The 69,134-nt window shown below is 45.0% G+C and overlaps 6 protein-coding genes across 11 annotated transcripts; 2 read left to right on the top strand and 4 right to left on the bottom strand.

The window, feature by feature from the left end:
• Positions 1-27,390: 27,390 nt before the first annotated feature.
• Positions 27,391-30,289, bottom strand: socs9 (suppressor of cytokine signaling 9). 4 transcript variants are annotated; one of them, XM_047035490.1, is made up of 2 exons: positions 30,162-30,289; positions 27,391-29,773 (listed from the first exon to the last, which is right to left on the bottom strand). In XM_047035490.1, exon 2 carries the CDS (start codon positions 29,632-29,634, stop codon positions 27,976-27,978), a length of 1,659 nt encoding a protein of 552 aa, XP_046891446.1. In that variant the 5' UTR covers positions 29,635-29,773; positions 30,162-30,289; the 3' UTR covers positions 27,391-27,975. The 4 variants fall into 4 exon arrangements, with proteins under 4 accessions (XP_046891446.1, XP_046891447.1, XP_046891448.1 ...); XM_047035491.1 differs by having other exon boundaries at positions 27,391-29,767; XM_047035492.1 differs by having other exon boundaries at positions 27,391-29,767; positions 30,077-30,168.
• A 181-nt stretch (positions 30,290-30,470) lies between these two features.
• LOC124477589 (protein Smaug homolog 2) lies at positions 30,471-39,827 on the bottom strand. 2 transcript variants are annotated; one of them, XM_047035488.1, is made up of 13 exons: positions 39,214-39,827; positions 37,668-38,190; positions 37,042-37,518; positions 36,665-36,907; positions 36,431-36,540; positions 36,040-36,126; positions 35,653-35,929; positions 35,433-35,518; positions 34,834-34,958; positions 34,434-34,632; positions 33,893-34,019; positions 33,636-33,719; positions 30,471-33,466 (listed from the first exon to the last, which is right to left on the bottom strand). In XM_047035488.1, the coding sequence occupies exons 2-13, from the start codon at positions 37,861-37,863 to the stop codon at positions 33,438-33,440; spliced, it is 2,040 nt and encodes a 679-aa protein (XP_046891444.1). In that variant the 5' UTR covers positions 37,864-38,190; positions 39,214-39,827; the 3' UTR covers positions 30,471-33,437. The 2 variants fall into 2 exon arrangements, with proteins under 2 accessions (XP_046891444.1, XP_046891445.1); XM_047035489.1 differs by having other exon boundaries at positions 36,431-36,450.
• Positions 39,828-40,281: 454 nt separating this feature from the next.
• gmfg (glia maturation factor, gamma) lies at positions 40,282-41,910 on the top strand. Of its 2 annotated transcripts, XM_047036345.1 has the most exons (7): positions 40,282-40,407; positions 40,805-40,901; positions 41,073-41,122; positions 41,227-41,276; positions 41,361-41,443; positions 41,590-41,663; positions 41,775-41,910. In XM_047036345.1, exons 1-7 carry the CDS (start codon positions 40,405-40,407, stop codon positions 41,844-41,846), a joined length of 429 nt encoding a protein of 142 aa, XP_046892301.1. In that variant the 5' UTR covers positions 40,282-40,404; the 3' UTR covers positions 41,847-41,910. The 2 variants fall into 2 exon arrangements, with proteins under 2 accessions (XP_046892301.1, XP_046892302.1); XM_047036346.1 differs by lacking the exon at positions 40,282-40,407 and having other exon boundaries at positions 40,817-40,901; positions 41,016-41,122.
• Positions 41,909-46,105, bottom strand: paf1 (PAF1 homolog, Paf1/RNA polymerase II complex component). Its single transcript, XM_047036344.1, has 14 exons — positions 45,860-46,105; positions 45,599-45,628; positions 45,352-45,444; positions 45,136-45,257; positions 44,973-45,039; positions 44,774-44,875; positions 44,556-44,661; positions 44,369-44,437; positions 44,022-44,125; positions 43,813-43,929; positions 43,529-43,657; positions 43,270-43,375; positions 43,095-43,176; positions 41,909-42,983 (listed from the first exon to the last, which is right to left on the bottom strand). Exons 1-14 carry the CDS (start codon positions 45,904-45,906, stop codon positions 42,550-42,552), a joined length of 1,608 nt encoding a protein of 535 aa, XP_046892300.1. The 5' UTR covers positions 45,907-46,105; the 3' UTR covers positions 41,909-42,549.
• A 2,081-nt stretch (positions 46,106-48,186) lies between these two features.
• On the bottom strand, positions 48,187-61,737 carry taok1a (TAO kinase 1a). Its single transcript, XM_047036279.1, has 20 exons — positions 61,253-61,737; positions 58,321-58,580; positions 58,135-58,206; positions 57,204-57,305; positions 57,051-57,096; positions 56,776-56,872; positions 56,484-56,597; positions 56,262-56,353; positions 55,893-55,986; positions 55,667-55,748; positions 55,386-55,553; positions 55,052-55,282; positions 54,781-54,912; positions 54,428-54,664; positions 54,116-54,244; positions 53,813-54,016; positions 53,465-53,704; positions 53,157-53,369; positions 52,841-53,023; positions 48,187-52,701 (listed from the first exon to the last, which is right to left on the bottom strand). Exons 2-20 carry the CDS (start codon positions 58,450-58,452, stop codon positions 52,168-52,170), a joined length of 3,102 nt encoding a protein of 1,033 aa, XP_046892235.1. The 5' UTR covers positions 58,453-58,580; positions 61,253-61,737; the 3' UTR covers positions 48,187-52,167.
• Positions 61,738-61,990: 253 nt separating this feature from the next.
• tsr1 (TSR1 ribosome maturation factor) lies at positions 61,991-67,631 on the top strand. Its single transcript, XM_047036285.1, is given in 16 exon segments — positions 61,991-62,298; positions 62,659-62,762; positions 62,852-63,080; positions 63,188-63,322; positions 63,498-63,949; positions 64,093-64,240; positions 64,331-64,527; positions 65,409-65,611; positions 65,745-65,904; positions 66,044-66,154; positions 66,306-66,438; positions 66,555-66,595; positions 66,597-66,672; positions 66,842-66,982; positions 67,116-67,190; positions 67,320-67,631. Coding segments are annotated over 16 exon segments (2,604 nt in total). The 5' UTR covers positions 61,991-62,078; the 3' UTR covers positions 67,499-67,631.
• Positions 67,632-69,134: the final 1,503 nt, after the last annotated feature.

Here is a 69,134-nt window from a genome sequence, read left to right as displayed (position 1 = left end):
CCCCCCCCCCCGCAAAAAAAAGAAATAGCCTGCCTACTAATGATAATAATTCATGTAATGCATTACTTCCATCATTTATTCTTATTGTTAAAACAAAATTTTATAAACAAACCGTCAACGGACATGTAGCTTAGTTTTCCTACCAAAAAATTAGCATGTGATAACGGGCTGGTTGGCTGGTAGGCAAGCTAGCCGTCTGATTATTTAGGCTAAACGTGGCAAACTGAGCCTGGATTTATGAAGATTTTTATTGATTTCATAAAACTTGATGATGATTGTTTGTTTGTTATACATTTCTACAACTTAAAACTCACCTTTTCTGACAACGGCAAAGCAGGTTTTTATCGACACAGAATAAAACAACCGTGACCGTCTCTTAAGTGTAAGAAAATGCAGGTTCAGGTGGCGGTCGCGTGCACTAGCTACCGCAGAGTAAACAGAGTAGGGGGCATACCTCTCTCCCCCTTGTGACTTCCACACTCGTTGCCCATAGGCTTATCGATTGGAAGTGAATAAGGCTACTTTATGAAATGTTTTGGGTGGCGATTTTTTAAATCTAGGTCTACCTGAAATTCTGCAGCTGTTTAAATTCACTATTTTTTATTTATTTTCCTCGTAGTGGCACTTTGACTCGAGGCGGGCAAACGGGCAGTTGCCTGGGCAACCTTAGCCATAGCGTGTGCGCGTCCCTGATCGGTACAGTCGGAATGTTGCCTTCTGTTGTACCTCTATGTCATGTCTCTCAGTTTGACCTCAGAAAGGACAACATAACGTTTGTGAAAGTCAAGACGTTCATCTGCTTCCAACTGCCACTCTGGCAGACAAAATACCATTACTTCATCCATAACAGTCATGGCCAGATCCAAATTCAGCTTCTGTGGAAGGGTAATGAATTAGATTCCATTAGAACTGTCTGCCATGGCGACAGCCTGGTCCAGAGTGTGCATCCTCTGTCAATTGCACAAAGAAGCTTGTCCTACTCCAAGAAGAAGGTTCTCGAGGGATAGCTCTGTCCAACGTTTTATCATTGCAGTATCGGAGCATTGCCTCTTCCTGGGAAGGCATGACATATAGATTTTCTTCCAATATAGTTGTTATGCAAAAAGAGAACTTTGAGCAGCTGTTTACAGTTGAGAAAGCTCTGGCCTCCTCGACACACTCCCCACCGCTCCACCAGCTCACTTTTGTGCTCGACAACACCGTCAGCCTCACACTGTGCTGCATCGAAAGTCCCCTTTCCACCAATCCCAGTTGGATAGCAGTGCTGCGGGTCAAACAGCTGTTGTTGCTCTTTCCGGAGCGCCGCTGTGTGTTTGTACACAGGAAGAGGGAGAGCACTAAATAGCTGGGCAAGGCGGAGCCACCCCCAGGGCCTTGCGCAGCTCAGCAACTTCAATAGATAACCCTGCCTCAGCTCCGCCATGTTTTGGCCCCTGGCACTCCTTTGCTTTCCGCCACTGTCATTATTACCAAGCCTGAGATCGAGCCCCACTGCAGTAAAACCCCATTAATTTCCCCCGGCGCCCATCATTCAATATTCAATAGCTACAGTTCTGTAACACCAACTGTGGATCAAGCTGTTGAGATCGCCTTCCTCCCTCTCCCCGTCCGATGTCATCAACGCTCAAAGCAGGGTCCCGCAGAGGTGTCCCACCGTGTTTTCACACCTGAGTGAGATGGTGTACTGTCAGTACATATAGTCACCCTGCTGTCTTTAAGATGTTTTCCCGATCTATCGTCAGGATATAAGAGCAAGGTACAAAGGGACAATCGTTTTTTCTTTCAAGTCTCATTCGTGCGTTCTAATGAAATGTGCCAATTAAAGGTAGCATCACTCAGGTGGGTTTTCCAATGTCTAACTGGGGACGGCTCTGTCGGCCCTCTGTTCCCCCTCCTCCAGAGCAAACGCTTAGATGTCGAAAAACCAGGTGACGGTCAGATCTGTGATGCATGGTCATGTAAAGTGCTGGCTGGTCTCCCCAAGGCTTGGCACATGGGTCGCAGCACTAATATAAACTGACATTTGCGGTCTCACTACTGATAATGGCTGCTGCCACTCCCAGAAGCAACTCTCTACAGGGATGGATGGGAGCTCTTTGGACAAATGATGTTTGTGTCTGGTGCTGTTCCAGAATAGCTTGATTGCCACATTATATGTGGTCATAAAGTTATTATGTGATGCCTGAGACATATGTAAGTCTCTTCAAAGAGGATAAAAGAGGAGTGCAGTCCCATTGCTCTACAGACAGACTCGGATGAACAAGAACAGAGAAGATTCTCAATAACCATGTAGAGTATAACCATATTCACAAAGAAAAGCACATTTCAAAGTGTGTCTCCACCTTGTGATGAATGCAGCCTTCGACAATGAATATGTAAAAGGATGGATCGGAATATTCGATTAGGGTTAGATAAAAGGCCAGTCTAAAAGATTACATAATGGTCTGGTGAACTCTTTGCAGTGAACCTTCTTATACTCTGGAGGTTGGAAGTCTAGCTGTTTGAAGCAGATGCTTCACAAATCTACAGAAGTCATCTCAGAACTGAGTAAAACTGTATGAAGCACATCAGCATAAATATGTTCAAACAAATCCTTTTCATACTCATAGCTACGCAGTTCATCCATTTATGTCCAACTGTAACATCAAATTTACTTTTAGAGTTTAATCAATTACAGTTTAGTTTTCTCGAGACACACCTACTCACTGCTCTCTTCCTGGTGCGGCTGAATTGATGTGTCTCCTCCTCCCAGTCCACGTGTCTGCAGGGGAGACATTCATCTATTGGAAGATTAGACACTCAAGGTTTGGTTCGTGCTGGGAGTTTATAAATTCTGCATCTTATCTTAGAACTAAAAAATGTTTCTGAACTTTTAACACAGGCAGGCTATTGCAGTCACAAAAGGTGTTTACTGCCACAACAGAGAAGTCCATGCTTTAAGATGAACAGGGGGAACATAATATTCCACTAGTTGTGGGGTACACAATCCAATCAGGAGGAAATGTTAATATTACCGTAATTTGCTGAAAAACATCCTGTCAAAATACAGGCAAGGCATTACAACACTTTAAATATATAATGGTTTTAGGACAGAAGCAAATTTCTCACAAATGACTGATATTGGACAGTTACATTCTAACAGTTGAGTTTTACAGTAAGCACCACTCAATTGGTCAGAATGCTGTGAGACCACTCACAGGCTCATAGTACATTGGCAATGATATGACCGTGACTGTTATTTTCTCTGCACTGTACTTTATTTAAAGTAACAGCAACATCAAATGATGGTTAAGTCAGACACACCGAAATCAGAGTGTCTGCTGTAATAGAAATTCCTCTGCAGCAATGTGGACATTACTGTGTAAGACTGGCCTTATTCTGAGAACAGAAAGCACTATTCTTAGCGCAAACATCTGTACTGAATGTGCACTCACAGACAGCTTTGTACTGTAGTCAGGATATTCTTACATGAAATTATAAACACCACTCTTTTCCACTCTTTCTTCCATCACGTCTCACGGATTAAAATTCTTGTTCCCTTCATTCCCTTCTTGTTGGGGAATGGAGTTTATATTATCCATGATTATTTTACCCTCTCTGGCATTTGCACAGCATTTGATGCACCTGTGTCAGAGGAGAGTTTTGTTTACACCTTTTCGTGTTAACATGAATGGAGAAAAAACAGCAGTCTTCTGATATCCTAAACTAATCCCTGAGACAAAATCTATAATTACGCTTTGTCTGACGTAATTTTTGTGGGAAACCGTCCTATGATTACTCAGTTGATTGAATTATCCTCTAATGAAACCCCCTCCACATCTCATCACCAAAATGTCATTTGTTATACTTCAACAGAGACACAAGAACAAGCAAAGGTTGATAGAAAAGTCCGAAGAGCAAAGTAAAGCCCCTAATAGAAGGAGAATTAACCGTCCAGATTTGCTTTCTGCAGCCACAGACAGTCTTAACCAAACACTCCAGCAGACAGTGGTAATGATATGTACATGATGCTGTACGTATTAATTTTCAGCACCAAAATTTGAACTAGACCTTAGAATTATCGAGTTCATAACAGTTCAATATTAGGTATGCAATAAACAGATATTGAACAGTGGCTTACAGTAACGTCATTAAATTATTCTAGGAAAGGAGGTCTAGGAGTGCATTATTCATAATGTGTTGATGGATGAAGACATATATAGATGTACCAGGAATACACTGTATCATGGCAATAGTAGTGAGGATGAACATCATTTTATTTACAGACGAAGAGTCACATACAAATGTTCATGTTCTGAAGATTCGTACTTGTGTAAACCAGAAGGAACTATTTGTGTTTTATGGACACAGCCATAGGCGTTACCTGGACTCCTGTTGCTTGGCAGCCAGATTACTGTAAACAGCAACACTGAGTGAAGACACATGGTGTTCTTAAAATACAAACACCTCACATACAGTCACAACTAAATGTCCCCCTGGCTTCATGTTGTCTGGGGTGAGATGAGATGGAACAAACTAAGATGAGATGACAAACTGTCAAATGTTTTGTACAGCTCTGTCTTTGCATGTTTGAAAACATGTTGATGAGTTACAAAGCTTGAAAGTTTAATGTCTATGTGTCTGTGTGTGTGCGTGTGTGTGTGCGTGTGTGTGTGCGTGGGTGTGGCTGTTTGCACGTGGCCTAAGTCAGTAAGCGCTGTTTTGCTTTTGCTTTTCAGTTCAAGGAGTTTACAGTGGCACTCACATGCTGACAATTGTCAGATATCTCTCTATTTAAAGCCTGCTGCACTTTGCAGCGGTTACCCTTCAAGCAACAATTACTGTGAATTACTAACCAACATTCTGCATACCTGAACATTTTGGACCTTTGGACAATGACAGAGGGGGAAGATCCACTGGGAACCCCTGGTATTTCAGTGTGATTGTCAGGCTTCCTGTTCTGAGAGAAGGAGGTAGAGTTGACGCCCTATCAGAGTATGCTTCAGCGCCTCCAGCTCCCACTTGATTGTCTGACATTTTTTATCAACAGTCAAGTATTTCTGTTCCCTTGGCAACAGCTTCTCACTGACGCACAAAAAAAAAATCCAGTCTCACCTTGAAAGTGTAGAGGGAGGCAAACAGAAGCTCTGTTTCTCACACTCATGTTCTATCATAGAGTGAGTCAAGAGCAGACAGCATTGATTTTGGTCTTGAATATTGTGAAAGGAGACCAAGGCAGAGATCAGTCACCTGCTTGTCTGGTTGTCTGGAACTCTTCATACATTTGATGGCGGTAATTAATTTAGAATACTTTATTTTTGCCAGGGGAGTGAATGAATATATCACTTTTGTAGGTAGTTTCCATGCACTTCCAGAACCTCAGACACATTTTCTGAAGCTTTTTTATTTTATTGCAGGTTGCTGTGTATATACTATACATATTATAAGGGTTCAAACAGCAATCATAGTCTGAATGTATGAACATAATTCCCTAATATGTAAATGTGGTCTGAATACACAAATGTAATTCTGAAAGTATACACTTTTGTTCAAATGTAAACATTTAACTATAACAGTTAATTTACACACAGTTTACTGAGTGAGCAAAACAAGTTTAACATCAACATCAGTAAGATTTTATAGTAAAATTAAATAAAAACACAAACAAACCAAAAAATTAAATAATGTACATTTTAATGAGGCAATAATTGACTATTGACGGGTCAACATTTTCTTGGTATTAGGAATTTAGGTAGGTGCACCAAATTTCAAAAGGAATGTCCCAGCCAATAGTAAACAATCTCTTAACTAGCGAGTGTTTCATAGATCTTCGGTCATTTCAGGTTTTATTTTCAGTCACTCTACTTCCCTTCACTACAAAGTCAAATATCACACTGAACACTGTGAGCTGACTGAAGACAAAAACAGTTATGATGTGTGAAATGTCTGATCAAGATAAATATCTTTAAGGATGGCAGAGAGGCGATTCCTTTGCTGTGTGTTGGAAAAATATTAAATAAATAAAAAGCCTAGATGGCTCCCTGGAAGAAGAGAAAGCCAGGTGAATGAATGATATAGCCCTCTCAGGCCCCTGGTTTTTCTCCCTCTCTCCGAGTCTTGGAACTGGAATCTCAATTATTCACATCTGGAAGGTTAGAGTGTCAAACATTATCAGGAGGCGTGAGACTTCACCATCCCCCAGAGTAGGCTTGGAAACTGAAAAGGTGGCACTGAGGTCCTTGCTGAATATCATGGGTCAAATGCTTCTTTGTAGCATTCGCATGAACACACATCCCTGTTCACGCTCACTTCAGCATCACCCAGGGAGTCACTCAAGAGCTACTACATTGACATTCTGTGGATGCTTCTGTCAGGTATGGAGCGTTGCAGGACTTACTTTACACAGGGTAGGTGCACACCAATGTGTAGACTGTTGTAGTACAAGCATGGAAACCCAGCGCTGGGAATGTTTAAAGTGTTTTAGTCCATAAAAGATTTGAGTCCGACAGGCGTCATTGTTTTGTTGTGTTTATGAGGTTACGTACCAGAAGAACACCACATCTTAGTTGTTGACTAAAGGTTCTGAAACATACCATGAAATCCTACATCAGCTTACAAAAGGACATATTTAAATGCTTTCCTCCCATGTAAAAAGACCATTCCCCAATGAACTGCTGTCAGAAAAAAACGTACTCTTTGTCTACTAGTTCCAAAATAATTACCTCTTAAGCCAGTGCTTTCATAAGATTACATAGTCATTAGTCATTTTTAATGCAATTTTGACATTGTTTGGAATGTCTTTGTAATCTGCCATTATGACAACTTGGCATTAACCAAGACAACCTAACCTGTCAATGTCTTTATTATGACAACTTAACTTATAATTTGTTTTAACAAAGACACTGACAGGTTAGGTTGTCTTGGTTAATGCTGAGCCCTACACAGCTGCACAGTCCTCTTGTAAATGCTTTGACATAATTAAGCTAACTAAAGATCATACAGCACATTTTAATAAAAATGGACGTTTCAATAAATATTCAATTGGAACAACACAAAAATGTTGTACTGTGGTTCCAGTTTTAATACCCCTTTTAGCTGTCCACTTCCCATTCAGTTTGGTTTTTATCAAAGCTAATTTGCAAGCAATTACAAATAATTACAAATTCACATAACAGCATGATGCTGACACGGCAAAGCAGATTGCAATGTGACATTACGGTCATTGTTTTCATTTTAACCAAGGGAAAACCTAATCCATTATCTGTAATCTACCATAGTACAAGTGTTGTGTACATACAACAGGATAGTTAGTTTACATTACATTACATTTAGTCATTTAGCAGACGCTCTTATCCAGAGCGACTTACAGTAACTACAGGGATATTCCCCCCGTGGCAAGTAGGGTGAAGTGCCTTGCCCAAGGACACAACGTCATTTGGCTCGGGCGGGAATCGAACTGGCGACGTTCAGATTACCAGCCCGATTCCCTCACCGTTCAGCCACCTGACTCCTGACTCTAGTTAAAATCGACATGGACTTCCAAGGGATCATTCTCCTTTTATCTCTGTTCTGTCTCAATGGGATTATGCGAAAGTCTATTGTATGACAGATAGAGTGGAGATTCACAATTTTGGAATGCTGAAAGCTATGCCTGTCCAGGTTGCAGAGGGGTTCTGGGAGTACAGCCTGTGAGTACCAGTGTCGTTGTCAGGGCCAGGGCCCTTCACCCGGAGTGAAACTCCCAATACAGGAGACATTTCTCAAGGTATCATTGATCTGGGGGCAATGTGGTTAGGGGGGGGTTGGGTGACATGCAGAACATGCTGAAACAAGCATCTCCACAGCCCTGAGCGCCAACCGCAATATTTCATCATGATCCTTTTCCAATAGAGACTCAGAACCACAAACATGGGAACACCTGATTTACTACCAGTCAGAAAAAATGCAATTAGAAATATTGATAACTCAAATCTCTTTTCTGTTTGTATGGCCCTCCTGTCAGTAATAGTATAAGGTGCTGAACTTGGTGAGGTTCTAATATAAGCTCGTCTGCCTTCATACGCGTATGAACTTGAGTGACATTGCATTCTTAAACCAGAAGATTTAATATGATGTCAGCCCACCCATTTGCAGCTATAACAGCTTCAACTCTTCTAGGAAGGCTTTCCACAAGGTTCAGGAGTGTGTTTATGGGAATTTTTGACCATTCTTCCAGAAGTGCATGTGTGACGTCAGACAGATGTTGGACGAGAAGGCCTGGCTGGCAGTCTCCGCTCTAATTCATCCCAAAGGTGTTCTATCGGGTTTGAGGTCAGGACTCTGTGCAGGCCAGTCAAGTTCTTCAACACCAAACTCGCTCATCCATGTCTTTGTGGCCCTTACTTTGTGCACCTGAATTCAATGATTTGGATAGCTGAGTGAATCCTTTTGGCAATATAGTGTATATAGCTTCTGATTGTTGTAGTGTGACATGTGTCAATGCTTTTAAGAGCAGTCATATTTCCACTTACAAACCTGAGGTTATCTCTATTGTTTGTTTTGTTGAATTCATGATTGACCTGGTAACATATACATATGCACCATATGCATATACATTTGTGTCATTTCATGTTGACACAGTACAGCTTCAGAAAATACACACATGTCAAATGACAAAATGAAAGAACACATGGCTCAGTCATTTCAAACAGACTGAACACATTCCTGCTCCGTAACAAATCAGCAAGTGAATTCTTCTGAGGCGTTCTTTGCCACGGTAAATTTATTACAGAGGCACTCCCATCAATTCATGTGAGAGTCATGCGACATTTACAATTAGTACACATATTCAGTTTCTTAGCCCCCAAGGACTGATGTGCATGAGAAGGGCAATTATATGTGAATATGTGGACAATTAAAATAAATTGCACTAATTGCTTCAATCATCAATCAATTTTTTGTTCTTTATGGAGCCCTATAATAGTGGGTTTGTTTCTTCTGCACTGGTGAAGGCCAAATGTGTGAAACGCATTTTAGTCCATTTGCACTTGAGTGCTCAAAAGCTTTCTTTTATCAGCGGCACACTAAAATGAACATTTTCAATGCTGAACATTTGAATATTTATTTTTGTTTTCTTTCACTGTGCACACAGCATTCCGTTCTCCAGTCGGATGCATTCTACATTCAGCCTGCTTTTACTCCTTGCTGTTGAGTGAATATGATAACCCGCGTCTTGGCCCTCCTAAGTATATTTTCACAGAGAAGTACATTTCATTGGAATGGTTTTTGCAGCATCTGTAAACAAAAATTAACTTGGCTTTTGTGACTCTTAAAAAAAACAGTTTGAAAGGATTTTTATGTTGCAAAACATCACATCAAAAAGAAAAGAGGTGGTACTGTTTGAGCTGCTACAAGGTTAGACTGAAACACCTCACTAACTCGCAATGTCCCTGACACCTCAGTTTGGTGGCACAACGGGAAGGTGCAGCTGTTTGGACAGCGACCAGGATGCAAATGGATGACAATAAGAAGGATATGAGCGAGCACTAAGCTCTGGTGGACCCCACCTGGTGCTCATCAAGCCTGGCCTTTTCATCAAAGTGTCCGGGTCTCTCAATCTGCTAGAATGTACGAGGACATGGATGGGTGTTCAGTGCCTTTCGGCATCGCCTTCACACCTCCCTCTACGTGGCAGTGAGGAAGACCCTTGTTCAATCCTGACGAACAAATAACTCCATCAGCCGCTGAAATGATTTTTAATAACTTTTTCCATATATAAATATATATTTGTTATCATCATAATACTTACATTTACATGACATATATATATTTATTTAAACTATGGTCTTTCTGTATAATGAGTTTGTCTGGGAAAGCGTTATGCGCTGGTGGCTCTGAGGATTTCTTCAGGTCTAACACCACATCCTGCCTGTTATCACAGAGGACATTAATCCCCTGGACCTCAGCGCCTCCACTCTCGCTTCACACAAATTAGTGACTGCCTGATAAGGATGCCCTGGGGGGGCCCTGGCCTCGCAAAGGTCTGACTGCCATTTCAGCTCATCAGAGGTGTGTCCTGACCCCTCTGGAGAAGAAATGCTTCAGCTCGTCACTTCAATGCAGAGAGTTTTCTTCCCTCAGATATCAGTCTGGTGTCTGGTTTGCTCCAGAAAAAGATTGAAAATGTTTTCATCAGCTACAAACCTTGAATCACACAGAAGCCAGAAAGTTAGATTTCACATGTAACTGCCAACGTCCCCAACCTTTCAATCACATTTTGACAGAATTTGAGAGAACTCCAGGTGTCCTGAACTGTTCATTGCACAGACTGTAAAATATATTATAGTATATCTGCTGTGAAACCCATATATGCACACAAACCATTCTCTTACAGAAACGTTGGTTAATGTTCCACTCAACACACTACACAATACACTACAGGCCCAATTCTCCTGTCACCTCATGAAGTGCCGGCCTCAGTGAACTCAAGTGGAGCAGATATTGTCAGCTGAGTGAACAGTTAGAAGTGATGTTTTGCGATGTCATTGTACACTTGATCTGTGCGTTTATGTTTCCGGTACTTCTGGAAAAGGTCTGGGCTACAGATTGATGTATGTTTTTCTCCAATTAAGTTTTCAAGTTCTGACTAATGTTAGGTAACTAAAAACTTTAACTAAACTAAAAACTGTCTTTTGTACGTTGCATCTATTTTTTTTGAAGAAACTAAGTCTACATTTTATCTTTAAAACACTGGATTGAACATAAGGGTGTGTGCTGTAGATGTACTAACATTACACGGAATACTATAAGAATCAAGCCATCTCAGCCAAATGTAACACATTGTAAATATAGTTTAACTGTTTTTACGTATCTGTCTCAATTATACTACAGAAACTGTATGCTAGTTTTAGTTTTTTGATTGGCATTCACACAGTCTCATGTATCGGCTCAGTGTTTAGGCCCCCTGACTTCAAATTCCCTGGCAGGGAATCTGAATCTGGATTCCGGAATCTGCAGTCCATCTCCTTAACATCACTAGGAGGTCTGGGAGGTTCCCAGACTCACAATGATCCTAATACCACGTCCTGAGGGAGGAAGGAGAGGAAGGAACCAGACAGAGAGGACATGCTACATGGATTCTAAAGTGGACTCCAATACAGGGGCACAAAAAAAATACCTCTCTTCAGAGTCAAGGCACTGGGCCCACTGCTGCATGTCATAGCTCTGTACCCACCACCACGTTCAGATTTCCCTCTGGCCTCAATTTGTCAGTGGGGATTGTATAAGTGTCAGGAGTTCCCCCCCTCATGCAGCCCCTGCCTTGCTATGTGACAGAAGCCTGGATAAACAGCTGCAGTGAAGCCATTCTAATGCCCACCCTCCTCTACTTAGAGCAGAATAATCACTGTCAAACAGTGCATCGTCTGCTCCTCTCACTCACCCATTGCGGTGGAGTTGCTCCTGGGTGTTGCCATATCATGTCCAGCATGTAAATAGACAATAACATTTCCATCTGTCTGGTAAACTAGCAAGCCCAGCCGTCACCTCAAATCACCCCTCATTGGTTTGGTTCCACGAGTTAATTTCATGATGCACACCTGTGCTTGCTGTTGATGCTGCTCATGCTCAATTCTGTGGGTTCAATGGTCTTCGGAACATTTAGAAAATTGGATTGAACTGTCAAAAAAGAGAAATGGGGAAACTCTTGATTGAAATCTACATTCAAAGACCCTTCCGCATATTAATGGTGTACTTCAATACACCAAATTGAAGAGACAACTTTCATGTGGCCGTGAGTAGTTTATTCAAACAGGCTTTTGAAGGATACAAAATCTGCTTTGATGTTCAGCATACTGATATGAATCAGAGGAGGTAAAGAAGGCAACAAAGTAAATCACGCCAAAACAAAAATGCAATTGGTAGGACTGAAATCTTACTTAAACTGCTGTAAAAACACATAATCTTGATGGGCAATATGTAACAAGACTGATTTCATGATGTATCATGCAAAATGCAAGATCTGCTCTACAGAATCAAACCACTAGAACAACTTGCCAGTCCAATCAGTGCACAGGGTTTCCCCAAAAGGGACTGTAAGCAGGAAGTAATGTTAGCTTGTAAGTAGTCTAGTTATAGACATGCTACATTGTTGTAGAATTGCTGAAGAGTGGTAGTCCTCACTGCAGTGCAGATATGACAGTACTCCCATCTATACAGAACTTATTAGCCAAAGTAATCAGCCACCCTGCTGCAAGTAATCAATGCAGACAGGAGCATATGGTCACCGCTTTGATTGGTTTTCTGTTGGGATACGACCTGCATTATAAACCTACAGCCAGTCAATGCTTGGCACATACTTCATGCACAAGTGATTGCTTTTGGGATGCTGACACTTATAATGACAACTTAGAATCCATTTCAGTGTTGTCGGAGAGAAAGTTGGAACACAAATAGGCATTTTCTCTTATAAAGAGAGTGGTTATTTTCAGTGTTGTGGAATCAAATCTATTTCTCATTAGGAAGGCTGTGTTTGAAAAGAGTATTATGCAGAATATCCCTGGGACTTCTCCTTAATGTAAAAGCCGATGGCAGTTTTATTTTCACTGGCTTAACTTCAAAAGTTGAGCTCCACAAAATGTTACTTGTGTAGTGTTATGCTCGTCCATGAAATGCTTACTCTCCAAACTGATGAATTACGTTTGGTGTAGGTATCATCTTTTTCAACTCATTTAAGAAAAGGTATTAACAGGTCATTGGAATAGATGAAAGCTCTTGCTTGAAGTAAGAGATCAAGTCATTCTAATTGATTTTTGTTTTGTTACATTATCGATGTTTAAATGATCCCAGAATCCTCCTCCTGTTGACACTTTGAACCCGAATTACTTCAAAGGAATTAGATGACAGAGGAATATTGGTATTCTGTCTATTTTTTATCAAAGACATAACATCTTGTCTGGACCAGGACAGAACAGGCTATTTTTCTGCCCCTACTGTGCAAATTAGCAAGAGAGCGAAGCGGAACAGAAGTGAAAGTATCCTTTGCTTTTCACAAACTCAGACATTCATGGTAAGATTGGAGTAGGCTAGCTGTCACCAGCATCAACAACAGCACCTTCTGAATTTTCAAGTTTTTGAATAACCTGCTGCAAATACTGGCAGAATGTCTAACTGACAAGAAGCTAATTATACCTCAAGTCATTGTGATAAATTAATTACAATAATTGAATCTTTTTAAGGTCCGACTAGTCTTGTGGTGGTTCCTCTCAGTCTGACTTCAACATCACTTTAAAAACCCTAACATATCTAGGAGCAGGAGGAAATAATCTGCCTGTGGAAACTGCATACGGAAACGCTGGTACGTTCTTTGATCTTGGTTAGTTGGACTGGTTTTGAGACAACACCTGACCAAAAACATATTTGGAAAGATTAGTCGAGCGAGGTTGTTATCTTCCCTCTCCATGTTGACGCCTTTCACAGCACCAGAATCTCAATGCAGAAGCCGACACAGGGAAACAGTGTACTCTCTGCCAGGACTACACAGACATCATTCATTTGACATTGAGACGTCTACACACATCAAGGCCCCCCTTATATTGAAGAGCATGAAAAAAGATTTTCTTTGTTGCTTTCCAAATATGATAGAATTGTTTTAAATGAAATGTCTGCTTTTTATTTATTTTTAATCATCACATATTAGAATTTCATTAATGTCATCGACTGGAAGTATGTAATTGGCATACAGTGTAAGATCTTCACAGCAGTGATCCAAGTTAATTTAGGGACATCAGGTGATTTGTTTTGATCTCAGTCTAGATACCGCATTCTACTATATCCTCAAATATTTTTGGAAGAAAGGGAATCTTGTTCTCTTGATGCTTTGTTGTCGTGGTTACACACAGACCCAGGAAGTCTCCTCCCCAGTTATTTACCTTGAAATGCACATCACAACAGAACAATGTTGTGCCGGTGATATGTATGTCCAGCACGGCTGGGCAGAAAATCCCAAATCAAATTTCAGCAAGACAGAGTATGATCTTATCATGAACAGAAGGTAACGGCTTAGTGCAATTGTGCTGTGTTTTCCACAGAAGGGCTTAAAGAGGTTAAAATAGCACCAAAGAGAATTAATTCTCCAGACAGAAAACCCACATAATATATTTCTCAATGGAACATAAAAGTCAGTTCCAGTGCAAAATGATAGTGTTTGTCAGAAGACACAGTAACTTGAAGTATAGTGACACTGTTTTGCAGCAGATGACGGTGATCCCAATTTTCTAAAGACCATGTTAGACCATAATGAGACTTGCTGGTTCTCTGCGTAACTGCATCCAAATAGAAAGCAAATCAGTTCCTAACAAATCCTGTTAAAATCACCAGTCAACAAGTCCAAAAACTTGCAAGATGTTTTAAATAAAGATCTTTCAATAGTTTCTTGTCTGTCTGTCTTTTTTTTTTTTACTGTCCCCTAATGCAACAAAATGACACAAAGGATTTTCAGTGGCCTTTTCCAGAAGCAGTGCTTCCAGTTCAGGCCCAAGCTTTGTAGATCTCATTTGATTGTCACAGCTGATAGAGAATGTGGTGATTTATGCCAGCGTTCATTCAAGGAGCGTGAGATCAAACGCCCTCCTCCTACTCCTCCCTCTCTCTAACTCCCCATCTCTGGTTTCATGAGATCTACATCAGGACTACGTAGACAGAATTTCTGATAAGCAACGTAAATCAGGAGGTCAAACTCAATTCCTGCAGCAAAAAGAGTGCCAACATGATGACAGCTAGATATGATGCTACTGCATTTCGTTTTACATATTTGTCAAAACCATATGTAGGAAAATGTTGCTGATTGATTCAACTAGATATTTAGGTCCTGCTGGTAAACTCAGCACACAAGGTGTATTTTTAACATTTAAACAAGGACACATTTGCTCCAAGAAAGGTTTGCAGCACTCTATTGTGAACCGAATGGTCCAGCAAAAAAACACTCAAAATGCTACATCATTGCTAATCACAACATTTACACTTATACATTTACAATAAAACATTTACACGTATACATTTACATATACTCATTAACATAGGGCGAGGGGATATCTTTACACGCAGTAGCGTGTAAAACCAACCCTGTCATTTTCAGCTAACTTAAGACAGTAGAGACCCATCCAAGTAGCATCCTTAATATCAGTTGCTTGCCTGAACTTTCATTATTGTGATTTTCTAATCTACTTTTCAAACCACCAGGGAAATGGGACCTTGGCCAGGCCCCATGCTCATTAATTGAATAGCAGTGTGGCCAGACATGTAAAACATGCACGGATGATAATATAATCTATAATATAATACCATTGCTGTATATTCACATCGCTTACCATTGAACTGTTGCTTTGCGACTATGCTGTTAGAATGCAGTTCGGAGCCCTATTGTCACAATGATGCAGAAGAAGTCAGTCACGCGCTGACACAAAAGTGCAGCACTGTCCATTGAAATGCATTTTACACCAGTCAGTCTGCAGTGAGAATATCTCATGTCTCAAATGCCACCACAAAAAGAAATGGGGAGAGAAACAAAAATTCTGAATGTGTAATTCATATGGATAGGACTTTGTTGTGATTTACAGTGCGGATTTGTTACCTATCAGCTTGTTTATATGAATAGATTTGATTCATACATCATTTTAGAACTGCTAAAATCATTGTTGACATTTATGTAGACAAATGTGAATTCAATTAGCCAGTTTAAATTGGATTTGTTTGCCTCCATTCTGGTGGCAGGTGTCTATTTTTATTGGACGGTGGGAGAAAAACAAAAATCTTTGCTCTGTATTTGCTTATTCGTGTGAAAGATGTTGAATGAGAGTAGTGCCAAACCCTCCAGTTATGCACTACTTGTGCTTTGATTTGACAATTAAAAATGGAACATGGAACATTCCACTAGCTCTGTTATACATATGCATCCCAGGTTTACTAAGTTTGCTGACAAATTACTATTTAGCTTAATCTGAACACAGGCCCAGAAGGAACTGCAAAAAAACAAGGATACCTAAAGGAGACTTGACATGTAATACAGTTTACATGAGATATTGACCGGCCTTTCACGGATTCAGAGCATATACACAGAGCTGAGAGCTGTGCCTTTACAGCAGAACTGCTTGTTTGTATTCAGCAGTACAACAGGACCGATGAATGTACACAATAGACAAAGAAAACAACGGGTAAAAAACAAACAATTGCTTTAAATTTGCATATTTTTGCGATATGAGATGCCGAATACTTGCATAGTATATTAATAACTGCAATCATTATGCAAATGAACACACATTTGTGTGCATTTGTCGATGCAGCAGCTCTAGCATGCAATAAGAAATTCAGCTATAGAAAACAGCTGGCCTTGGTTCTGGAAACAGACACCTAGTAGTTTCTCAAAGAAGACATTCAAAGACCTCAGAGCGACAGGGACTAGAAACTCAACCCATAGACCTTATCTTATATTTACTGGACGGTGGTGTGTGTGTGTGTGTGTGTGTGTGTGTGTGTGTGTGTGTGTGTGCAGGGGGGGGGGGGGGGGGGTTATAGCATACAAAATGCAGTGGTGGCAACCAACAATGTCCTTTGGTAAACACAGGAGCCTTATCAGAAAATGATCCCCTGCTCTCATGCACTGAGGTAATTCATGGACGTGCAGGAGAAAGAGAAGACAAGGCGCTGACATTTATCTCCCCACATTACTGCTCACAGCCCTGGCTCTGGATCCTTGGTAGGATCCCTAATGGGAATTGCACCTGGAAAACTGCTCAGATAGATTCTTATTAGCAGATGCTACAAAGTGTATTTTGATCTTTCCATTATGGCAGATAATAGCATTATTATTTAACTGATTGTTGGGGTCAAATGGGGAAAATATATCCTGGATTCCATGTGGTACTGACATCAGAAGTAATTGATAACATCAGAGGAAGGTTAATTGGAAATGATATCAACTGATAAGACATACCAACACAAAACAGATGAAAACAATAGAATTTCTCTTGTATTCTCCTTACATCTGTTCATTGACATTTTACACTAACACAGTTTCTTCTTTTAGTTAGTTGTTTTGACACTGCAGGCTGGATCTTCTTTCTGCATTCTTCCCTGCAAGGTATAATCCCAGTAGTGACAGGAAAGACAATTCCCACCCAAGATGAAAATAATGAGAGCACAACTAGAAGAAGTGTGGGTGGGGGAGGGGGCATAGTTCTCTGGTTGAGTACAAGAGGGTCAAAGTTTGACTTTCAGGTCAGACTCTCCTTTGTCATAGTCACTTGTTCTGTGGTGTCAAAAAAAGCTCCATCTTCAGAAATGTCAGATGTGTCCTGTAGGTAACAGTCAAGTTTAGTCAACAGGGTTTGCCAGAACCTAACTTACGTAAGCATCAAGATATCCTTCATATTTCAGCTCTTGAATAAACACTGTTAACTGTATTCAGGTGAGCAAACTGGATTTAATATTTTCTTGGACAAATATGTAGTTTTTTGCCGTATTAAATTTGGTAATGCTTTCATGGATGCCATCATGGTTTGCTGACAATGTTTACCCTCACAACTTAAACCCAATTCTTGGTAAAAAGTCATGACAACTGTCAAAACATCTAACATCAAACTTCTTCTTCAACAAGCTTCTGAAGATAGGTACAGTGGGAAAACACAGTGGCCTCACAATGAGGATTCTCCTGTTGCTCGTTGTGTAGTCTGTGAATCAAACAGTCAACGTTACAAGGAGAGCCCAAGGCTGTGGTTTCACCCCGTTATGGGGTTATTTGCCGACCACTGTAAAGCCTGCTCACTGTGAGGTATGTTAGGCTGCTGTTGTTGGGCCGTCCTATCACAACTCACACCCGGGGGCACGTTACTGCTACACTACACAACCAATGATTGCCAGCCATCTTTCTGAAGGTAAAACAAAAAGCAGTTGCAGAAACTGAAATGGTTTGTGGTGTCACAACTAGCGTGTAATGACCCGTATCATAATGGACTTTATTTCTCCTCTTGAGTCTCCTCCGCTTGTGTTCTTACTGAATGTGGCCTGGGCTAATCAGGCTCACATCTAGGAGGAGGTCAGTGCTGTGGGGCTTATGGAGATAGGATCTGGATGTACTACCCAGGCTATAGAAGGCTTATCACACCCTGCAGATACTCTTACACACTGCTGTAATTTGTCTTTAGAAGTAACTTTTATCCCACACTGGAAAAATGACACAGTGCTGAAAATAGAAAGCATTTCTCATTGCCGAAAAGATGAAAAGTAAAAACATAATAAAGGAAATGCGGTAAACATAATACCAGACGTGAAATGGTTTTGCTGACTGTCAAAGGAGACATAATGTTTAGGTGCATAAATTTAGCAGTCAGTTTCGTGTACTAATGGTCTTAGAACAAGTCACTGAATAGTTAATGAATATTTATAATTTGATTTATTGATACCTACAACATGAATTATTAAACGTTTTTTATAATGAAACAGCTTCATGCATCTATAAATGTTCTGCTAACGCAGCCCAGTAATAAGCACCTTGTTACATTTCGGTTTAGGGTTTGGTAATAGCTGGTGAATTAGTTTCAAATGTTTGGATGTAATGTCTACATATAGTATGAGGGTTGTTTGTTTTACAATTTGCATAACAATAATATTGAAAAGGTAAAAGTTGTATTTGAAAATGTGTGTGAGCCAAAGATTATTCTTTACCTTGAATGCAATCACAACCCATTATCCCAGTGGTCAGACATACATTTCCCTGCACTTTTGCCATCATGCTGTCTGCCCAGTATTTAAAATGTATTTCAAAAAGCTTCTAGGAATGTAACAGAGAAAAAACAAAGCTTTGGGCTGAAAAGTGTCTTGAAAGTGCTACCTAAGACTAGTGACATGACAGCTGCCACCTGTTAGCCTCTGATTGGCACCCCAGCAGAGAAGCATGGCATCTCTGACAGACTGCAGACGGTCACTTGAGACTTTTCATCCAGTGATGTACATGTCTGCTTTTCCCAGTAATCCCAGAGGCTAATACTGATGGGCTGTGCCACTGGAACGGCCTGCTATTTTCAGCAAAACATTGATCTCATAGTCTAAGGGTTTCCCCTCAGTATTCTCACTAGTTTAAAGGGTTCAAGTGTGGTAGAACCTTAAATTGTGTTAAAGCAAACCAGGGGAATCTGGTTTATTTGCAACAAAGTGGATGTCAGTCTATAAATAATGCAGCTTGTAACTAGGGCTCTTTAATGAGTCCCACAGCTAATGAAAACTCTCATCGCAAAGAAAGAAGCAAACACTAGATATGCTTCTGAATTATAAATGATGTTTGCTTTAACACAATTTAAGGCATCAATTGTGAAAATACACAAGGAAATAGTGAAACTATGTTCCCAATAGACAGGAATGAGTTTCAGTACCAAGATACAGAAATAAAACAAATCTTTTGCCAAAGGGTAGGCTAAGATTGAGGTCAAACTAACCATTGAAGCCTTAGCTTGTTGTCTGACGATATTGAGGTGGAGTGTACAATGTACAATAATGTGGGTTTACAATTTGTGACAATAATCCCTGGCATGGGTTTATTTTACTTTAAAATACCAATAGCGAAGGTTACTATTTCATTTTAAACTACTTGAATTTTCAAAAGATCTTTGAACACAGCGACGATGACCTAACTGACCATATAACAGCATGAAGTGAGTTGCGAGCCTCCTCAGTAAGTATTCCTGAAAATGACTGACACTTTTGATCTTCCTACAGAAGACATGCCTTCAGCGTTGGTAGCAGGTCATGCTGTGAGAGTGAATAGAATTCAGAATAGACCTGGAGAGGCAAAACTCACACACTAGAATTTTGCAATTTAAGTAGCACTCAAGCCCGTTTGAAGGTTTTATTCTATTATGTTGATGTGGTGTTGTCCTCTGGCCACAGCTAAGTATCCTCTGGTGAAGGATTTTCTTTGTCTTTCCGCAGGTTAACGTCACCCAATTAATTTATTTTGTGCATAGAGTTATATTTTCCACAACAATAACACACACACTAAAACAAAAGGGTCTGGGTGTAATCTCTTAATGAAAGTATTAAGGAGTAGTGACAAGAGGTCTAGGACTGCAGGCTTTGTGCTGTTTCTGTGACTCAACGATGCAAACCAGTGGGTGCCGGTGTCAGGGGCCTTGATCCCCTGCAGCTTCTGTGATTACACATAGAACAGGAAGTTTAAAGTTCATATACTGGCAGACACTACTCCTTTAAAGTTCATATACTGGCAGACACTACTCCTTTAAAGTTCACATCAACATCGACAAAAGAGAGAGGAAAAAGTCATTTGAAGTAATGATGCCCTGTTCTCTTTTTAGAACCTAAATTTGACAGGTCTACTTCCTAAACAACCATCTAACATTAAAGACATCATGACAGACTATCAAATAGTAAAGGGTACAGTAACAACATTTTATTTTAAAGCATAAACTCACACCACATGAGTTTAAGGGAAATACTGCATTTTGTTGTAAAAATCCAACACCTGTTTGAAGCTAATTACAATTTTTGTCTCTGGAAAATAGGTTTGAGTTGTATAACTATCATGAGGTTACAGGGAAAATCTCTATTTTCATGAAAAATGGGTCATAATACATTATTATTTCCAAACACTTTGTTCTATGTGATACTGACAGGTAAGGGTTAGACTCATGTTGGCCTTTTCTTACATTGAAAGGTGTAAAAAATGTGTAGTTGACTAGCCAGTACGGTTGAAATATGATTATTTGGACCAAGTCTTTCCTACAACTGAAAACGATTCTGATTTGAACCCACCAAGATTCGAAATCATGAGAACGAAGCCTGTGATTCCATAAAATTGATTTAAATGCGTTTTTAGGGGCAAAACAACAGCAACAAAGTGCCAAGCCAGTACATAGCTGTATTGTATAGTGTAAGGCATGGCAACTATAGCCTGGGCTGCATGTAAGGCTCTCAGATTGCGCCTCTGAGCTCAATCTTTGAATAGCACAATGAAAATGCTGAGACAAGGATGAATGACCTAATCTTATTTATTCCAAAAGGTTATCCTTTCCTCCACCTCTGAGGCCCCAGTCCTGGTCTGGACCACCCAGGGGCCTGTCTTCCATGCATAGGCCCAGCAACAGCATGCCCTATTTAACTAGACATTTAGAAATGTCACAGGCATCAACAGTCAAAAGGTCCCCATAACCTGCATTTAACACAAACATAAATGCCACCAAACATGTCCTCCCGAACACATTGGATTTTACGTAACAAAAACGGATCAATTTAACTCCTATATCCTCATTTGTCTGTAATGGTGTGAATTAGTCATCTTTACACAACATAAGCCAGATCAAAGCCATCTCATAGTCAGCTGTAATGTAGACTAAGCACGCTTTACACAGCTGTTGGCAGAGCACTATCTTAAACCTATTTACACAGAGGAAAGCAATCGGGCCTTTCGCTGGTTATGAACACAGCTATTGATTGGCTGATGTGCTATCCTTGGGCTCGTCTGTGAACCTCATCATTTATACCTCCAAATGGCCTATTGGTTACATTTCCCAGTCTGAGCGTAAAATTGGGCTCTAATGCTGATTATTTAATTTTGAATGACTGTATTGTCAGGCAGACAAATAAGAGCTGCATTTCTCGTTTCCCGCTGGTGCAATCAACTGTCAGTAGAGATCCCCACCGCTCTCTAATTTCTCCCGCCATGACTACGCCTCTCTAGAACCCTCGGGAGGACAACTTACTGACTCCATCATCAGGATAACAACATCCCACCCACTGTAAACTAGTGGGTGGTGCTGCTACATTTATACAGTTGTCGCCGAGATAAACCTGCCACGACGTGACAGCATATTCATAAAGTCTGTTTGTGAAGAATTGACCTTTAGATACATGACGTGTTCTCCCTTCCCTTGTAAACCTGACATCATTCACTATGCTGTCTGGACTCACTCTTCGAATCAGTCTATAAGTCCTCTGCTTTTGGGAAGACTGTTCTTGCTGAACAATGGCACAAGAGGATTAATGCCACACTGCAATGTCAATAAATCTATCTAGGTCTTCACACAAATGTTACACCTCAATTCTAGCAATGCAACAGACACCTTCCCATGTGCCTGGAACAATAGGGATGAAAGCAAATCACTTTGTAATCTCACAGTACAGTTTAAATCATCTTCAGCTTGATGTTTGACAATCATGCAGAGGCCAAACAGGGAGGGCCTGATATGAAAGTCAAATGCAGTTTAGTTTCAAGCTTACATTTCAAAATCTGGACACAAAATCTGAGGGAGGCCTAGGCCTAATCCCTGGCCGTTGCCTAAAAGTAGTGTGAGTTGATTTCATCTGCGACTGCCCCTCGAAGATTTACTATTTAATTGAAAGTAATTTATGTAACAAATGAGGTCCCTCCTGATGTCATACATTGGATGCTTTGAATGCAGCATCTCAAGAAAGAATTTTAGACCATGAACTTCCTTGAGCTTTTACTGGCAATTAAAGGAAATCAGACCAGGTTGGGACGCTCTGCATTAATCAGTCAACTTGAAGGGCTGGTTGTTTTCAGTTGGAGTTGCAAGGCCAAGAGGTAATTTGAATAGACACACTGGGCATGCTAATGGATGTCTCTGCATCATTACCTCAGCATGCAGGGCTGAAGGAGTATTATTGAATAGATCTTTCGATCACTTCATTTATTTCTGTCTGACTCTCTCAAGGCCTAAGATACTCTCTCCTAAGCGAATGCTCAGACACTGTGTATCTAAGGGCATCCAATTGGATTTCCTGTTTCGCGTGATACAATATAAATATTATCCTCTGAACGCCTCATTTACCTGATCATGGATGGGTTGTGTCCTGGTAAAATGAGAGGTCCCTTTCTGAGGTGCTGTAAATTACAGGATGATTGATAGCCTTTGAATGGAGGTTGAAGCTTCCTGTGCTTATATATGACAATAATTTGGGATTCCCCATACAAGTCATCAAGGGGGTTAGGCCAAGAATCCCAGCTGGTCAAATTAGCTTTGGATGAGGAACAACCTAATAATACCCAATCCTTTTTGTAGTTCACTATTTTAGAATTGTATGGGAAATGTTGGGTTGAAAAGCATCAGGATGTATGCAGGACTTGTATCCCCTAACCTGTAGAATAACATTCTCTTACTCATCTTCTCTGATGAACAGCCAAGCACAGGAACAATAAAAATATCTTGCCCGCTGATCTCAGGGTTTCTTGGGGATCCTGATGTAAGTGTATTAACTGTGATGCAACAGTAAATATGGCACAGTTCAAAGAACGTGCTGTAATGTTTTATCGTTTTTTTTTTGTGATGGTATCACAAGACAAATATGAATGCCTAAAGAAAAGACTAAACAAATTGTATTATTTCATATGTGACTGACATCTGTCAGTAACATCTGGATAACCATTTGGACAACATGTAGAATTTAAAAAAGGATGCTGACATGCAACATACCGGATCGGACACAACAAGACAACTGCGAGATTCACAGACAACAAAACAAGGAGACTTGAAGGTTAAATACTTCCCCTCGCCTCTATCCTCCCTGTTTCTAATTATCGAGCGAGAGGGTGAGAGAGCAATGCTGGTGATTGTGGCTGCCTGGTTGCTACAGCAGGAGCTAAATCTGCTCTGTCGGTTATAATAATGAAAGTAACCAAAGCCATAGGCCTTTCTTTGTACACAGTGCCTGTAGACGTTGGCTCCTGCTGGGGAGCACATACTCTCTGTTCCACGTGTCCATTTAACTAATGACACTCTTTGTAAAGGTATTCAAGCCATGTTCTTTTCCCCATCACTGAACAAGACGTAGCAATCATTGGACTTGTTGACTTGATCAGTAAATGCGTATGGGTTGCACTCTGATGTGGAGACAAGATTTTTAATCAAAGCTCTATTATATTATAGCTCAACCAAAGCAAATGTGTGAATATATAGTATATATTTGTATATCCAGCAAGGACTGTATGCCTTTAGTAACTGCCAATCCACATCTTTTACACCATTCACAATTTTCTGGAGTTTTTCTTTTTATTCTGGCTGCTACGATTAAATCTGCAGATTCAAAGAGTATGAAAAAAACAAAGGTATCCACAGACTTTACATGTTCTAGCTTTTGTTTTAATTAAATTTTGAAGCAATTTAACTAAAAAATCCCCCCCAAAAATCTGTTTTTGTTGTCCTCTAGAACATCTAATTGTCGCCATCATGTCTTATGGTACAGGAGTAGTCGTCAAATGCACATCCAGCTGGGTCTGTTTACAAACTGTGGCTGATAGATAAGCTGCTACTTGTTGGACACATTTCCAGGTTTCATCCAGCGTTCTTTGCTCTGGCTTTCCATCAAATGATTTGTGCCATCCACTGACACTATATGATAGCTTACACAAACTCCCATTGTGCCAGGAAGCACCAGTCACTACTGGGAGAGTGTAGGGGGGGAGGGGGGGGGGGGAGCTGTCATGAAGATATGTCAAAGGCACAATCACACAAATGCAAAAAAGAAGAATGGGACATAAGAAGTATTTTGTGGCGATACACGTTTGTACCAAACCCGAAAAATTCATTTTATTTAAAAAAGCTGCACGAGTACTTTTACCAAAGACTTTCTTCAAGGGGAAACCACTCTAGTAAAGTAGTTACTGATAAATAAGGTTTAACATTTAAAATATGTTCCAGTAAGATGAAAGTTAGACATTTGTCAGTACCTGGCTTTGATTAATAAGCTTTGTTGATGGCCAAGACGATGTCCACAAGATCAGGTATGAATTTCAAAGTGCACAGAAGCTTCAGAACTCTTGAGTTAATGTTGAATTTCAGTGGGATTCATTAAACAACAAAAAGGTGTGTATCCTCAATCTGCAGATCTTCTTGTTTATTGTGATGTGTTCCTCTTCTATGTGTGCCAGGGTCTCCTGTCTAGCTGTATGCGGACGGCACAAAACTAGAAGCTGTTTCATTTTCCCTCCCCTGAATTCATGTCCTAGATACATGAAAAATCTGATGGAATTCCTGTTCAGAAAATACACACACACACACACACCTACCTCCATGTGAGATTCCACATACACATTTTACTGTCATTTGAAGCAAATCTATATAAGAAGATGAGCATTTTCAAAGCTGTTTGGTTGATTATAACCAACAGATTATTTGGGAAGTATTGTCCTCAGGTGTTGTGAAGGTTCCAAGCCCATTCTCCACCCTGTGATGTTCCTTTTCTAAAGATTAGGCTCAGAAGAAAATCGTCTTCCTCAATGGAAGAGGGGAAGAAGAGGACGGAACAGATACAAAAACACTAAGTATGTGTGGCCAATCAGCTTTCTACCTTGCTTGTGCCTGATGTCCCTCAGGGCACGTTGAACCAGGCGCAGTTAAGTCCTCCTTCTCCCCCAGCGCCTGTAATACCTGCATGATGAGAGCCAGGGCGCTGGCAGCCGCAGCAGTCACGCTCCTCTCCCACTCCCCTTCCTCACCCCCCACCTCACCACCAGCCCAGCCCAGCCTAGCTCTCCCTGGCTCTCACATGCACACACACGCACGCACGCATACAGATTTCCAGCGTGAAGCTCTTTGGAGCCACCTACTGCATCCCTCATTGAACGGCACAGTTCTTTACAGCCACACACAGAAAGGAGAGTGCAGTCGGTGGAGGAGTAGATGACAACATCGGATCAGCCTCTGAATAGACGACGGCAGATGTCTTTGGAGCTCCGAAACAACTGCATCTGGTGTTTCTGTGTCCATGGTGGCAAAGCACACATCCACAGGAACCCACAGAGCATTAGATGAATCATTTCCTCACTCAAACTATCATGCACGGACCCTTATTTAAAATTCGATATCTATTTTCTAAGCAGAACCCTCTCAAGCCCATTCAGTAAAAGCACGATCTGGTCTCCTAATAGAGGACTACCTTTGTATGTTTGTGATCTAAAAGGATATACTGCAAAACACAGCGCACACTGTAATCGACAACCACCCACTCAGTGACCAAGACCCAGCTGAACAATGACAGAACATCTCAAGGTGGATCAAGGTGGGTGTGCAGGTCAAGATTGAGCTGGCAGTGTAAAAGTAAAGGCACACGAAACAACCCCCTTCTCAAATGGCATTGTGTGTTTTGAGGAGCAGCAGTGTCTACAACCAGGTCAATATTACAAATATCCCTCAGGTGTGACAAACATGGGCTATATTATCTGTTTCTCTCAGCTGTGTTTGCACAATCGAGCCAGAAGCGGGTACCAGGAACAGACGCTAGAACACGAACAGCAGCACGACTCCCATTCAGCAGGGGAGAATGGCGGAGAGACGAGTGAGGTGAGAGATCCTTCGTGACAGGTACTGTGGTAATTCACTGTGAAGCCTGAAGGGTCTGGGCCTGCCATGTGGAAACGTCCGGACAGCACAGTAATAGCTGGACATCTTGAGCGGCAAGGTATTGCGTAAAAGGAAACACGAGGTCAGAACCCAACATCCATTGTGATAAGGGTTGAATCATCTCACAACCTCTTTGTAACCTCCCACTAAATTCATGGAAATGTGGGCCTAAGAATGCTTCGTAGGTTAGATGTCTCTCTGGCAGAGTAACAGCTTTTACAAAGACATTGAATAATACATGATTACTTCTGATGCGATGCATTTTGAATGCTGCCTTAGGTGCTTACATGGTATTGCTCTTAAACTGGGGTGACTTTCATTTAGGGGAAAGCTTAAAGAAAAAAAACAGACATGCTTTCCATGACATGGATGTTTTGGAATGAATCCAATTATCTATCAATCTGAAACAAAGTGCAGACCATCCTCCACCCTTCTCATTAAATTGACATGGCTGTCCACTGTGATTATTGCTTTGGTGCACACACCAATTACTGCAGAGACAGTTCTTTGTGTGTTTTCATTAATACCGAATGTTGTTGGCACAGTGGCAGTCATTTGTTCCAGTGCATAGGTAAATCATGCAATTAATCCATGAATAGGTCCTAGATAACTAATAAAATGGAAGTCATTCTTGCATGAAATTTGTTGACCCTGTAAGTTTTGTTTGGGTCATTTACACAATGTTAATTTCTGTAATTTATCAAGGGCCACAGTGTCTGTTCAAATATGCTCATATATTTCCTGTCTGTCACTTTACAGGCTAGCTTCGGAATGTAATTTCCCCGCATATTATTTTAGTTAGGGGATAGGGAATATGGAATCCAGTGGTGTTTAAACAGTTTCGAAATGCATTCAATGGAAGTTTGGTGACAGAAAGGGCAAACACAAAACATTTCAAACGGTCATCATTTGCCAGCCTTATTATGGTCATGACAAACCAGACATACATTCACTAAATTTTGATCTTACTAGTTTTCATATCAGTTTTAGGTAGACACTGGACATGCTTAGATCCTCATCATATTGGGGTAGCAATCGTAGGCTGTTGTAGATTAAGAGGTAAGGTAGTCTATAGGCGTTTATTTGTCAATCCCTTTGATTCTTCCACAGGCTCAATGAAAGGATCAGAAGATCAATTCTCCAAAGCTACCTAGATCCACTTCCTCTCTTCAGAGTCAGGATAGAACTGCATTCAGCTAGTGTGTAACCTTCTCAGCGCCAAGCTGATGAACTGCTCGAGGCAAGATGATTTTTCCACAGAATGCCCTTCCTGTCATGTAATAAATCAAATTTACAAGTCTTCCTCTCATCTACATGATGTAACATATAGGTATCTGTTAGACACACTGTTTTTGTTAGAATTAGTTTAATGTGATAAGGTTTGCCGTCTAGTTGAGTTAACATTATCCACATAGATAAAAACTGGTTTAAGACATATACAGCAAAAAAACTAATAAATAACGTAGGTACAATGCTGTGGAGTTTAAAGGACATGTGGAAAAGAGGTCCACTCAGAGTCCAGAGAGAGAGGCTAGCTTCTCCTAACATGTCAGAACGTTCCTGGTTGTGGTCCACGGCCTCCAGTACCGGCCGTCCTCTATTCCCAGCAGGTGTCCATCCTCCGTACGCGCACCCTCTGTTTGTAGTGGTACTCCTTCAGGTGCTTTTTCAGGGCGTTGGGGATGGGCAACACGTTGATGCCGTCGTACGTGGTCCGGCTGCTGGTGACGGCTCTGCAGATGTGCTGCAGGCTGAAAGGCTGGCTCCGGTGGATGGGGTTGGACAGCAGGGGCTCAAAGAACATGCAGGAGTTGGGGTCCTTGTAGTGCTCCAGCAGGCCCGTGACGGTGGGCGCGTGGAACACGCTGGGGTCGTGCACGTCGAAGCTAAAGTTGTGGTTCCACTGCTCGATGCGGGCGTGCAGCGAGCGTCCGTAGCGGCGGAAGCTGACGGAGAAGAGGTAGTCCTCCTGGGCGGAGTCCCGGAGGAGGAAGGTGCCCTCGGGTTTGCCCTCCAGGAGAGTCTCTGCCTCGTAGCGGTCCATCACGCCCCAGTAGCAGGGCAGGTTAGTGATCTGCAGCAGGTCCGGCACCAGACAGTGGATGTAGTCGATCTGAGTGTGGATCCGATAGCCGTCCTGGACTTTGGGACTCTCGGTCAGAGGGTGGGCAACGCTGGCGGGCAGGCTGCTCGTCGCAACCTCCGGGTCAACCAAGGGGACGGGGACCGCGTCGCAGGCAGGGGTGGAGGCTGAGACGGAGACGGAGACGGAGGCGGAGACGGCAGCCGAGGCTGAGGAAGAGGCCACCACCTCGTCCAGGGTGTCCAGGCAACTCTGCAGGAGGAGCTGGTGCTGCTGTTGCTGCCTCTGGAGCAGCAGCTGCTGCTGCTGGTGAACGGTGGCCCGCTCATCCCCAGCCAGCTCGTTCATACCGTGAGCCAGCTTGGGGCCCAGCTTGTACAGAGGATTGATCTGGGCCGTCACCTCGAAGGTGTGGATCTCTGCGTTGGGCGGTGGCTCCACGCCCTGCTCGATGCTAATGCGCCTGCGCTCTCGCAGCCTGTCATCCACGTCCTCCACCGCGGCGGCCATGTTGGAGGTGGAGGGGCTGCTGACCACCTGTGTGTCCAGGAGAGGAGGCTGGGAGATGGGAGCCGTGTGCTGCTTGATCAGGTACCACTTCTGGGCCAGTTCGGAGTCCGCGGGGAATGGGCAGTCATCCAGCATGAGCTCACTGAGGTGGATCTTGCGGCGCGATGAGGTGGCGGAGGGCGTGAGGACCTGTGGGATGGCTGACGCACTGTGGGTCTTTATGGGGAAACACTGCCCCATGGCATCTTGGATTTTTTGACGGAGAGTGCGACCGCCACCCGCCCCCCTGCCTTCAGCCTCGCCAGCGAGTGGCAGCTCAGTGGCCTGGCCATTTGTCCCCTGTCTCGACCGGACAGTCCCCCTGTCCTGTCCCATAGAGGCAGAGGGGTCCAGGCTCTGCCACCTTGTTCCCTCCCTCAGGGGCGAGGAGGAGCAACGATCCCTCGACTCCAGACCGTTCAGTAGCTCTCCATACTCAAAGCCGTCGCTGACAGGGCGCTCAACAGTTGGCTCGTGGGATGTCAGGCCTTTTTTCTTACCCCGTCCTCCCTTCCGCCCCCCTCCAGCATCCCGTCTCTCCTCAGACCGGCTCTGTCTCACCTTGGGACGGGCACCCCGTTCCCTGTCTTTTCCACGGTCACCTGACTCTTTCAGTAATGACATAACTGTTTGGTGTGGAGGTGAAGGGATTCACTCAGTTTACAGAGAATAAGCTGGTTTGCTCCCAAAGGCAAGTATCCCGTTCAGAGTCTTTTAAGGGGCAATGCATAGCATTATGGTCCCTGCATCTCTGAATCTGAGGCTATAAAATAAAGAGACAGTTACAGTTAGATTACAAATAGTAATTGTCATCGAATTAAATTCTTTAGATATGAAGCGTCTAGAAAGGGTACATTTACACTTTTTTTTTTGTAAAGCTAACTAATCAAAGACTTTTCGGGGTCGTATGTTTCATTAGTTTTATTGATGATACACAACTTGTTATTATTTTAATTCTGGTCATCATTAATCTTTTAACCAACATTTAGATGATTCCCAGATAATCTACTTAATACTGAGTATAAAAATCGGGAAGTACACATTAGCTAATCTCTAGCTTGCTAACCTGTTTAGGCTGCTAGCATGCTGTTGTGTTGACTTTTCCCGTTGTGTTGTTACTGTATTTCAATGTAACTCCTTTGCGTACCTACCTTTAAGCTAATTGAGTATGTCCAGTGGAATATATAACTAATTATGAACAGATTAGACTAATTTGCTTTCAACTCCTCTTCGTCTATGCTATTGTCCTGTGTTCGATTGCTAGCAAGTTGGTTAAAATCAGGAAGAGGAAGTACAAGAATACGTTTTCATAATAAAAGTTCATATAATGTAATATAAAGTAAAAGTCAAATGTCCTTGACTAGTCTGCATTTTTTGTATAGTAGATTCAGTCCCCAGAGTAAAATTGGGACTACGTGTATTATGATATTTTTATGAACATGACCACAAAGAAGCATGAGTTGAGTAGCAAAAAAAAATTACTCTTTATTTGGACTGTCTATCTGAGCAAAGCTGCAGTTCAGATCATTCAAACATAACATGTGACAGTAAAAAAGTAGTTTTTAAGCATGGGATGCAAAATGTTCATTCATAAAACATTAGAAAAACGTTTTGGGGTGGGGCATTAGTATTAAATATAAATTTTACAAGACAGAGATGCAACAAAGTATACAACTGACTTCTTATTGACTATGCCAGGCAGGAACATGAACACCATCTGAAGGTCCAGGACAAAGTGTCTTATATGTACTGAATGACACACAAGCTATGTACCTCATAACTCTGCTTGGCAAGAAAATATTACCCCGAACTTATGAAGTGTATTTTCAAACCAAATTCACACATCACTGGAATGTAAACATACGGTAAACATATTCCTTGGCCTGTTGTTAGTGTCGAGTTATACTCATAATCAAATATATCACAGCTCAGACTGGAAATGTCATTGCCCACCACTCTTCATTAGACTATGGAGCTCCCAGAGTCTATTTTGCAGGCTTAAAGAACCCTGTCCTACACATTGGTAGCATCCAACCTGTATAATCATTTCAGGTACGCTATGCTATGGTACATAGACCAATCAAATTAGACTCTGAGCCATGTAACATGTACTTACTGTACAGTGTTGGCCCAACCAATTTCACACAATAGCTTAGATAAGAGAAAATTGACTAACTATATCTGAAATATGTAGATGTTTTCCCCTCCAAATATACTCATCTCTCTTTGTGGACAAGAAATCTGATGTAGTCATCAAGTCAGATATGTCCTAGAGCCAGCTCTGAGGATACCTGTGACTTGAAAACTACTCAGGCTCAGTACCCAAGCAGAGACGGAAGAAGCATGGTTTGTGCCTCTCGGACTAGACACCTCGCGTTATCAGCAACTGGCATCTGACAGTTGAAACCACAAGGCCAAGCGAGATCAATCTTCTCGTCACTCCACAACTCCAGGAAGGCGGACGGCACATGCCCCACATGGACGTCCGTTTGACTTATCTACAGAGAGTCATGATCGCAACGTAGATAAGACTTGGGGTAGCAGGCATCAGTCAATCTCTACCCAGCCAGCCAAGTACTTTATGCATTACACATATAAAGAGATGGAATATTCAAATGGGTAATCTGATTTTCAGACATCACATTACACAAGGGCATGCCCACGCCAGACGTAGAAAGTACTCATTGGGAGGCATCAACATTGAACATCAGTCACATCACTTTTGCCTTCTCCATATGATGCCATCTGATGAGCACCATCACGAACGCTCAATTCTGTCCTCTTATAAGCAATATCAGAACTCAAATTGTGTGGGGGAAAAACATGCATGTCAAGAAGAAAAAAGCAGTTGTTTATCGGGGGAGCGTATAAAGAATAAGAGTAGGAAAAGACATGTTGGTAAATAACCATGTTTACTAAACAAGTAGAACAGTCATGGCTCTGTGGAAATAAAAATGAATATGGAGATCCCTGCCTCAAGACCCAGACGATCCATGAGATAAGACCATATCCGCACATGCACCTTTCCCCTGCCACATTCAATCACAGAGGCTGGCACACAATCTTGGATTCAACACTGATACCACATGATAATGTTAGGGCTAAAGGATATTCAAGAGCCTTCCAAAGAAAATCAAAATATATGATTCATCAAATCTCCACACTGGCCGTTCGAAAGAGAGGTGGGTACTGGTTCATTCTGAATGAGACTTGAGCCTCATTTGCATTTTCCAGAGCCAATCATAACAGTGCCTCAGGGTAGAAAGGGATTTCATTAAGGTTTCTTACCCAGCGTTAACAGTGAGGTAAAGAGCAACGCTCCCTGAAAAATAAGTACTTGAAAACAGACACAACACCTGCCCTTTCCTCAATGTTTTTCTTTTTTTTTTTTACAAATGCAATTTAACTTCAGCTCCCACAGTACAAATCTCCCCAGCCCTGCTGCAACCCTGTAAGGATTGCTCAGCGCTTAGCTTGCAAATGAGATTCATCATCATTTGTGTAGTACAGCACAACATTTCAATGCAGACTGGTTGCGGCTGGCATATTTTCCTTCTTCAAAACTGACATTGTTTTAACAAATACCGCATTTACCTTTACATATATGACTCTGGCATCAGAATTCACACAGACCCCTTCTCTTTGGCCTTGTAACGATAGGGTGGGACACAGTCGTTTTTTACCCATATGCAGAGTTTATCCACTCTGCTGCAGGAGCAGGATGAGCCAGGATATTAAGTCTGTCAATGTGTCATGGCCTTCCTTGCTAAATAGTGTATGTATATAACACCCAGGGCCTGGCTACAGGCTGACCATATGTATGTGTATGTAAGTATATGTGTGTGTGTGTGTGTGTGTGTGTGTGGTGTGTGAATGCACAGTGCCCACAAATAGGGGGCAGTGTGCAGAAGTGCCTTGCTCCAGGTCAGGAGACTGGTCTGGATACAGTATATGGGGTGTGAAGCTTGGCTCTCAGTGTTCCTGGACAGCAGCCTTGCTCCAAGGCAGTGTCGTTACCCTTTGTATTTTCTAGCTACTGGGAGGAAGAGGGGAGAAACTTGGGGGTAGACGCCCCTTAAGACAGCACCAATCCTCCATATTCCTCTCAGAACCCTGCTCATCTTAATGTCACAGTCCTGCAGAAGACACTGAGCAGTTTTGTACAACTAACCTCTCATCTCTCCTGTAATATAATAGTCATCTGTATTCCATTTATAATAAACTTAGTTAAGTATAATAAAGTAGAAAAATATCAGAGAACATATACACAGTTAATTTTGTCGTTTTTGTAGTGACCATTTCGCTTTGTTGTTTTCTGAAGCATATACTTTGTGCTGGGCTACAAGGAGCTGAACAGACTTCTGTTGGAGTTAACCGGCGACTTTGTTTAAACTTTTTTTTCCCAACACTTGTTTCTTGACTTGTTTTCATATTGTTGATGTTCGGTCCATTCCATCTAGAAAAACAGGAGATTGGTATTTCAAATGACGTAGATAAATCAAGGGGACAACAATATCATAACTACAAGACAACAATATAATATCGACACAGGAGACGGTCAGTTGTGTTGATGTGATCTGTGTGCTGTGCCTAAGGGTTTCCCAGACAAAGTGTCGGCCCCTTACCCCCTAAGGCATGCTCTGTCATACTGAGGCACAGTGACTCCAGCGTGGGGTTGATCTCCAGGTCGGACCCTGGACCTTGAAATTCTGAGGGAGAGAAGGGACAATCGCATCAGCCCGTTATGCTGCTCAAGGAAGAGGGAAGGGGGCGTCCGAGGCAGGCATGTGAACCATGCCTTCATGGTAGAGGGGATGGATGGGTGCCAGAGGGTGTAGGTTGTGGGGTATGCGTGAGGCCGTGGAGATGGCGGGGAAGCTACCTTGCTGCTGGAACAGGAGCATGGTTTGAGGGGAGGTGTGGACAGGAAGCGAGTGGGTCCGCTGCACAGAGCTGCGGCTCTGGCTTGGCATGCTGTTGCTGCCCCCGGGGTTGGCGAACCACAGGTTCTAGAAAGAAAACATGAGCGTCCAATAAAAACACGCCATTCAATCTTTATATTCTACACTCTTTACTCCTGCGAGGACAGACGGGCGATGCCTCTGGTTATTTTGATGATTCATCGCAAAATGATATGCCAACCCTCTGAGTTCTACATTGATAAAAGTGTCAGGGACTTTTATAAAGCCTAATTTGTCTGTCAGAAAACAAATGTTGAAGTCGTCAAGAAAGGAGACGACTCCTAAGGCACAAAATCTTGTAGATGATTCCTTTCCACAGATGGGAACAGGCTAACTAGCTCAAACTTGATTCAACAAACACTTTTCTTTAGAAAGAGGATTTTGGTGTTCTTCTTCTGAGCACGACGTCGGTTTTTCCAGACAGTGTTTGTAAACGACTTTAGCACGGGCATGAGCACTGACCTGTCTGCCTTGGCCCCCCAGAGCAGGGCTGGTGAGGGTATGGCGGGGCGAGGCCCCCCCGATGCCACCTGGACTCAGGAGCCCCATGCCTCTGGTTGGGAGGCCGCGTGGCGGCATGGTAAACTGCCTCTGTCCCCGGCGCCCCAGACCCCCACTCACAGAGCCTGCTGTGGGGAGGGAGTTGGACCCATACGCCCAGCTGGAAGAGGACACACACCTACGTGACAACAGGCACACGTGCACGGTCCTCATTCTAGGAGGAGGTAGAGGCAGCCAGACCTCCTGAGCTCACCGGAGAAAACATTTTGGGCCTTGAATAAAATATGTGTTGTTTTAATATTTAACAGGTGCAGAGAGAAAGATCCACCAAAGGGGAAGGAGAGAACAACAGGAGTCTCACCCTTTCTGTCGGTAGACAGGCATGTCCAGCATGGTCTGCATGGCCTTCCGAGGAAACAAGCGGAGTAGCTTAAGAACCTGCTGCTTCCACGAGACCAGCCTCTTCCTTTGGGTCTCTGTGAAAGCCTGAGAGATAGACAGCGAGAGACAGAGAGAGAGAGACAGAGCGAGACACAGAGACGGAGAGACAGCGAGAGACAGACAGCGAGACAGAGAGAGAGAGAGACAGCGAGAGACACAGCGAGAGAGACACAGCGAGACAGACACAGCGAGAGAGAAAGAGAGACACAGCGAGAGAGAGATGACAGGAGTAAAGATAAGAGAGAGTGCAGCAGGGAAGCAGGAATCAGTACTTCAAACAGCAATGCAGTCAAAAGCATCAAGCAGCGCAGTGAACTCCACTGGTAAGGGGAAGTTATACACATTTGTAAATACTTAGAAAAGGCTTCCTGCAAGGAACCGGATCACCACGTACTCCTGAAGCCAAATGGATTACTCCCCATGTGAAGGTGCCATTCTCATTTCGACTATGCCTATAAAATACGTCAAAAAGGTGTGCGCTTCCGTCCAGGAATAGATGCTGTGTTCGCAGGCTCTCACCTCGTGTGTCAGACACTTCTCAATAAGCTGCAGGTAACAGCTGATGTTCTCCTCATCCGGCCGCGACACCAGCAGCTGAGTGCACACTGCAACACACACACACACACACACGGTAGTTCATATCACACACACACACACCATGGTACAAGAAAACAAGAACCAGCAGGTCCTAAAAAAATATATATATATCAAAATTAAATGAAACTGTATCCCATCTCACCTTTACCCATGACACGCGTAAACTGGCCAGCAATGTCACCGTCTGATATGGGTGCGGTGGAGGACTCGCCGTCACAGGCAGGGGGGTTGTGGGGCTGGAAGGCCTCCGAGGAGAGCACCTTGTCCTCCCCAGGCTTGGAGTGCTCGGGGGCGGAGTCGCCGGGCTCGCCGTGGTCCCTGTGCGAGGTGCCGGCAGGGCAGCAGGCTTTGATGGGCGTGATGATGATCTGCTGCAGCTCCTGGAGGGCGTTACGCAGGTTTCCACCTTCCAAGATGTCCTGTCGAGAAGGAAATGGCGTTTTGTTTTTTTTTGTCGCCCCCCAGCCACTGGAATAACATTGCAAATTCAGAGAGGTTTTGAAATGGAAAGACTCCCTGTAAGTGATACCTTCTCTAAAGACTTGAGGACACTCTGACGCTCTCGTAGCTTCTGGATGCTCAAGGCGATCTTGTGACGCGCTCCCTTGGTCACATTCTGAAAAAGGCCAAAGAGGGAAAGATGGAGAGGGCAGTCATTTCAAATGGGGAACACATAACACCCTTCCCGTCGCTAAATAACAATCCAATCCTAACCACCCGTCTCATTCTAGCCGTGGAGCAGAGCCCAAATCATTGTGTTTATCTGTCGGGACAGCTCGGTATAAAACTGGGGGCCCGCATTGCTTAACTTCATGCTTCACTGGCTTTGACAGCTCCCTGTGCTGTCCAACAGCTCTCTGTGCTGTCCAACAGCTCCCTGTGCTGTCCAACAGCTCCCTGTGCTGGACTGGAGGACAAACCTGTGACTCCAGGTGGTGCTCTGTAAGAATCATCATCTCCTCATAAGTCATCTGAGAGAAAAGTGCTGCGTATTTGTGAAGACGGAGACTCTTCAGCCACGTGGGAACATCTAAGACGAGACACAAAAACGAGGAAAGGAAAACGTCACACTGAGCCACGCTCGCCGTCGGCGGCAGGTGGCTATTTTTTACCGCGGGTAAACATCGACAAAGCCTTCGAGTTGAACTCTCGACCTTTCATGCCACTGCCGTCCTCCTGGAAGGTGTTGCGTGCAGAGCCCTGGTCCTCCGTCTGCTCGCTGCCTGACGAGGCCACGCTGCTCTGGGGGGACAGGGGCGCGTGGTCCGTGGGTAAGTAGGCCTGGCGCCCCCCCAGGTCGTCCTGGCTCAGCCACTCAGACCCACACGCCTGGGGGCTGGAGGGGATCAGCGACATCGACCTCTTCAGAGGGCTGGGCTGCATCTGCCCCCCCAGGCCTGGCAACAGAACACAATCACAGCATTTCCGAAAGGCCACACGACTAAAGTTTCAACAAGAGGGTTTGTGTGCTAATTCGGAGCATGGGGCGCAATGTCACCTCTCTCTGTTTGTCCCCGTTGGGCTGACTGACCTGCGTTGTTGCTGTTGATGGGAGAAGGCATCCCGCCAGGGAACGACATGTGTCCGTTCTGTCCTGCTGGGGAGGTGCTGGAGGAGGGGGGCTTCTCGTGCCAGGCATGGCCAGGGTCCATGGCCTCGGCGGAGCTGGGCCACTCATCGGAGCCCTGGCGAGGGTGGTAGGGGCCGGAGGGCGGCCTGGAGGTGGGTGCGTAGCCACTGGAGAGGTGCTCCTCCAGGTGGTTGAGCCACATGGCCAGAGAGGTCCGGTCATCGAGGGTGGTGGCGGGGTGGATGAGGGCGTAGGATAGCAGCTGTCGGCTCTCCTCCACAAACAGGCTGCTTTCGATGGTGTGGCTCAGCACCTTCTGCAGCAGCTTCATGTACTCACACTTGGCCTCGCTGTTGCGGGGCTGGAGCAGGGGCAGGTGGGATAGCAGCAGGGACACTGCCTTCTCTTTGGGCTCCTGGTGCCATTGGCTGACAATGGCTGTGCAGAGAAGAGATTGACAGAAGAAAGAAAACGAATTGAAATACATTGCTTACGAACGTGCTTGGGAGTGAACGAAACGTGGTCAGTATCATTAATACATGATCATAAGTGTGTATATTGTTATGAGAGTGTAGCCCCCCAGCTACCTGCGTTGTTGGCCTCTGCTTCCAGGATGTGGATCTCAGTGCAGTCTGCCAGCCAGTGCTCCAGGCAGATATGCAGGAAGCGGGCCTGGGTGCGGGACACCCTCTTGAGCAGGGACAACAGCGCCACCGTCTGCTCGCACTCATTCCAGCCCTTGAACCAGTCAGTCAGGATGCCCACCTGGTCTCGGAACATCATGGCGTGTTCCCTTGGGAACAGGGACGGGAATGTGCGGGTGGGGCCGGTGGCTATGGGGAGGACTGCAGTATCGCAAACTGTTTCACTCTGGCTCCGCTCAGTGGCGGCGGTACAGGAACAGTCCTAGGATCCCCTCACAGCGAAGCGGGGGGGCCCTCACATGGTTCAGCTGCAGCAGAGGCTCCTGGTGAGGGGTGGTGCAGGGACAACTAGGACAGGGTTCAGTGCAGTTTGGATGAGAACTGTGTCTGTCCAATCTAGCTGGTGGTGTCTCAGACAGGAGGCAGAGGCCCTCTCCTGAGTATCTGCACCTGCATCTTCCCAACCCTACCAAATCGACAGGGACACGGTTAGGTCAAGGTACAGGTTCAGATGAATTGCACACTGAGGACTGTCAAATCTTTCCCATTGCAAATACACTGATACACATGTTGTTCAGCTTTAATTGGTAGCTTAGAAACACAACGGACCAGCATTTCTATGCTTAATATTACTGCATATTATGGTGTTCACTTGTTTACATTCCATAAACTTAACAAACAGCAGGTTATATTATCAAACACTGTTTAAGTTGGTTCTGCACAGTAACAGCCAATTCATTTGCAAGCGGACTTGAAAAGCTATCATGTTCAGTTCACTGAAAATAATGCCTTGGTCGCTGAATGATACCGTTTTTCAGAGTTTAAACCCCACAACGATCAATCAGTGATATGAGCGTGACTGGAGCATATACATGTGACCGTTGTTTTATGATACACATACTATGGTCCCGCAAACTAGCATCCATGTCCTTTATTTAGCTCAGCTAATCATAATGCAGAGATAATCAGCTTCATGGTGCAAAAGTGGAGCACAATAACGCCAGCATCATCACTTCCGATGAAAGCGGGCTCCAAAAGATTATTCCCAATAACTTATATACTGGCTAGCTAGCTAACAATTATAATGTGGTTTAACGGCATTTACGTCTAGATAAATCTTTCGGAATGTGTTGGACAAAAGATATCTGTTGATTTGGCTGTGAATGACACGTAGCTTGCCAGCCACTAACATAGCTAATGTGGCAGCCTCTGACAGCGTTAGTTTCTTGTAGCTAACTAAGCTTTCTTGTCAGTGTTAGCAAGCCAGTTAAGAAGCCGGTTTTGCTTGTGTAGATTCATCAACGTCTACATTCACACCGATTTAACAAACTAAACACACCAGAACACAGTCTGGTACCTGAAAGCTAGCAGATTTACCCTGTAACACACGACTTAGCATTAGTGTTTGCATAGTATCTAAATGTGATTAACTTGGGACTTGTTTTGATCATAAATAGCACAAATCTAACTAGCATAATTAGGCCCTTACCGACTTGATGTTTTCCACCGTGTAATGAGTTAGAGTGAATCGGGATTGGTATTGTTTTCCGTTCCGACGTTGCTGCTGGAATGTCCCTCTCTTTCTCGTCTCGGACGAAGCTAAAGGGCTAGCAAAGTAACGACGAGAAACAATGTAGATCTCACGATACAAATGTCTTACTTGTTAGCTAGCCGACACGCTAGGTGATTTAGCACGAAATGTGTGACATTGAATAAATATACATAACATACGGTAGCTATAGTCGTTTGTTTGTTTACGTATGTGGGTTGCACTTGTCAGCTAGCCTAGCTGTTGGCTAATCGATAAGCTAGTTAGCAAGTAGCAGCGCTAGCTAATCTCTTGCTTGCTAGCTAGCAAGAATTTCCTAAAGTAATGTTAGCTAGCTTGCTAGCTATAATGCAAAACAACTCATATAAACAAAGCGCAGATTTCGATCCGATGCTAGCAGTATATTAGTTTCCTTTACAATAAGGACATGTAATGATTTCAGACGTAACACAATGCATCTATATACAAAAATGTTTCTTTCCACACACAAAAAATGGAGCGCAGCGCCGCTAGCCTGGAGAAATTTACTTCGTTCAGTCTGATTTGACGCAAGACGTGGGCCACTAGCGTGGGGTTGCCAGGTTGTCTCACACCCTCCATAAAGGTTTCTAAACAGTGATCCACGACAGTTCTAAATAACAGAGAAGAACAATTTCAAATTCGAACAGTAAAATTCAGATCCCAAAAATTCGAGCCAAAGAAATTCGATCATAAAAAATTATAATTGAATATTTTTTTTGTCATTTTGGGATCTGAATTTTACTGTTCGAATTTGAGCAACCTGAATTCCTGAAACTTGAATTTTTTTACATTGAAATAAATTTATATTTACATTTTGAAGAGGTGAATTCAAAACCAACAAATTCGGTGGTGTTTAAATTTCAACATTAAGTATTCAATGCCTTAAAAAACATGTCACAGATTTGCTTCCATACATCTTGGCTTTATGAAAAAAGGGAGGGTCAGTGACGGATGCTCTACTTTCCTCAGTGTGAGTGCCCTCCCCTTGTATGAAAAGGGAGGTTCTTGTGACACAGACAGCATCCTCTCACTAGCTGGTGGTAGAGAAGGAACTACCTAAACAAGAAAATCTCATTGAAGACCGGAAAGCATAACAGGACCTTTTCCAGAATGGTATGGAAGACTGCTTACTTATAGGATTAGGTTGTTCCACAAATGTGTATTTGGAATGGTGATGTGCCCCAGGTTTAAAGTAATGTAGTTTTACTAGATATTACTCTGTTTGTCTGTGCTACTCACGTCCACCATCCCCCACATTGCTTAACAGGAAGCTGTCTCATGATGCAAGAAAACACTTCCTGCCCTAAATCTGTCACTTTAAAATGTTTGTAATGGGTTGAAATTCATGGATGGCAAAACTCGCACATCATAGTTCAGATTCTCTCTACCTTTTACACTCTCCTTCTTTTTCTTCTTGGTGCATGTGTAGGCTTGTGCTTGTTATTTCACCAAATAGACATGTTTTAATCAGAAATGCCAACACCTTACTGAAGTAAATCTTATGTTTTAGTCAAGCTCCCTTGTTGTGTGTGAGGTGGACGAGAGCCTGAAAGAAAAACTGAAGAAGTTCAGATTCCGAAAAGAGACCAATAATGCAGCCATACTGAGTGAGTGCTGACTCATCATGTTCAACTCTTCTTAACTTTTAAAGTGTACACAATATAACACAAGCAGTATCTTCAAGACCAACCTTATTAACTAACACCAACACATGTTCTAAGGGTAGTGCATGTGGACATACATTATGCAAATACCTACTACAATCTTGTATCTCCCAGTGAAAATTGACATGGAGAAACAGCTTGTAATCCTGGAGGAAGAATATGAGGCAAGTCCTTCAATTATAAGACTTCCTGAGTGTCTTAAGCTAGATTCAGTTAGAACTTATTTATACATATCAGGTAACCTTAGGTAATTTCCCTCCTATTTCAGGACATAACCCTGGATGACTTGAGGAATGAACTTCCAGAACGTCAGCCTCGATATCCTCATCATTCTCCATTTCAGTTTTACACAACTTGTATTAGAGGTCATTCACTGATTCAAATTCCTTAACTGTGATCCACATTTATAGTCTACAGCTACAAGTATATCCATTCAGATGGCAGAGTGTCCTATCCACTGTGTTTCATATTCTCAAGTCCAGTTGGTGAGTCATTTTTCAATGAGGGAACCGTTCTGTTCCTATTCAGAATTGTGTGCATAGGCAATATTGATCAGTCAGAAACACAGTGCATAATCCTAATGGTAGAATGTTTTGTCATCCTGACTTACTGGCTTAATAAATATCCACAGGATGCAAGCCTGAACAGCAAATGATGTATGCAGGCAGTAAAAATCAACTGGTCCAAGCAGCCGAGCTCACAAAGGTGATGGGTTTGGGTCCCTCTAGTTTGGGCTTAAAACTCAAAGGCTCATCATGTCAGATATCTTACCAAACAGTGTTTCCATCTGACCTGTGAACTGTACTTTGTGAATAGGTTTTCGAAACACGGAACATCGATGATTTGTCAGAGGAATGGCTGAAAGACAAGCTGTCTTTCTTTCGTTGAAGAGTTTTCCTCTTTGTTCTTGAATGCATCGATACAACTTAATAAATATCAGACATGTCAGGTCCATTTCAGTCATTTATTATGAATTGCATTACATACCCCCACTACAACCACCTCACGAAGAGCGTCTCAAACAACACTTTCTAATCCCATATCCTTTTCTAGAAGCATTCCATCTGTGGTCCATACACATCAAGGGCACTTTGCTTTGAAGAAAAAAAGGTTTACAAAAGACACGTTTTATAAAATCAGCAACTACTATTTATTTACAAAGTCTACATGTTCATAATTGACATGTCCATTGATGTATTCACTGTCTGCAACAAAATGACATAAAAAGCCTATAAAATGCAACACTGCATTATAACATAGCGCTGCATTTTATTGTCAATTTTCAAAGACATAATGCAACCCTTCTAATGGTGAGAGGACATGGAAACAAACTTAAATTCAACAGGGTTATGCATGAGATCCCAACAGAAAAAAAACCTGTGTACATATTTGAACCATACACTAAACTACAGTGCACAAGTAGTGCATCCCCTCTGTCGAGCAGACAGGCATTATCAACGAGACAGAGGTTCTGTTCCCAGACTGTGCCGTTTAAAAAGGGACGAGCCGCATACATTTCAATTTGAGGCTCGGAGAAATCGCCCGTCTGGAGCATAGGGATGAGACGTGTGGGGTGAGCGATCAGATGTCCCTATTCACTGTCGCTGCCATCACTGGAGTCTGAGCCCTGCTCGCTGCCGCTTCCGCTCTGAGCCCCGCCCCCTGAGTGAGGGCTGCCGCTGGCGCTGCTGTGGGCGGGAGTGGCGCTGCCGCTCCTCCTCCGCCCCCTCGCCCCTTCGTCCTCGCTCCCGCTGCCCTCCTCGCCGCTGCTGCGCGCGCTTCCCTTAGCCTCGTTGTCCTCGCTGTCGTCGTCGCTGCCAAAGATCTCCTCTTCGTCCCTCATCTCCCGTGTCCTCTCCTCGCCGCTCTCGCTGCCGCTGGCGCTGGTCTTCCTCCTCCGCTTGGCGGCCCCCTCCTCCTCTTCCTCCTCGTCCCTGCGCTCCACCGCCTCCTCCTCCTCCTCTCGCTCAGACTCGCTCTCCGAGTTGTCTCCTTCGCTGTCACTGCCTTTCTCCTTCTCGTCACCTGTGGAAGAGGACAGAGATAAGCACACGCGGGTTACAGAGGCGGAGCGGGGGGGGGGGGGGGGGGGGGGTGGAGGAGGAAGAATGTACGAGACAGAGCTGAGACACAGACCCGAGTCCTGCAGGTCTTTATCCAGATCCAGGTCCTCCTCATCCTCTGGCTCGTGGTTCTCCAGCTGGGCCTTGCGGGCATCCTGAAGCAGACAGGGATGAATCAGTACCACTCCTGCTGAGGCTCGTCAGTAGAGACACGAGTCACGATGAGACGACATGATACGCGGCCTTACCTGAGCCTCCAGCTCCTTCTCGTTCATGTCTCTGTGCTTACACACCAGCACGGCGTTTGTGGTGGACTGGGCTCCAGCCTTGGCCCTTCTCTTGCTCAGACGCACTCTGAAAAACCACGGGTCGACAGAGTGAATAACTACGCGACTAAACCGATAACAGTGAATTGTGCTCACCACTGAGGGGAAAAAATGGCACTTCAACGGTCTCTGTGTAAAACTGAGCTAGGTCACGGTCAGCTCCGTGCCTGGCTTTGCTTACCTCGTCTCCAGCTCGTTGTAGTAGACTCCATCCCCATCTCTGAAGATGAAGAAATAGTTCTCCTCGTAGCCCTTGCTGGCCTTGTTCTTCACGTTCCAGTTGTACTCCCTGGCTATCTTGTAGTCATACCTTTATCACAAAGAAAACCCACTCTTGAATTCAAACTTAAAAGCAGATATTTGCATAAGTGGACACTGCCTGTCCAGAAAGATAACCTGTTAGTAAAAAGAATGTTTCCTTAAAGAAAGGTGACTTCGCCTCTCAATTTCAGAGGGCGCACTTACAGGTCTTCAGGCATGTAGTCCAATTCCTCGTCCACATCTCTCTTGCGCTTGCGAAGTGTTTCTTCGTTCGGTAGGAAGTACGCCACAAACTGATTTCCTTCCTCGTCCATCATTCCTCTGCACAATAGTGAAGTAAAAAAAACATCAACATCTTAACAGCCGGACACTGACCCACACCAGTAGTTGAGATGTAAATAGGCCCAACACACCTAATCATGGCTTGTGACATCATGTCCACGCCAGCAGGTCCTGCCATGTCTTTGGGTGCAGGATCCGAGTCAAAGATGACTTGGGCACATGGGTTGATCCACATCTAGTGAATAGAGCACAATAAATACACATGCTTACTGTCAGGTTCATTATACAGCAAAACTGATCTTACAGCAGCCAATAAGTTCCATATATTATTTTCATATGGCAGCTCACATGCCAAATAGGACCCATAAAATAATCCATATGTTTTGGCCCCTCACCTTACTCTGTGTTAAACTGTGAGCCGTCAAAACAATAAGTAACAAACAGAATCCATCCCAATCACTGGGAGTTGATTGCTCACCTTAAAGTCAGGGAACACTGGAAGCACCTCAACAGGAGTGACTCGAGGTTTACTGTAGTGCTGGGTGACCTGAGGACAAAAGCACAACACATCCTTACATTCTAATGTTGCAAACTCTACTCTGTGAGAAAAGGCACGCGGGCAGCAATGAGGGTTCAGTACACCGTTGCAGAAAGGCTGACCTTACCGATTTCTGTGCATCCTCAAATGTCTTCTCAATGGCAGAAATCTGGCTATCCCTATCCTTATAGATCTCCTCCTCTGTGAACTGCTGTTTGACGGATACTCCAATCCTGAGTGGTGATGACATACGCAATATAAACCAAATGGAGCAAGCGCACCAAGTACGTATGGTGTATGGACAGGGGATCAGGGGAGTAATCACAATGAGGGGATGAAACTTACTTGACTTCCACTTTCTCATTGGAGACTCCGTATCTGTTGAACTCTGTGGAGATGTACTCGGTTTTCCTCATCCATGGGACTACCTTGGCATGCTGCTGGGATCTAAAAGGGAGATATTAAGTCACACAAAACACGGTTAACAAAGTCCTTCCGAATGAAGGTTGAACTGTGTCACATAGATGACTAAATTTGCGTTTACCGTTTGGAGCTTGAGGGAGCCTGAATGTCCTCCTCCAGTAGTTTCTCGTCAGCTGGATCTAAGAGAACTAGAAAATATAAAAAAATTAGTCTGGATTTTACACATTAGTAGCAATGACAAAAAAAGACACATTGAGGGTTGAGGTCATGGTTGATGGACTTACTGCTGGGGTCAATACGGTAGGTGTCTGGGTTGATTAGGTCAATGGTGACTCCAAGGTCTGGCTCTGTCAGCAGTTCATGTTTGTGCTGCTTTTCTAACGAGGTGGCCTTATACTGCACAAACCTGTGTACCACCAGTCACACAAAGCCATCCAGCCACATATGAATCATTGGTATTACAGTTGCATGGAGGACGTTTGAGTGAAACTGACATTTACCTGTGCTGGTCAAAGGGGTATGTGATGAATTTAGGGTCGAATGGGATGTCAGGTAGGCTGTTGCAGTACTTAACCCGACAGACGACTCCAGACCTTAAAGATTAATAAAAAACGAGCAGTACAATCAACATTAGGAGCATTTAATTCTCCTCCAATTGGTAGGCTGTAATGTCAACAACGTATTCTCTCTAGAAAATGAGATACCACGGTGGCTATCAAAGAACAGATCTGATATAAACAAACTTACCTTTCTGGGACCGTTCTATGAGAGGAACTCCTGGACAGAAGAAAAGATCAATACACAGTGAAGATTTCCAGAAACGTCTGACAACTCATGAAGGTATTCTAGACAACAGCTGCAAGTTGACTTAATGCAACTAAACCAGCTAGCTAATCCAGAAAGGCATTAGGTTACCTAGCTTAGTTATTCAGAAAAGTGAAGCTTAAAGTCACGTTGGCAGACCAACTAGAGCTAAATACACTGACGGCTGAACAGCTAACAACTTACCTGTGACCGTCTTCTCGCTGAGCTTGTGTCTGAATAGTTGGAGCCATTATCCTCACAGAAAGACCACAACTATTACCAGTGTACTATAAATCTTGACTACGATTAACACTCCTTACATATACAAAAACTAGGCCAATAACGAGATTTTTTTTGCTAGTTTACTGTCTTCTGCTTAGCGTTTGCGCTCTTTTCTCAGCTCGTTCCTCCTTAGTCGTCTCTACAGGACCCTGATGGTTCTAGTTGGCTTGTAGAATTGCCTGTATATAAATAGATGGGTATTTCGATTCAAGATCAGTTTTTCAGGATTTGTTATGGTTGATTACAGTGGGCGTTACTAAACCAACCTGATCCTAGATCTGTGCTTCCGTTAGACTACTGTTCTTTCTGTGGTCGTACGAATGAAAATAAAAATGTCAGCGTAACTGGACGATGAGCGCCACCTAAAATCCGGGAGGACTGGATTAGGGCCGGTTTAGTAGCTACAACCAGAGCCATAGAAAAAGGCTTTTTCTATGGCTCTGGCTACAACATGTCTGTGCTTTCCATTTTACAAATAGAAACATATACAACAAAAAAGACTTTATTTCCTGTAACTATAAGAAACGGACATTTAATTCCTGATTTAATTGCTGTACAGTAGAGTCAAATTACATAATATTTGACATCCTCTGGTAACATTTGTACCTGGTATGTGAACATGAAATGCTTAATTTATTTTTCCAGAAGTGCAAATTTATTACAAAGTTATACCAACCAAAATTGAAAGGAAGGGTAAAGTTACATTCAACGCAAATGGTAAACATGTCAAATGTCTGCCAAGGAGTGCAAATTCTGTTTTAAGTTTGAAGGATGTGCAGATTGAAACATTGTCTGTGTTTGAATGCTCAGCGTGTTGAACATTTGGAAACTGGAATAAATACAAACAAACAAATTGCACAAATATCCTTAGACATGACAGCACAAGTACATGTCAATGTTCTATTTGTTGAAACCAGAACATTTTAAGCAAACATAAACAACACAAACCAGGACAATGTGAAAGTATCCCATCTAATATGAACGTAAGAACACACCCATAGAAAAAACAATGGCATTTTACAAAAATCTACAAAATGTCCTTATTGCTCGACACAGTAATCATGGTCTTCCTCAATTTAACAAGCACCATCAGTTCATTTTATGCAGTTTCCACATCACTGGTTATGCTTCATGTGTACTGGAAGTCTGACTCTGATAATAACCATGCTTCAAGAGGGTAACTGACACACAGAGGGGCTTATTCAGGGTGTGCTTTGGAAGCGCTTCACACGCATGGCTCAGGAACCAATCTCAGCTCTCGATATGTTGTTCTTCATGTCTCCTTCCTCTACTCTGTCATGTTTGCAACAGTCTTATGGGATCCACCCTGTGTGGAAAGATAACCAATGCATTGTTTAAAGCAGGAGTTTAATGGTCTATGATGAATATCTTTGTAAAAACCATGCATATCATTATGGTCATCTGTTCCAACAAGTCAAACTGAAAGGACCTCTCACCAGCTCAAAATGTACAGCATTTGACTGGGATCATCATCATCAGCGAACCTCCTGTAGAATTAAATATAATTATATGCTATTCAATGTGCACAAGTAGTTTAGCTAAACAACTATTTGAGATCATGGACCAGGAAAGTCTTACCCATCTCCCCAAAGGTAGAATACTCGGTCCTGGTAGAAGATGCAGAGGAACAACCACACACTTATGGTCTCGACCCAGAAGATGACATAAAGAAACCACATAGATGAAAGAAGGAGCTCACAAACCATCATGGCACCTGAACGTAAAAGTGATATATTAATCAAGCTGTTGTCAGCATTCAAACATCAAATCAGTGTCCTTATATAACATAATGTTGGTTTTTCTCCTTTATTTTGTATGTTGGATATGCTGTCCTTAGTGGCGAAATCTATTTTAAGTCAATCTTCTGAGAGTTCTCCCCCTACTTAACTACTTTGCCAAAACCATGCAAGCTAGCTATAAGGAAGAGGCATTTTGCTGTTGTGTACATTTTCAATTAGCTGTGTAACAAGATGCCATTTACCTACATTTTTACAAGACTGCTGTCTTACCTTTTCTGCGAGGATAACACCTTCCTGCTAGCCTGCATGCTAGCTGGCTAGCTAGCTACATCGTAGTACGGAGTTTCCGGGTGTCAACATACGCAACTGCTGGGCTAGAACTTGAGTGGAAGAAAGCAACCATAAGGTCCCACGTTTTTCTGTTCAAGAAACTATAAATGCATGCTTCAATTTTGTTAGTTTTTTCAATATAAGAGACAGGACACAGACTATACTAAAATTACTTTATTACAGTTGATTTCTGTTCAATATCCCTCCGCCAACATAATGGTAATTATAATACAAACAAAATAGTACATTTGATCCTAGTTTTTATTCTTCTGTTTATGAATCTTTTTTACACAATTTAAATCCACTTTGTATTTTTTTCCAACTTGTATGTATAATCTTCATAATCTTTCAGACATTCAATAAGAGGTTTCACAATCTATACATTTTAATACAGGTTATATGAGTTGTAGTGGTAACGCTGAGCCAAGGAAGAATACTGACATCCTCATAGAAACACCCCCTCTTTGTTTTGCTTCAAAATGTTGCCTTTCACCATTCTTTTCCAGCTTCCACATTGCCTACATGACCACAGCAGTTGGCTTGCATGCTTACATTTTGATCATTTTATGCCATCAGCCCAAATAACAGGTGACTAGGATGATGATACAAAGCAGTGATGGCTGGGCTGGGCAGCTCTGTCATGGCACAGTGTTTGACCAGAGGGAGGACCTCAATATTCTTAAGACCATTTCTCATTCAGTATTCCATACGTTCAGTCAGTAGGACAAAAGTTGACGGCAATGTTACAATTATATTTAAAATATAATGGAGAAAAAAAAAATATTCAGGTTGTTGAAGAAGCCTTATAAGAGATTAAAACAATTATGAATAAAAAATACCTAAAGTAGTCTCCCTCTCACAATATTGATTTAAAACACGGAATCGAAGGTGTGATAACTTCAGGTTGGCATTAGTCCATTTCTGTTTGAAGTGAGGCTTGACTGGCTTGACATTCGAACCATTGGCATTTAATGTTAAGCAAAGTTACATCCTCTAAATAATCCATACCTTTCCATCTTCTTTCCAAACCACTGATCAGTGACAACTTTGCAGAATTAAACAGCAATGTATTAGCTGCCTAATGGTTTTGTTGTCACCTCTAAAATAGAAATTAAAAAGGAAAATGTTGGGAAGGTATTGGGACAGCCAATGTAACATAAGATCATAATTGATTTTGGAGGAGAGCAGAGGACATAGTTAAAAAAACAAAACAACCATGCTGCTTGAAAAATAAATCTTTCGAGTACTTTTGTGAAGAGAAGTTATTATTTGTTGCACAGTGACAGCATCACATTGAACAATGTGAACAATGTGAACATCAGAAGGCATACCAATCTGTGGGGTGGGGCACTTGACTGCAATAGTTGGTTTCAAAGGGGACAATGAATAATAGAAACAGGAAAGCTAGATGAAGCAAGAGCAGGCACGGCAAAAGGAGCAGTTAGAATCAGTGTACAACCAAGCACAGGTTCATCAGCTACTTTCAAAGACCCCAACATCAATGTCTTCGATATTCCTTTAAATTTTCTAATATCTGCATAATCCATCAGTTAAATAATGTTAGTCTTAGAGATGATCATGTTTCCTTATTTCCAAAATGCAAGTTTAGTTTTTAAAAGGTTTAATCTCTTTTACATTGTAAATATACACAATATTAACATTTTGCTTTGCTTCAATGATTCATAGGAGGATATATTTCCTAATCATCTCTAGATCTTTTGTATATATGTGTGAAGTGTTTCGAACTTCCATATGGAGATAGTCACTCCCTAAAAGCAATCTTAGTTTAGGGAAAGCAGGCTGACAGGAAAGTAGGTTAGAAAGAAGTTAATCATGAAACACTTGGAAGCTATGGGATCTGTGCTGGGAAAATAACTGAGGGTCAAAGTAAATTATTAAGTGCTTTGCCACCTTAATGCATTTTTAAAACTGCTTGCCAATGTCAACATATTTGTAGAGTTGTATTTACATGCTACACAGCAGTCCTTAGTATACAGTATATGTGCTTGGTTCACTTGCCACGGGTCTCAGATAGTGATGAAGTTGGTCAATGAGTCATTAGTGTTGCTTAGTTTTGCATCATTCCATCACATATTTCAGTTCACAAGAATGCCTGTCCTCCATATTATGCCCAAGACTGCTGTTGAGGTAAAAAAATTGTCCCCTCAGTCAAACTTTAATACATTCACTCAAGATCAGTTTCAAAGTTTTCTACAGATTCTACAGAATCTCCGTTTTACTGGCACTAAATCTCAAACGTGGTGGTGCAAAAGTTGCCCTCAACCACACCAACATGTACCACCTCCAGTCATACATGCCCTCTTCACTTCTAAATAACTCACTGTTTCTGCATCTGGACCTGAAGTGCCAACACACCTCGGGGGGCCGTGCCCAACATTAGAAAATAACATCCATTTTACTGTATGCATTTTTTGCTGTATAAAGTGCATTGACAAGGCAGCAGTTAAAAAAAAAAAAGGCACTGAAAAAAAAAAAAAAAAAACAGACCGATATCATGGTCCCACATAAAAGGCATTAAAATGTTGTATCACAAAACCATAAAACCCAGAATAATACGGAACCTTCCACAAGGTGGAAACAGCTCACACATTCATGTTCTTCCACTCACCGCAGGGGCTCCCAAAACCAGCCCTCAAGAACAACCACTTAGAAAAATCCTGTATCAATCAAACTATCCCGTGTTGCTTATCTGTCAATACGATAACCGATAAGGATATACAATCATCAGTTTTAGTATGACATTTCTACTCTCACACAACATGAACACTCTACAAACAGAACTTCAGGATAGAAAGAGATCATGGGATGTTAAGATCTCTCTCTCTTTCTCTTCTATCAACACCAGTGTGCTAAGCTGTATTGGCAACTATTGGAAATCAAGACAATTACCATCAATGCAAATCAAGGGGCTAAAACAGGAGATTTTGTGCATGTTCTCAAGTGAAACTGACACATCAGTGCCAGCAGTTAAAAAGGCACCATATTATTAATAGTAACATCGACTGGACTGTTCTGGCGATTTTGGCTGATGTGGTGAAGATGTGTGGACGTCTTTCACCCATGGACAATTAAAAAAATATATCCATACTGCTATTGCAATGTATTCATTAACACACCATCACAACTAGGAAAGATACATAATGCTGTGGAAGAACACTCTTTTGATCTTCTCAAAAAGGTGAAAGTTCTACACACAAAATGTAACAAATAAAACTGCTTAAAAAAAAAAAAAAAAAAACTACAGAATTTCTTTCCTAAAAGTAAATAAACATTATCCACACTCTGTAACAACTGACTGGCACTAAGTAGGGTTGGCTATATTCAAATAAATATAAAGTCAAACATGCGATCTTACTAGCTTATGTTTCCCAACCTCACAGACGACGTGGAACTCCTGTAACAGACCTGGCTCCTAGCAACTTGGGTAGTCAATCTACTGTGCAAGTGGCATCAAATCTGAATGTTTACAGAGTCGGTGCAGAGAGCAGGTACATTCTTCTAATTTGGGAATGGATCGAACTAAAACGACTAACAGCAGACTGGCACAGGAGGACAGTATTTTGCCAACAAAGCAGAGCATTTGAAGTTCACTGGGATTTTGTATGTTTTGGGATTTCCTGAACAACCTCATCTTGCTGTGACTGCTTCACACCAATTTTTTTTTCTTTTTTTCTCCAAGTAAACGTGGTGCCGTGCCGAAAGGCTTTTTTCTAACAGCAGTCTTTGTGCAAACAGAAAGCAGTGGCTGTGAAGAGCGCATCATATTATGTACATGCACGAGAGGAAAACAAATATCAGTGAGTGTGAGCTGTAAATTAAAATGGGAATATGAAGTGTTGACACTTGAAGGGTTTAACATAGACAAATGGACTGATCTGGATGTGTGCCAATATTTGCTGTATAGAGGAACCATGCCTCTTTCAGCCCTTTTGACCTGAGCAATATTTATTCCCATACACACCCACACACCTGCAAAATGGGACAGTTAAGAGGGGAGGTGAAGGGTTGGGAGAGGGGTGGATAGTCAAAACTGTGCCCGGGGCCTGGTCCCTCACTGCTCTTCCCGTGGAGTCCATGGTCCTCCGCCTCCAGTGGTCCTCCAGGGCTTGTGGGGCTAGCCTATGTGTAAGACAGGTGGGACCCGTTGGAGATCTGAGAGGTGACACTGGTGCTCCTGCTCATGGCCTGCTCGCCGCGCCCCCCGGAGCCTGTCCTCCCCAGACCCTGAGGGCTGTTCTGCAGACCTCCGCCAGCCCTGGAGCTCAGGGGACCGGCTGAGGGGTGGCCCCATGGCTGGGGGGCCCCACCTGCCTGCATGCCTTGGCCCCACGACTGTTGCATGGGGGACCCCCCCTGACTGGAGTGGTAGTGGTGATGGCTGCCTTGGTGGCTTCCCCCTGCACCCCCACTTCCCCAGTGATGACCCTGGGAGCCCCCTGATTGGTGGGGCGTCGGGGGATGGGACCAGTTGCCGGGGGCCCCGGGGAAGCTATGGCTGAAGGCTTCAGGGGAGAGGTTGGACAGCACCATGTTGCTGAATCCTAGGCGCATGCTCTCCGAGTCGAAGGCCTCGATCTCCCGGGCCTGACGCTCCAGCAGGCTGCGGATCCTCTCCTGGCGCTCGTTCTGCAGGGACAGCATTTCCTCCTCGATCTGTTCACACAAAGCACAAAGCATTTCAGTCAAAATCACAAACCTTCATCCTTCGACCCGTGTTAAATATAACAGATCATGGAGAGAACCCCCCCCCCCCCGAAAGCTGTGCGTTAGTGTGTGGACCGCAGGATCTGACCTTCTGCTCCAGCAGGGCCCGGCGGAGCGACACCCTCTGCTCCAGGTCCTTCCTCTCGCGCTCGTGCTGGGCGTCCGTCTGCATCTTGATCTTGCTCTGGTAGGCGTTGAGCAGCTCCAGCTCCTGCTGCAGCTGCATGCGCAGCACCTGGCACTGGGCCTCCTGAGCCTCGTCCAGCCTCAACTGAGGACGGGGGGGGAATATAGAAGGAGTAAGCGGGTGATGTCATTGGTAGTCAGCATGCTGCACCCTCACTCGAGGTCCTCCTGGGAAAGGAACACACACACACAAACACACACACAGAGAGAAGACTCACCGCCTGAGTGGACAGCATCTCGTTGATGGTGTGGTCGTACTGCTCAGCCAGGATGGCCAGTTTGCGGGTCTGCTCGTCTTTCAGGCGCTTCAGGACGGCCTTGTGGTCCGACTTTGGCGTGCTCTCCAGCAGGTGGTTCCTCAGGGCCTTGTACTGCCTGGTCTGGATCTTACACGTGTCCTGGAACTGCTTCTTGATCTGGAGCTCTTTGGACTGGAACAGAAGGTCAGGAGGAGAGGAGACGGCGTGAGCCCACAGCCGCCAGAGGAGGGGTCAGGATACGACAGTGAGCGTGCCAGCGTCCTCACCTTGAGGCTCTTGGGCTGCTGGCGGACCTCCATGACGTGCTTGCGCCGCAGCTCGCGCTCCCTCCTCTTGTTGTACTCCTGCTGGTTGGTGAGCTCCGTCAGGTGCTGCGTGCGGATCAGGTCCGCCCGCATCTTCTGGATGGTGTTGACCTGGCGGAACTCCAGCTCCTGCATGGACTCGTGGTGGCGCAGCAGCATGGCGTGCTCCAGGTCCTTCTGGGTCTGACGCTTGTTCAGCTCCTGGTCACACACACACACACACACACACAGTGGGGGAGTGTGAGATAGGAGTCTCTCCTGTGAGAAATGAAAACGAAAAAGTGACCGAGGGAGGCTGACTTGACCGACCTCGCGCACCAGGTCCTGCTCCACGTTGTGGCGAGCGACAAGAATCCTCCTCTTGAATCTGCGACACTCCAGCTCCAGGTACTGCCTCTGTCTGCGCAGCAGGTTAGCCTCCTCTTCCGCCTGGAAGTGCTGGAAGTTCTCCTTCTGCTTGGACAGCCACTCCTGCTTCTCCTTCTTGGGGGTCGACTGGTTCTCGTTTAACTCCTAGGAAACAGAGAGAAAACTTGTATTTGCCAAGTCGATTTGGGATTTGAGTTTGTTCTAATCAAATCCACTGTAGTTCCACTCTGTGAGTTTGTGTACCTCTTTGAGCTGCTCCTTGCGGAGTTTGTATTCTCGTTTCTGAGACTCCAGGAAGCTGCTCAGTTCCTTCTTCTGCTGGCTCTGGATGTGCTGCTGGAACTTTTTCTCATCATTGGAGAACGTCTTTGCCTGCGGCGAGAAAAACAAAGACAACATTCATTTCTGTATTTAAAAAAAAAAAGGGCTTTGGTAAAAGTGTGTGGGCTTTTAAACTTCATTTATCAACAACACCAGAACATGTCAAAACAAACACTTGAAGTGAGCTTCAGCCCGACAGTCACATTAGGACCCAGTTTGATCCAAATGGCCTACATCTTTCTCCATGGCTCCCTGGTGTTTCTTAATGAGCTTCTCCATCTCCTGGGCGAAGCTGTTCCTTTGGTTCTCCAGCTCCTTGTCCAGCCTCAGCCGGTGCTCGTCCATCTCTGCCTTCAGCTTGTTCTCCTGGGCCATCAGCTGCTTCTGGTGCTGCCGCCGCATGCGCTTATACCCAGACATCTGCTCCCGCAGCTCAGAGTCCTGCTCGTGCTCCTTCATCTGACGGGTGACCTTGGAAGATGAATACACACACACACACAGTTCAGCACTGTGCACTGGGCGCATGCCGTCTTGCAGAGATCCCAGTGAGGATGTCCTCCGTCATGCTGCGGGGAAGGCGCTCTTACCAGGGAGGCTGTGCGTATGGTGGCAAAGTGCTCGCGGTTGCGCTGGTGTTTAGGCCGTGGAGTGTGGACAGGTGGAGACATGGGCTCTGTCGGCCGGCTGTGAGCCTGAGACTCCTCTGAGGTCTCTTCCTCCTGGGGTGAACACAACACAGAGCATGGGCGTCTCAGCAACAAGCGATCACAACATCCCCCCCTTCCCCCCTCGTTCGTCACGTCGCAAATGTCCCACTCCGACCCTGCGAGACACGGGGGAGGAGGGGGAGGCGCCTACCGGTTTGAGGTGGATGACGGAGCTGTTGGACATGACCGTGTGGTCTCCCTCCATCATGTCCAGCTCGCTCTTGTCGTCGCCTGCCTCCGTCAGGCTGTTGACGGAGCTGCTCTGGGAGCTGGCGCTGATGGACATGCTGGGGATGGACTGGTTACTGCCCACGCTGTTCACCGTGCCTGTCCTGCCCACGCTGTTCACCGTGCCCGTTCGGCCCATGCTGTTCTCTGGCTCCTGGTAACACACACACACACTCAGGTGAGGATACCCACGTAGGAGTTGCCATTTTCTGTGAGAGATGACCGGTGTGCAGGAGAAGACAGAGAGCAGGCCTGACCTCATCCTCGTCTTGGGCCTCGGCTGCAGGGCCGTTGTGGGCCTCATGGAACAGGATCTTCTTCATCTTGCGGTACTGCAGGTTGTCCAGCTCCCGCACGGCATCCTTGGTCCGCAAGATGAGGTCCATCAGGACAGAATCGGGACGCTCGCGCTGTACAAATGCATGCTGGGAGAAAAAGAGGAGGGGGGGGGGAAAAGCAGAGGAGGAGTTTGTCATTTCCTGTCTGCTTGAGGATGCCGATGATAAAACGAAGCCCATGTCGTGGGTTGCTCTCTTACCTTTAACAGCTCCTCAGAGTTGGGTCTGTCTTGGGGGAATTTCTGAAGGCAAGAGTCAACAAAATTTCGGAAGTAATCCGTCCTAAGTAGAAGATGGCGGAGAGAGAAAAAACAAAAGAAAAAGAGAGTCAGGGTGACAATGCCAGTAACCACTAGGCCTGAAGTAGGGGACAGATTTATTCACAAAGAAGTCAGGTAGCTCACCAACTGCTAATGGACTACTCACCATTCACTTGACTCCAGGGTCGGGCTCTCATTCTGTGCTATGTGGTACAAGGCACTCATCGCATTCATGTTAAAGAGGGGTGGTTTCCTCTCCGCTGAAGAGCAAGGATCAGAGAAAACCGCAGGTTAGTATATTCACGCGGGCTATGAGCAGTAAAACATGAGAGGGGCAGAAAGTACGCGGAGGAGCAAGATCCCACTAAGGTACAGCAGGCACGCGTTATCAAAAGGGTTCACTGGAGCCAGAGAAGCAGCAGCTCTCTCTCTGCAGGCCAAACACCACTTTGAGGCGGGATAAAACAGAAAGCAGTAAAGCAACAGGAGAGATACTGCTGACTTGAAGTGGACCACATGGACCAGGGGTAAGTACCTAATTCGATGCAGGTTATTCCCAGAGACCATATGTCCACTTTCCCATCGTACTGACCCTCGTCCATGGCCAAGATCACCTCTGGGGCCATCCTGAAGGAATACAAAATAGATACACACACACACTCACTTTGGTGCCAGACCAGGTAGACCAAGAGAATGTCGTTGGCTTGATGGAAACAAAGTAGACGTCTCCTTTTCATAGGTGAAGATCATTACTAACCAATATGGAGTCCCTACAAAGGAGTTGGCTGGAGAGGCAATGGAGGCAGAACCAAAATCTGCAAGCTTCACCTGGCCAGGCTCTGTCAGCAAGATGTTCCCAGCCTTAATATCTCTATAAAACACACAGTGATGAGTCGAGGGCGGAGGCTTGAATCAATAAACTGACAGTACTGCTTGATATAACTGGCACACATACTGGGCCCCTCAGCACATGTTCCAACTCGGCCCCTAACACACCCACAACATACACACACACACACACACAAACACAACAACACACACACACGTACCGGTGAATCATGTTGTGGGAATGGAGATAAGCTAAGCCCTCCAGAGCACCATGGGTAATCGCTGCGATTTCCATTTCTTGGAGAGGTTTCTTGTGAACTGGCGCAGGTAGACAAAAGGAGATCAGGGTGTTGCAATTCATGAGGAAAATTCATGAGGAAATCACATGGGACAATCCCGGGGAAGATACACAACCTATTAATCACTGATCGAAGAAAATAAAAAGTGAAGAAAATAAAAATTTAGTGAAGGTAAATTCACTAAATGCTGAATTTACCTTCCAGTACGTCGGAGGTAGAGCCCAGACAGTACTCCATGACCAGCTGTGAGGGGAGAAATAAAACGTTGTGAGACTTTTGTAAGATGATATACAATTGATCCAACTTAACTGCAATGTCACCAATTTGCTATTGTCAAACGGAAGACTTACCCAGGCTGTGTGCTCTCTCAGGTAGCATCCTTTGTACTCTATGCTGTTGGGGTGCTGTATTCTCTGGAGAAACTTCACCTCCTTGATTATGTCCTGCCATTTCTAGGATGAGACAAAGTACAAGAAAAATTACCATCAACCAACACCCATATACCACAAGTGCACGTCCAGTGTCCTAGATAGGAATCCTTTGATCTAGACTCCAATTCCCTCGAAGAATCAATTATGTAATTGAAGCTTTTTAGACAAGAAACAAATCTAATAATGGTGACCGTCAGGGTGAATGTGTCCCCGTGTAACAGTTTCTCTGACAAATAACCTAAACCAGTCACTGGACAAAGATTTTCATCCCAACAGTAGAGAGAAACAAGAGGCCATATTCGAAGCAAACCTAGAATTGACTTGGTTGACCCAAACTGGCTGATGACAGGCATTGCAGAAGTACGCTGTATCAGCCAGAATGTCACCGAGCCTGCTCACTGTGTGAACCCACTAAAGCTTTAGAACGACGCTCGTGAGGACATTATACATGGTGCTGTTAGACACCTGATTAAATTAAGTACCATGGGATTGGTGGACTGTATCTTGTCCTAAGAGTTCATTATTCCATGAAGTGAAACACAGACGACATCACTCAGTGAACGCAATTTGTTTGGAAGTGAGGCAAACGGGGCACTTCAACAAAAACAAAATGACGCATTCAGCTGGAAGGCATCCATAAAGCTGCAAAACTGGTAAGTGATCATGACTCAGAATACTGGGGCACAGTTGTCCTCTTTAATCTTGGAGCAGCCTTGCAGCTAAAACTCATCATACATCACCGACAACAACATAAACAAGGGCTCCTAACCGGGTACCCATATGTACACGTGAGGAGATTTGGTGAGGTCATGACCCGGATGACAAAAAGGGTCTTCATGCTCACTCTTACCTCATTGGACTGCTTTCCACTATAAGACATCTTCTTAATGGCCACCACCTCAGTTGTCCGAACATCATGTGCCTGTACAAGAAAACACCCATTAGCGCTTTGCCCTCCACTCAGACATCAGTTCAGTAACTCCAGCTCCATGTTAAGACTTTGAGGGTCCGACCTCGCGGTCCCAGTGACACTTACAAAGTAGACGGCTCCGAAGCTTCCATGGCCGATCTCCCGCAGGTCTGAGAAGAGCTTCTCAGGGTCCTCCTTGAAGAACAGGTCGGAGACCTCGGGGTCCTTCAGGCTCCCAGCCCGGCTGCTGTTGGGCATGCTGAGGACCGGGAGGGGGGGAGGGGGCAGTGTCGCCGCTGCCAGGGACTATCTGGATCTGCGACAGCGAGGCAACAGCCCCCGCCGATGGCTCATCTGCAGGACAGCCGCCTCATGCGTGTCAGTACCTGTGGGGGGGGGGGGGGGGGGGGAGAGGGGGGGTCAGCGGGCCCATCACGGTTACTCGGGAAACATGGGCCCGAGGCCGGCACTGCTCCGGGCGAGGCAGGCACTGCTCCGGGCGAGGCAGGCACGGTATTTTACACGGTGTTGTGAGGTGTTGCGAGACTGGATGCCGTAAAACGAGAGGGGCTTGTTGAAATGGCAGGTCCTGCTCTGGGACCCCAGCCTTCCGAGTGTCCCTCAGTACCATCATAACAGGAGACGGGGAGGGCAGAGCTGCGCTCACTGGCCAGTGATGTCAAACCCGCTCTGGAGACTGGCCAGTTAAAGCTCTGGGTCCTTTTCTGGTAAAGGCAGGGAGAGATCAGTCGCCTGTTTCCATAGCAACAACAGCAACTACAGTAAGAAAGCCAAGCGGGCTGTGTCCTGACAACCTCCCCTCCCCAACACCCTCCTGCTCCATCACTGGCACGGTGACAGACACAAGTACTGGGGAAGACAAAAGAAAATAGCCTTGCTGTTGATAACCTCACACAAAGAAACCAACATTACAACAGTGTGACTAAGGAGGACGAGGTATGAGCTCTGTAGGCATGGCATGTACAAGAGCATTCCATCAATCCAACCAAACTACTTTGACTCGTGAAAAGGAATCACGAGACAAGACACGGTTTAATCATGACCTGATTCAAGTCATTAATTACCTTGACACTTACAGCCACCCCACTCATACAAAAATAAGCATATAGGCCAACCCTGATGCTTTTGAATGATGCTTCAGTCAGTACAAATCAACCAAAATGAGACCTTCCTAACCTCACCAAAAACACACGCAGCTAATTGACAACAACACTAAATCGAGCGTACACCTCACTGACGACCAAAAGTTTGACTCTGCGGTTCGGTTTTGGTTCCTGGGTTAATTGTTGGAGTGGATAGGCAAGACCCAGCCAGACCACTGGGGGAAGTTTCCCCGGCGCTGCTCAGATGACTAGAGCTGATGCCAGAGTCACAAGACTGCTCCTCTGTAGGCCTGGGAGGAACAGCCCTCAGTCCCTGTAGTAGACATCTTTTGTCCCACAACAACAACAACTGGATGACCCCCCCCCCCCCCCCCCCCCCCCATAGCCCCCAGCCCACACAGATGCAGCTTTAGCCCTGAAATGAAGTCTCATTAACATGTGTGGGACTGTGGCTCTTTATTGCCATTGTTATGTACGACATTGCTGGTGAATGAGGCTCGTCTTCAGCCTGCTGATGACACGTGAGGGTGACAGCAGCCCTGATGACTAACACCTTTAGATTAAACACCCCTGCATGCCACCTGACACACAGGCACACACACAGGCTACAGACAGCAAGAATGCGGTCGGACTGGACAACAAAGCTGGAGGTCTGGAATTCCCTCTGCATGCTCTCACTGCACTGCATTTCCTGTTCGCTCAGCTATAGGGGGTGGGAATGGGGCCTGATCAGCAATTACTGGCTCCATCAGTCTTCTTTGGAGACTAAATAAGTCTGTGCGTAGCACGCAACTTACAATCTTAGCCCTATAGCTTACTTCTAGTTTAAACAAACCAGATTATTTCCCCACCCTGTAATGTAAGTCTTCATGAATCAGTTGTCATGACTGTGTAGTCAAATACAGGCATGTAATAAGCATTATGAGATGCGTTGCGCTGAACAGTGCTTTTTGTTACCAACATTAAAGCCCTATGAATCATTTTAGGAGGCTTCTGTAAGTGGCAGGGTTCCAGCACATTTTTAGCAACTAATATCAATGTAAAATGTCTGGTTTGTTTCACCCAAATAGCGAAAAACTGTAACACAGTCTTGTGTCTAACTGGACACAAGACCCTCCCAAAAGTTATGAATCATTGTATGTCCAGGCATCCAAATGCTGGTCTTGAGTAATGACAACAGTTGCATAATATCGAAATAGCTAGCGATCTAATGTCAATGATTTTTTTTAATGTAACATGGCATGGGCTTATTGAGTGAATTTGATGGATATAGCCAACTACTGCCGTCTTGGAAAACAAAGTGTTAACAAGACCGTGTTTGCAACACTTGTTTACACAAGTCTAAGACAAAGCTTTGCATCCCCTTATGTACAATCGGTTTTTATCATCCACAAGGATCCAAGCTAGACTACTAAAGCTAGCCCCTACTAGCACTTGCTAGCTACGTGTTCACATTAACAACTGGGTGACATCTGGTTGGCTAACCAGGTATGATAGTTAGCAGAACTAACTAATAAGCAACCGTGTCTACGACCACGACAAGTTTAGTTAAAAGATTTGCATTGATAGATTACGAAACCGACTATACACACACAGCACTACATTCTCTTGTACTTACTTCGCAGACAAAATTTGCTGTACTTTAGCAAGCTCGCCCAGGCAGTACTCGCCTAGCCTAACCCACTACTATTAGCACTAGCCATTTTCTGCGAATTACAGTACATACAAATGTGGTATGACAATTCTTTAACTCGCAAACTTTCGCAAGTATTCGCTATGCTAGCAGCTAGCAAGGTATGAATTACATCACCAAACACCGAATAGTCAAAATGTCAAGATACCTAGCCACTACTATCGTATAAATACTTGTTAGCTAATAGCTAACATGGACATTGGGATAGCTAACATTGCTAGCTAACTTGCTCATTGCTCACCCTTCCGACAGGCCAGGTTTACGCGTAGTGTGTCGTGTGGTTCAGCCGATTTGGAACAGGAGTGCCGGATCTGTATTTTGTCCCGTGTAATACCGCTCTTGGACCGATCGCTGAGGGTTTTCGAAGTTGTCAACAAATTCCTTGCTCTATTTTTGAACAATATTGCTGTCTAAAGTCTCCACCCTTGAACTAACAGGGGCCCAAGATCTCGAAGCCAGGCAGGTTCCAAAGATGGCTGCCGTGCGTTCGGTTCTACCGCCTCCCTCCGTGACAAATACAGCAGGGAAAATATGAAGGAAGTTCAGGGAACACCCTGTAAACACCCCCAAACAAACTGCGACCGCACCCTTGATGTCGTTGGGAGATTGGAGTGGTCGACCAACACGACTAAACTCTGCAGTAATTAAATTGAAGCTTAATTTTCCTCTAGTCTCAGTTCCTGAAACGTTAGTTCCGCCCTATCACTGTAAACTCCCTCTGACCTAAAAGCATGGAGCAGAGCAAGGCGGCCAAGATCCCTAACTTCCAGGGGCGGAGACAGTGTAGGCTACGTTTCAGACAAGACAGCATATAAACAGAGATTTCATATAAATAGGTATGTCCAAAGTTGAAACAAGAGTGGTTGACGATACCATACCATTCCGAAGACAGTACTTGACTTCATTTCCAGAGCAAAACATTTTGAATAAGTTGGGATCGATTTTAATGATTTTATACACATTGTTAATGTACATTTGCTCATGCAGCGATCTACTGATTTATCAGTTTGTCTGTCAAAATCAGGGAAATGAATTTAGATGTTGCAATTCTCCGGAATGAACAGTAGATGTCACAAGCAACTAGTCTTTGGCCATCTACCACATCCCAACTGCAAGAAGAAGTTGCGAAATGCGGAAGGAGTTCATCCTACCACACTCGCATGGCGAAAATGGCTGCTGGTGAGGAACAGCAACAGGGTCATAGAGCTGGAGTGTTCAAACAGAAAAACAAGATTCATAAACATGGCAAGCATCGGACTAAGGGTGAAATCGAGAGGGAGAACAAAGGTAAGCCACGTCCCTATCTGGAGAAGAGAGTAACTACTAGAGATATCTTGGTGTAAACGGTAGCTTGCATAGTGCAATCCGAACACGTGTGCATGTAATGTACAGTGTTGTGATATGGAAAAGTTATGTTTTTTTAAGACTACGAAAAAAAACAAGATATAGATTCCCTTTTATAAATGACCAGATGTCAGGTAAAACGGACATTGCTAGATTGATATCGAATGCGTGATCAAACGCTATCTCCTGTATGGCTAGCTGTACCTCCATGGTATTGTGGAGTTGCACTAGACTAGTGTCAGTCATGTAGACTATAAGGGCTTGAGATGGACATGCATTTTAGAAGGTTGTCTCTCCAAACAGGACGAGTGGGTGTAACCGTTCTAACCAAAAAACAAAGGAAAGAGCAAAGGAAGATGGACAGAAGACACAAAGCCAACCAGCTGCGCAGGAATAAGAAGGATCAGGTAAATCCAACAGAAAGAATACATGTGGTGACGTCAGTTAAAGGCGATTGCATCTGTTAACGTGGAAGAGTTCATGCGTCTCTGTTCAGGTCCTGACAGAGAAGCGTCGCCTGGGCAGTCGTGACGGCCCCCCCCACTTGGTGTCTGTGGTGGCCCTCCATGCTGCGGTTGATGCGGAGGCTGTCACTAAAATGCTACGTGGGGAGGGGTCTGGAGGTGTTGTGCGTCAGGAACAGAGTGTCAGTGGAGTTAACGACAGCTTTAGCATGGTCCTGCCTCGCTTCAAACAGAGGTTCATCTTCCTGCGTCCAAACCCAGGTAGTTAACTCACGGGAATGTGACTGTTGTTAAAAAAATGGTGACTTCTATTTAAGCGATGGGTTTAAAGCTTGTTTTGCCTGTGTGTGCTCTCTCCTTCCCTTCAGAGGACATGCACTCTTTGCTAGATGTAGCAAAGGTGTCTGACAGCCTGGTGTTTGTGCTGGATTCCCAGGACGGTTGGGACAGCTATGGTGACTACTGTCTCTCCTGTCTGTTTGCACAGGGCCTGCCAAGTCACGGTGAGACATTGTACAAGTAAATGCACACAAACATAAACAATGTGCTCGGTCAGTCAGACCAACCATCAAACAACCAGTTTGTTGTGTAAAGCTTCAGGTCATCAAATCTATATTTGGTTGATATTTTATGAAGATTCCTATCATCAACTTCCACACTTTTCCATTTGGTCCCCAGCTTTGGTCTGCCAAGGTGTGTCGGACCTGGCTGTGAAGAAGCGCGTGGAGTCGAGACGTAATCTGGCAAAGATAGCAGAGAACCGCTTCCCAGACGCCCGCCTCTTCCCCCTGGACTCTGAGCAGGATACCACTCTGTTGCTCCGACACCTGGGCTCTCAGAAACAGAGGAAGCTGGGCTTCCGCTCCCGTCGCCCCCACCTCCTGGCACAGCAGGTCAGCTACACCCCCCACACTGCCCAGGAGACGGGAGGCGCGCCCACCGGTCTGGGGACCCTGCGCGTCTCTGGCTACGTCAGAGGCTGTGCTCTGCAGGTGGACAGGCTGGTGCACATCTCTGGCCACGGGGACTTCCAGCTCAGCCAGGTGGACGCCCCCGTAGACCCCCTCAGCCTCAACCCCACCGCACCCCGACCAGCCAAGCCTGGAAAGGGAGGCGACATGGACGTGCAGGTGGGTGAATCCGGGCTCTCCTTAAAGTCTCTCTCTCTCTCCAAAAATGTAAGTCGGTAACAGTCTTGTGAATGAAATGGATAGAAATCGTGTCCAGTCGATCCCACCTGAAGCTTTGCGTGCCGTGTGTGTGTGTTCTGTAGGACGGAGGCGGCGATGACGCGGAGTCGGTGCGCGTGCTGATGAAGGCAGACCCGTCCCGCAGGGAGGCTCTGCAGGCCGAGGCCGAGGTGGACCCCATGGACGGAGAGCAGACGTGGCCCACAGACTCTGAGCTGCTGGAGGCTGAAGGTAAAGGGGGGGGTTCCCCCCGAGAGGTGGATGTGATAGCTGCGCTGGCTGGGAAGGTCAACCCAAACGTGTCCACTTGCCTCTTGACAGAGACCAGGAAAACCAGGCGGGTGATGAAGGTTCCGAAGGGTACGTCCGATTACCAGGCAACCTGGATTGTGGACGAAGACGATGGCGAGGGCGACGAAGAAAGCTGTGACGATGAGGACGATGATGATGATGAGGATGACGACAAAATGATCGATGACACAATGGATGGCGAGGACGAAGAGGATATTGACTCCCAGGTGAACTCCCATTCAGACACGCATATCTAGCCACAGGATCAGCTGGAATTCAGCCTTGGGGCACCTGGTGTTTTGAAAGGTCAGCGTGGGTTTGTTTACCCCCTCTCCTTGTTGCCACGGAGACGGTGGAAGCACATAATGGTGGGCTGACACCCACCTGGGCGGAGAGGGTGTGGGGGCAGAGGAGTGCATACGTGACCCAGCGGTTAGTGTTCCGGTCAGATGGAAAGGTGCTGTTTGTTTTCTCAGTGTCTGCCTCTGGCCCACAGTGCCAGGCTAGTCAGTCCAACAATAGTGTTTGGAGCTGGGGTCCCGAGAGGAGTCTCCTGTCTTCCTGTTCTACGGACGACGCTTCCTGTCTGGACGAGGGGAAGGGGCGGGCATTTATTTATAACAGCCATGCTTGAAAGAGGGTTGAGGGGGGGGACGGGGGACGGCTTTACGTGGAAAGGCTTCAGCTCCATCTGTTTTCTTTGAATCCTAATTAGCATGTGGTTTGAAGTCCGCCTCCGGCCCACAGGACCCTCTCTGAGATGTTAACAATAGGGGAAATGGCACAGTGGACGAGGAGGATTATTATTACAGCTTGAACTGTTCAAGGGGTTGGAAGTTGAGTCTGTGCTGTGTGGATCCCCCCTCGTGTCTCCTGGACGTTTGTGCCAGTCCTTTGAGAACCCCAGAGGGCTGCTTCTTTGATGATAAACGTCCCTTAAGAAACCCACTGCCAATGACTGGAAATCAGGTCGACCCAGCTACAGACATTGAAGGTGTATGCACACAGGTTTATCTAGAGTTCCCTTGATATATTGTTGTTCCCTGTGTGTAAGGCATTGCACAACTGCACTACATAGAACCAGGCCTGTCTATTTCCTGTGCTCTAGGCCGCCGAATCAGACTGTCCGTCAGACGAGGAGGAGGAAGAGGAGGAGCTGACCTCCACGGAGCGCGCGGGCACCGACCGCTACGACGAGCAAATGGATGAGGCCGAAGAAGGGGAGGGGCTGAAACGCTACCGCGAAGCTCGGGCCAATGTGATGTTCCCAGATGAGGTGGACACGCCCCTCGACAGAACAGCTAAGACCAGGTAAAGACCGGCCGTTCCTGGCACCCTCCCCCCCCCCCCCCCCCCCCCCCCCCCCCCCATAGGCCTTGTTCCCCTCCCTCACCCCTCTCTCGTCCACCTCCTCCCCCCTCTCTCGTCCACCTCCTCCCCCCAGGTTCCAGCGCTACAGGGGGCTGAAGAGCTTCCGCTCCTCTCCCTGGGACCCCCTGGAGAACCTGCCGCTGGACTACTCCCGCATCTTCCAGTTCCAGAGCTTTGAGCGCACCCGCCGCCGCGTCCTGGCCGAGGCCGCGCAGGACGAGGAGGGAGCCGTGGTACGAGTGTGTGTGTGTGTGTGTGAACAAGTGTGTGTGTGTGTGTGTGAGAGAGACATCCATATCCAATACACACACGCCTCCCACCTGATCTCCCCCCCCCGCCTGTCCTCATTCACACCCCTCCCTCCGTCTGCAGGTGGGCTGGTACGTCACCCTCCACATCCTGGACGTCCCCCCCTCGGTGATGGAGAGCGTCCAGACCGGCCACCCCCTGGTGGTGGTCTCCCTGCTGCCTCACGAACAGAAGGTAGGAAGGAGACGGCCTCCCGCATCCACCCTCATCCCCTGCCAAGCACGGGGAGGGCGTTTAGCTGCTTCCAACAGGTCCAGGGCCGGTTCTGCTATGGACGCGTTATCTGACATGGGTCTCTCATCGTGTGCTCTCACTTTGACCCCAGATGTCGGTCATGCACCTGCTGGTGAGGAGACACCCCAGCAACACGGAGCCCATCAAGTCGAAAGAGGAGCTGGTGTTCCACTGCGGCTTCAGGAGGTTCAGGGCCTCCCCTGTCTTCTCCCAGCACACCTCGGGTACAACAGACGGGCGTCGCAAGAGACGGCACGGGAACATTTCAGTCCGAGACAGTCATGTTAAGTAACTCTTCAGACTGTTTTAAGACGGCCTCTCTCTCTCTCTCTCCCTTCAGCTGACAAGCATAAGATGGAGCGCTTCATGCGTCCCGACACCCCCCACCGTGGTGTCCGTGTACGCCCCCATCACCTTCCCCACGGCTGGGGTACTGCTCTTCAAACAGAGGGAGGACGGTAAGGCCTCTGGGCTGACTGCCTTACCCCTTCATACTCCAATACCTTTGGCCTGTAACCTGTTCATGAATGGTGTCATGTGTTCACCCCCTTCCACATGACCATCGCAGTAGAGTGAGTGAGTGTGTGTGTCTGAGCCTGACTCGCCCACCTCTCTCTCTCCCTGTAGGTGTACAGGACCTGGTCGCCACGGGCACCCTGCTGAGCTGCGACCCCCAGCGCGTGATGCTGAAGAGGATCGTTCTGAGCGGACACCCCTTCAAGATCAACAAGCGCTCCGCCGTCGTCCGGTACATGTTCTTCAACAGAGGTGAGAGAGGGCGGAGCTACGGAGCCCCCCCCCCCACACACACAGGGACTCACTGCTGGGGTTTCATTGTGGGCGGGCCCAGTTATCTAGACCCGCCCCTGTGGCGGCCGTGTTCTTCTCTGTTGTTTTCCAGAGGACATCCTGTGGTTTAAACCTGTGGAGCTGAGAACCAAATGGGGCAGGAGAGGACACATTAAGGAGGCTCTAGGTCAGGACCCCTACTCACTATCTCAGTTTCTCTCTCTTATTTTTGTTTTGGATTCAGTGTTTTCCCCCCCTCGAACTGGCCACTCACCCAGCCCTTTACCTGCGCGTGTGTGTGTGTTACTCTCTCTAGGAACTCACGGACACATGAAGTGTGTGTTTGACAACCAGATGCGCTCCCAGGATACTGTGATGATGAACTTGTACAAGAGAGTGTACCCCCGCTGGACGTTTGACCCCTACGTGCCCCTGTCCCTGCCCTGGGTCAAGAGAGAGGGGTTGGAGGAGTTTGAGGATTTGGACATGGAGTAGAACACAGCCATCCAAGTTACTGAGACACTTGGACTCAATGAACATAAATGGACTTGCATGGACGTTGAAAAAGTACATTTTTTGTCTAGGAACGGGATTGTCGTTTATATCAAATAAACCAGTTTGATCAAAATGGCTGCATTTGAAGTATTTTTTCTGAAGATTTTTTACCTCATCAGTAAAAGGGCAATTGTTCAATTTCAGGCCACTAGATGGCAGCCATGTATAAGAATTGGTGAAGGAGTGTGGCTGTGATATTAACAGAACTGTTGTCTTGAAAACTTCTTACTGACCTGATCAAAGCTTTTACGGTGTTGACAGAATCTAAGTCATTATGCTCAACTGACTGCTACGACAGTCAATCCATATTTTATCATTGTATACATACAGTTTTCTAGAGTGACAAGTCATATCTATAATTTATTATCATCTATTATAGATTTGCAGTTGTGTTCTAGTCCAATTAGTGCATGTCAATGCTGTTGGTAGATCTGAAACCAGTCCCTGATCAGAGAACATCACCACCCCCTCCCATTCCCTGGTGCTTCCCTGGTGCTTCCCTGGTGCCCCCCTGGTGACTCCCTGGAGTCCCCCTGGTGCCCCCCTGGTGCTTCCCTGGTGCCCCCTGCTTCCCTGGTGCCCCCCTGGTGCTTCCCTGGTGCTTCCCTGGTGCCCCCTGGTGCCCCCTGCCTCCCTGGTGCCCCCCTGGTGCTTCCCTGGTGCCCCCCTGGTGACTCCCTGGAGTCCCCCTGGTGCCCCCCTGGTGCTTCCCTGGTGCCCCCTGCTTCCCTGGTGCCCCCCTGCTTCCCTGGTGCCCCCCTGCTTCCCTGGTGCCCCCCTGCTTCCCTGGTGCCCCCCTGGTGCTTCCCTGGTGCCCCCTGCTTCCCTGGTGCCCCCCTGCTTCCCTGGTGCCCCCCTGCTTCCCTGGTGCTTCCCTGGTGCCCCCCTGCTTCCCTGGTGCTCCCCTGCTTCGACCCCAAACCCTCCTTTCTCCACCAGTTGAGCCTCACACGCAGAGAGCACGATCAGTCTCCCGTTCTCTCTCCCTGTATCTCCAAACAGCCAACAATTTAACATCCCTCCTCATCTCATGCTTTGTTAGATTTGTTTGTCTTGCGGAGAAATGAAATGATTTATGAATTGTAATATTTATCATAAAACTGCGGCTCTCGCAATGCTTGCAGCTACATGATTCATCCCGGGGCTCAGGTGGGGCCCGCTGCGGCGAGGGCATGCCAATATGTTCCTGGGAAAGAAGGGTGAAGACGAGGGGTTGGAGAAGAGAGCACCATCCAAGAAATGGAAGAGGGGATCAAAAGTTCAATGTGTACCTTTTTTTCATACTGTAAATTTGATTACTGTGGAAAAAGGGGGGGAGGGGGAATAAAGATTAAAACAATCTAGCTGGAGCAATGCCTCTTTATTGCCCTAGGGGGGGCTGTGGGGGGGGGGGGGGGGCAGGGGAGCAAGTCGGGAGCCCTGGACAGTTTTACTGAAACACTCCATTTATTTCCTGCTTCATTTTTCACATGTTCATACTGAAGCAAGGGCACTCGACGGTGCTGTGTTGAACACATCTTGTTTTAAGATGAAGGGGTGTGGTGTGCCTGGCTGACTGTTCAGGACCAGTGAGGGG

Source organism: Hypomesus transpacificus, chromosome 15 (genome assembly GCF_021917145.1).
Source record: "Hypomesus transpacificus isolate Combined female chromosome 15, fHypTra1, whole genome shotgun sequence".
In the NCBI taxonomy this organism is placed as follows: domain Eukaryota; kingdom Metazoa; phylum Chordata; class Actinopteri; order Osmeriformes; family Osmeridae; genus Hypomesus; species Hypomesus transpacificus.
This window is presented reverse-complemented; position numbering and strand designations above follow the sequence as displayed.

What these genes read in the sequence shown, in the direction of transcription:
- taok1a (XM_047036279.1), bottom strand. Translation starts at nt 58,452, where the DNA reads ATGCCCAACAGCAGCCGGGCTGGGAGCCTGAAGGACCCCGAGGTCTCC. An exon ending in GCTTCGGAGCCGTCTACTTT is followed by an intron (nt 58,207 to 58,320) that starts GTAAGTGTCACT and finishes TTTCTTGTACAG; the next exon opens with GCACATGATGTTCGGACAAC. An exon ending in ACTCTGAGGAGCTGTTAAAG is followed by an intron (nt 55,554 to 55,666) that starts GTAAGAGAGCAA and finishes TTTTTCTCCCAG; the next exon opens with CATGCATTTGTACAGCGCGA.
- socs9 (XM_047035490.1), bottom strand. Translation starts at nt 29,634, where the DNA reads ATGTCATTACTGAAAGAGTCAGGTGACCGTGGAAAAGACAGGGAACGG.
- LOC124477589 (XM_047035488.1), bottom strand. Translation starts at nt 37,863, where the DNA reads ATGATGTTCCGAGACCAGGTGGGCATCCTGACTGACTGGTTCAAGGGC. An exon ending in TCCTCAAGTCTTTAGAGAAG is followed by an intron (nt 35,930 to 36,039) that starts GTATCACTTACA and finishes CCTTCTCGACAG; the next exon opens with GACATCTTGGAAGGTGGAAA. An exon ending in CCTGTCTACCGACAGAAAGG is followed by an intron (nt 34,633 to 34,833) that starts GTGAGACTCCTG and finishes GTCCTCTTCCAG; the next exon opens with CTGGGCGTATGGGTCCAACT.
- gmfg (XM_047036345.1), top strand. An exon ending in CTTCCAGAACGTCAGCCTCG is followed by an intron (nt 41,277 to 41,360) that starts ATATCCTCATCA and finishes ACTGTGATCCAC; the next exon opens with ATTTATAGTCTACAGCTACA. An exon ending in CATATTCTCAAGTCCAGTTG is followed by an intron (nt 41,444 to 41,589) that starts GTGAGTCATTTT and finishes AAATATCCACAG; the next exon opens with GATGCAAGCCTGAACAGCAA.
- paf1 (XM_047036344.1), bottom strand. Translation starts at nt 45,906, where the DNA reads ATGGCTCCAACTATTCAGACACAAGCTCAGCGAGAAGACGGTCACAG. An exon ending in CATAGAACGGTCCCAGAAAG is followed by an intron (nt 45,445 to 45,598) that starts GTAAGTTTGTTT and finishes TTAATCTTTAAG; the next exon opens with GTCTGGAGTCGTCTGTCGGG. An exon ending in ATGTCACAAGCCATGATTAG is followed by an intron (nt 43,930 to 44,021) that starts GTGTGTTGGGCC and finishes ACTATTGTGCAG; the next exon opens with AGGAATGATGGACGAGGAAG.